We start from the raw sequence: 70,595 nt of genomic DNA on the forward strand, positions 1-70,595 counted from the left end.
GACAAAAAGAAGGGAAGCCTGAACAATTGCCATAGTCTAGAGGAGCCTAAAGAGAGGTAACAACTAAATGTCATGTGATATTTTCATGGGAACCTGGAACCGGAAAACAACATTAGGTGAAAACTAAGGAAATGTGAATAAAGTATGGGCTTTCGTCAATTATAATTTACCAACATTAGTTCATAAGTTGTGACATATGTACCATCGTAATGTTAGTGCCATGGGAAACTGAGAGTGGGGCGTAGGGGAGCTCTCTGTGATATAATTACACCTTTTCTGTAAATCTAAAAGTTACAGAAATAAGACAAAATAAAAAAATCAAAAGATTATTTTGAAAAATCCACTCCCCGCCCCTCCCACCCCCCGCCCCGGCTGCTCCTCCTCTTTCCCCTGACCCTGTGTCTCCCAGCGTTCTCATCTGCGCCTGTGCCCTGGTCACGCAAGAAATGACAGTCGCACTAACAGTCCACAGCAGCTCTCGCTTGTTGATGAGGAGAGCTGAATGCCATTCCTGCCATTATGGCACCCTTATTTCTTGGCCTGTCTAGTCTTTGGGAGCTTACCTACAGCATTTTTATTGGCTGTAATGTGGCCTGCGACATGGTTTGCGTGCAGCCTGGAGGTATCCTGTGTGCACTGATCGCCTGCTGCTGGACAAGCCAGACTCCACATTGCTGGGTCGGAGATTCATTACTCAGTATATTGAGAACACAAATGTGAACCTAATGTCTTAATTTGTTAATTACCACTTTATAGCCACGAGAAAACACACCATGACTCGTATTCTTATACTGAATGTTTGGCCAATTTGCTGTACGTTGATTACACAAGCAAAGTGATTTCCCAAGGCCCAAATGTTCCTCACTGAAACATCTCCAGTGGCCGCCATTGCCCAAAGGGCCAGGCCCACGCTTGGCAGGTAAAACCATTGCTAATGTGATTCAAGCAAACGCTTTGGCAGCTACACCGCCTGCCTCCCCAGCTCTCTCCTTCCTTTCACCACATCCGCGCCCCAGGAGAGCGGCTATCTCTGCCTCCTGAACACATCACGTCCTCTTACGCTTCTGAACCTCTGCCCATGCCCTTCTTTCCCTGTTCCTCCAGAGACCTTGGATGCATTCTCCGAAACCCCACATAAATGTATCTCTTGGAGGCGTTCCCCACTTACCCCAGGCAGAGCTGCCTGTTCCCGCTTCTTGCTCGTGGGTGGAGAGCAGTGCATGCCTGTATTCATGCACTTACAGCATTCTGTTGAATAGAGGCAGCTGTCTCTATTACTGGCCAGGGGATGAACTGCGCAAGGCATAGCCAGTGTTCTACTTATCTTTGTATCCCCAGAGCCCAGCGCAGTGAGTGGTAGATAGCAGGGAATTCGGCAGGTGAATGAACACAGGCCGATTCCCATGAACTTTGCGTTGTTTTTCCAACAAAGGCAGTCAGTTGTATGACTTCTGGGGTCAACCAGCCCTGAATTCGAATCCCAACTCTATCACTTGCAAATAAATTTCTCCAGGTTACTTAAGGCCTCAGTTCCTCAACTGACAGATAAATGGTAGAATATTAACCTCACAGGGATGCTGGGAAGATTAAATGGGAAAGTATGTTATTAGCAGTGCCGAACACAAATAACCACCCAATGAATGATAGCTAAAGTGATTAGACCCAAGTGTCCATGTTCTCCCGATGACCCCTCTATGTCTGGTAACTTGAAGCTATAAGACAAACATCTTGGAACAAAGATGGTATCAGTGTGGAACAAATCCATTTAAGAGTCAGCTTGTTGACCTTGATCTTATTGGCATTGTGCCCAGCCTAACTGTATCTGAAGATCAGACGGAAGACTCAGGTGGGTTAAATGTCTACAGAAGCAAGACAAACCAGGTAAGCCCGGTAACAGATTAGTGGATGTTACCTCGTTATATTTCTCCTGGGTGAGTCAGTTGTTTCCTGGCTGCTGGTTTTGATGGCTATCCTTGGTGATTACTAATAAATATAACTGTTTGTGTTTCCCAAATATGTTTGAATTTCACAAGTCATATATTTGTAGGCCAAGAGCCAAAACTAATCAACCCAGTCTTTGGAAAAGCAGCTGATGGAGGCATAAGCCACAACTTTAATAAGAGCGAGGCTTTGAAATTGAACACACAGAAGGAAAATTAATGAATTTGTTTATTCTTCCCTGCACATTAACCATTTAGTCTTTATCCAGAACTAGCCCCACCCCCCAGCCCTCCGCAAAATATCTTCTTCTAAATATTTTGTTACAAATGGATAGTTTGTTTTCATCAACTGCTGATTTCCTTTGAGCTTGCAAAGCATTCAGTTACCACGCTAAAGAAACAAGAGGCAGCCCAGACACTTGCTAAGCTGGACTGCAAGGGCAACCTTCCCAAGCATCTGGAAGCTGCTGTCTTTGACTTAAACAGCCCGGCCTGGCTGCACTGCTGAAGTTGCCAAAAACTGGACCAGGACTCTTGAAGGGTTTTCCTGCCGGAGCCACATTTGCAAATCCGGTTTGGAATGGGCTCTGGACAAAGAAGGCTCCTCCCTGTGCTCCGGCCGGCAGGCTCCGTTCAGTGCAAGAGGGCTACCAGCAGTTTCTGGAAGTCCCCCGAGGTGTCTGAGCGAACCATGTCAGAGAGGGACTTGTGATACCTCTCTTGGAACTTGGCTTTTATTCCCGGAAGGTCCACCTGTAGGAGAGATCACCACAGAGATGGAGACAAGCGTGTTTGTAGCACGTTCACCACAAATGCGGGCAGGCACTACCCTAAGCGCGGCACTCTCATTGGCGCATTTACGTCGCAAAGCCACCTGCAGAGGTAGGACCCTTCCTCTCGCTGTGGTGTGGAGGAGGGAGGCTCAGCTCCCCACACAGGGGTGGCGACGGCTGTGAGTGGGCGTCTGTGCTCCAACAAGGCGTGATGGGCCCTGACGCTTGGATTTCTTAGGACTTTTACGGGTTGAAAGATGTTACTTATCTTTTGAACTTTTTATAGTTATTTAAAAAACAAATAGTTCTTATTTAGCAGGACTGGACAGAACACAGAAATTTGAAATGAGGCCTCTTTTTCCCCTCATACCCTGATCAGCACAGGAGTTAGTGCTGGTGAACAGACGTACAGACCATCGCCCAAGTTCTGGTGCTTTCTACCCCTGCCCCAATTAGAGAGCTGAACAGGAGAGAGGAAGATGAGAACAGGAGAAGGTGGGTGCATGAGGAGTTGTTCCAAGTGGGTGCTGAGCAGGAGAGCGGCGGGAGCAGGCAGGTGGCGCCTGTCTCTCTGCTGCCCTGGCCTGTGCCCTGTGTGGATGGGGGCGGAGCCGAAAGGTGGGGACTCCATGCGGAGGGCAGCCTGCGGCTCTGTTCTTAGACCCTGATGCTTTGGCGGATTAGGGGTTCTGGTCAACGAAATCTGGCTGGCCCTGAAGCCCCATGAGGGGCGATCCATGTGCGGACATGACCCAGGACATGTGGTTGGTACCGAGATGGGCAGAGCGTCTTGGAATAAACACTCTGGGCCCACATTGGAGGGAGTGAACATGGAGCCCTGAGGATCCCTCCGGACCCGCCTGTTCCCCTGGGCTCTTGTAGAATCCCTGCCCTGCTCTGTCACCAGCCTGGTCCTTTGACTTGAAGACTTTGGCTGGGGGGTTGAGTTGCTAAGAGACAGAGAGAGAAGAGAGAGACCTAGAGAGGTAAAGGAACGAGAGAGCTTCGGAGCCACGAGGGAGAGAATGAGGCCTGCAGGAGGGTGACAGAGATCAGAGGAGCGGAAGAGGGGAGAGAGAGACGAGGACTTTAAGAGAGAAAGAAAAATACGCGTAGTGGAGGAGGAGGAAAAAGGAGGGGAGGACAAATTCCAGGAACAGAAATAAAAACGAAAGAATGATGTTGTTGCTAAGTTATATTTAAAAACAACAATGTTAGTTAGATGTTAAGCATTATTTGTCAAAAGCTGTGGGCCAGAATTTGGGTTGGTAGCTTCCCCCCTTCATTTAACACTTTTTTGAGTGAAGATGTGGATGTTAAGTTACCAGTTGCAGTTCATTCTCCAAGGCTTCTCCTGCTGCAGCTGAAACGCCATTCTCCCCGCACTGCACACACACCTCTTTTCCTTGTCATTTCTGCTCTGTGCGGCTCTATGTTCCAAAGCATTTGCTATGAATCTTCACAGCTGCTCCCAAGCTTTGGCTACTCACCCCCCCACCCCCCGCCCCTTTCTTATACTCATGCATTCTCAAAGGGAGATAATAGCATTCCTAACAGGGCAAAAATTGGTTCTTTCAGGGTGGAAAATAACCCTCAATCTTTTTATGTAAAAGTACCTATAAATGGAACATAAACAGACACACAGTATATTTGCGGTGTTAACATTTCTTGATGGGGAAGGGGGGTGGCAATTAAGGAAAAAATGGGTAGGTCCAAAAGGGTTCCTTAGTGGGCAATTAATAATTTTAGAAAGGTTGAGACACATTGTCTTGCACTGATGTGTTTCTTGTGCACAACTGTGCTTCTGCACAATTAAATAAAGGCCTTGCTCAGGAGCTAGGCAATCGTTTGCTCATTGTCCCTGCAGCTGGCTAACCTCGCCCGGCACTAAGTTTTCAGTGTCTCAGTGTTTCCTTCCATAAAATGGAGCCGAGCCCAGCTGTGCCACCCCGGAGGGCCCCAGGACGTCCCCCTGCACACCACCAGGAGCTTTCTGGAGCCGCAGGTGACAGAAAGAGAAGTGGCTATCATTATTGTAGTTTTACAAAAAGAAATAGGTTGAAGCGTAGCACAAAGGGTCTTTCACAAAGTCTGGGAAGGCACAAGGTGTCCTTGTTTTACTTTTTCTGTAAAGAGGCTCTAAGTGAAAACTATTTGCTGATGATGCCCACGGTGGCAAAAAGAGGAGTCACAGCCTGCCACTTCGGAGCCGGGGGTGCCTTACCTGAGCCCTGGTCACAACGATGTGAATTAGCGTCTCCTCATCGGTCCCCACACCCTTCATGGCCTTGTACAGACGGTCAGCAAAATAGCCCTCCTGGTCTCGGGCACACCTCACTGGGCGGAGGAGGGGAAAGAGAACATGAAGCAGTTACATTTTGGGGAATAACAGGGAGGCCCTCGAAGGAACAGAGATGGCCCTGAGTGTCACCTGGAGGTGATCAGATAGCGAGACAGATGTTCGAAAGGAGCGCACGTCCTACTGTGGTGTAATGGGATTGGGAAGATTCCCTAGGTCAGGGCACCTGGAGTCTTCAGCCAGAACTGAGTCAAAACCCCTCTCCACCTGTCAGAACCCCTCCTGTTCCCTGGAGACCCTTTGGAGGGAGCGGGATGCTTGGCCCCTGCACCTGGGACACTCAGGCTCTTTCCCTCAAGCTCCTGCTTCCTGCCAGCAGAAATAACTTGTCTTATCTAAATGAAATCTCTGATGCTGGAGTCGGGTCCAGGGAGGAAACAGATGGGCCAACATCCTTGCTGTACGCAAACCTCACCATCTTGGAGGCTCCCTCGGCTGGCCTGCGGCCTGCTTTCCCGCGCTAGACAGCCTTCCTTCCCTTTGCTTTTCCTTGCTGGGTTTGTTCTGCGAGTCTCTTCTCTGGATCTTTTCCCAGTTCCCCACTGACCTCTTTGTTTGCGATCTGGGATGTGAGCTTGAAGAAAGGCTTGACCGGCCGACAGGTCACCTCCATGGGAGGCGGCCAGTTGCTCTTTTCTGGCCCTCCCCTGCCTGCCAGCTTTGATTTGATCCTCAAATTAATGAAGCATGCTTTTGGCTCACCGCGCAGGAGACAGGGTGCATCTCAGGGGGATCGATCATTCTTCTCTTCCCTCCTCCCAGCCTCGTAGGGGTCCATACTGACTAACACTTTGGGGAAAATGTACCATTTACTCTTTAGGTTAACATTTACCTACAATGCTTCCCATTTTTGATGCTGGTGATTAATAACGAAGGATAACTTCAGCATAAGCATATAATGCACAGGCTTAATATGTTCTTAGTGGGAATTCCTGTTTTCTAGGTAACTGTCCCCATGGCACGTGCTTACGAGGAAGGGAGAAGACTAGGAGTAGGGAAGCAGAGTCTCCGCTGGAGGTCTTTTTTTTGGAGGACATGTGTCAGCCATCTGAGCGTCCATGGGAAGGAAAAACCCAGACCCAGGTGTCTGACCCCTCTAGCCGAGGACAGTTCAAGAGCTGCTGGATGGGTGGTAGTTGTGGGGGGAACCTGTCCGTTTAGGGAGCTGCATATTTGGGGCTCACTGTGACCCCCAGGCCTTCTGAGCTAGTGGCCTCACCACGCCTTCCTGAGGACCCCCTCCTGTGCGGTGCCAGCCGATGCTGAGGTGCCTGTCTGCCTAGCAGCGGTGTGCTCCACACCTACATAGGTGTCTTCTCCCCCAGCACTGCTTTTCTCCGATAGGTTAGGGAGAAAATCCTCAGCTTTTCTTCTGTATACAAGCTATGCCTGGTGAACACCCTCTGTCCTGAGCGGCGGCGGGGCTCCCTCAGACGTCTGTAGGGGGCTTGCTCAGGAAGATGTGGGAACAAAGGTGGCGCGCGCAGGGCCAGGCTGCCGGCTGCTGTGCCTCTGTCTCCTGCTCCTCCTTGCTCCAGAGCAGCAGGGGTTCTCCAGCTCCAGTCAGCATGAGGCAACCCCTTGGGGGTCCTGTCCAAGGGTGGCTTCCAGCCTCTGTTCCTGGAGCTTCTGAGAGGGTAGCCTGCTGTAGGGCTCAGGAAACTGTGTTTTACACGCCTCCGCACGGGCGATTTCCAATGCAGGGGCTCGGGGACCCCACTTTGAGAAGTGTCGTTCCAGAAGTTGCCAGTGGTGGCGGTTATTTGGTCTCCTAGCCCCTCCTCCTTGATTGTAGCCATAACGTGGAATCTTGACGAGTTAGGTGGGAGTATGGGGGTGGGGGGCTGTCTAGAAAATGTAGCCATGAAGTCACGCCTGCTATCTGTGTGGTTTATTCTCAAGGTCTTTTCTAATTGCTTGTATGTTTGCTACCACCGGAGTGCAGCTAAGTCCTGCAGTTCGTGGTCCCCAACTTCAGGGACTGAGCCTCCCCTTCCTCTGGACCCTCCGTGCTCTGGCTGTTTTTGTTTTTATCATTTCTGTAGCCTACTCTGTTAATTGTGGGCATCTGCCGTAGGCTTTAAGTTTCTCAAGAGCAAAAGTTGCACCTTTGTACCTCTGATCCCACGCCCAGCATGGTCCCTGGCCCAGGCACGTGTGCTAAGTAAATGTTAAAAAATTAAGTGGTTTTATTAGCATTAATATTAAGAATGATTTCATTATCATTAATAATTAATATTAATAAAGATTAATATTACTCTTGACTGAACCCAAGTGTTCTCCTGATTCTCTGCGCTGAAGGCACAGGAAGGGCTTGGAGCCTCCGGGCTGGGCTGTGAGTAGATCATTTACCTAAGACCCTCGTTCTTCAGGCCCTACGGGTGGTTGGCCATGTGCCTTCATTCAGTGTGGGGCAGGGATTTTACAATAGAAGCCCTGCTAATTTCAATGCAAGATGAGGATGGAGTTTTTAAAAAATCAATTACTGACATTGTTCAAAACAAAAAAAAGAAAGAAAAAAGAAAGAAAGGAAGAAAGAAAGAAAAGAGAAGGCTTGGCAGTTAGAGCACATTTTTTAACTTCCAGGGCTGCTTTTTCGGTTCTTCCTTGCCTCCTGGGGAGGCACCTCTCCATGTTTTGTGCCATTTGGGATGGTGCCAGGGACGGTGCCTTCCTTCCAGGGCTTGCAAAAACCAAAAGGAGGCCTGCCAGACACAGCCCCAGGCCCACCTGTCTCTCTGCTATTTCCTGCCCCTGGGCTACATCTGGAGAGAAGACCCCAGTGCTGGCTTGGCACCATGGGGATCTGGTCTCCCTCCCATCGCTTTCTGAACAGACCTCATTCATTCTAAATGTTGAAGGGAACCAAACGGAAAAAGATACCCTCGAGCCATTAGGCATGTGCAGAAACTTGTTCATGAATCCAGAGCCTGGGTACTTTTGAGTGCGTGTCGTATGAGGTACATACTGCTCCCTGAGACTGGACAGTGGTCCCAGGCTGTTGACAGGTGCTCTCAGGGACCTGTCGTCTCAATGGGATTGTCATGAATGCCATGGTGTGTACCTCAGATGACCTCTTCAGGACAAAGTCCAAGTACTGTCTGCTGGCTGCTCACAGCGGAGTCCCATCCCAGGAATTGTCCTCCGAGGAGGGAACAGCCTTACCCAAGGTTGCAAATGCCCCTGGGTTGCAACCAGCCGGCTGCTTGACATGGGTGCAAAGACCTGGCCCCCTTGTGCACTGTGGACATTGGGCCACAGGACCCCCTGGGGAGCAGCAAGGCCGCTATTGCAATTGCTTCGCGTTCACTCTCTCCCTTGCCCAATGCTGCTTGGATGTGTTGTTCCCAAAACTGTTCTGTGAAAGCTTTCTGCACAGAAACCTCCGTCTCTGAGTCTGTCTCCAGGCAGCCCGACCTCAGCCAGGGACCCCCTAGCTCTACTTTACCGAGAGTTATGTAGGCCTTCTGCAGGTCTCCCGAGGTTTCTGCTTCGATGGCCTCTTCGATGTCTTTACCCATGAGCTGGAGAGACAAAGTCTGGCTGTTAGTCCAGGTTTTGTTTTTGGTGCACTTGGGGTTCTTCCCCCACAAAGAGCACTAAACTTGCCCTGACTGGTGTGGCTCAGTGGGTTGGGTGTCATCCCACAAAGCGAAAGTTTCTGCGTTCGATTCCTGGTAAGGGCACATTGCCTGGGTTGCAGGTTCAGTCCCCGGTCGGGACACATATGAGAGGCAATTGATCGATGTTTCTCTCCCTCTCTTTCTCCCTCCCTTTCTCTCTCTCTAAAAATAAATAAGTCAATCTTATTTTAAGGAAAAAAAGCACTCAGCTCTCCCTGATTTGGTCATGTGGCCTTAAGGAACTCCTGTCTGGCCTCCTGGCTTGCAGGGCTGAAGGGGGTTGCCCCCCATTTGCATGGGGGCTCTCATGGCTGAGGAGTTCATCCAGATTTGACCCCTAATGGATTTGATCCCAGTCAGGACCACAACCTGAGCCTCAGTTTCCTCCTCGGTAAAACCAGGGAATGGAAGAACAATTAACTTAGGCTCTATCAATAATTCTTTACATTTATATATAATACTGAGTTTCCTATGTGTTTTAAAAATTCTTTCCACTTCTAATTTTATAGGAGGCTGCGGTTGCAATAATCTTACCCACAACTTCCTTGTCATCTTTGTCCCAGGAATGGGGACTCTGTCTCCTACAGTTCGGGTGAAATAAGTAGAGGCTGTGAAGTTCATGGCAAGAACTCGGTCTCACGTTTCTGATGAGGGGCCTGCATGGGCTAGAAGCCGGGGGCTGACCGCATCAAAATGCCACTTGCCTTCATTCTGGGGTGATTTCAAATGATCCTATACTCACCACTAGTTCGCAGAGCACTCTGCACAGGAAAGAAACACATTAGGTTTCTTTCCAAATATTTATAGAAGCCGAAGTTCAGAATAAAGTATGACTAGTCTTAGCACAAGTACTGCCTGGGCCACACTCAGAAAGAGCAAATAAAGAGAAAGGAGAACTTTTTGTCGGGTTTGGGAAAAGTGTCTAAGCATTAGAAATATTGAGACATCTTTCTTAGAAATTATCTTTACAGGATATGACACAATTGTGGTTCTATACATGGCTGGAGCCCTTGAAGACACGCTAGTGGAATTTATGCACTTTATTCTGAAAACAAAGGTAAACAAAATATTCTTTGTGGTGCAAGCACAACAGATGTGGGGGAGGAGGGTCCAGATCTCATGAAGCCTGTTGCTTCATCTCATCATGGGCTGCACACCCAGGGGCCTGGTGTGGGTAAAGGATTAGAAGCAGAACGGTCTGGGGGGCTCCAGTCCTGTGCTTTCCTTAGCTGTTCCCGGCCTTTTGGGGGTTTGATATGGGAGCTGGTATTGCAGAAGGGACTGGTATCACTTTCCCATTAATAGGGCACTCTTTCTGCAGACTGAGATGGCACTTCAAGAGAACATTGTATTCATGTTCTGTGTTTACCAAAAAAATTCCTTACATTAAAATCCTGTTTCTATTGTTAAGGCTGGGCCAGACAGTGCTTTTCAATTTTCTGTAGCAGTTTAGCCTACACAGCAGCTAAAAGCAGAGAAGCAGAGATGTCCCGGCGAGGCAGCAGCTGGGCTCCTTGTGCTAGCTGAGGCAGCCATGCTGGCTTTCTGCCCTGGCAGGATCTCTTCTTTGCACAACTTCAAGGGGCGCTATTCACCCAATACAATGAGAAGGCATTGCTCTCCTCTACCTACCTTCTGCCCCATCCCCCTCTAGGTAGCTACTAAGGCACCTCCAGGGCTCCATGGAACACAAATGAAAATCAATTGATTGGCTCCAATTAACTGTGAGTCTCCTTTGCAAATGGCACGCTTTTCACTTCCTGGAATACTTAATTCTTAGGAGGCTCTCGGACAGAACCAGGCTTTCTGATCTCGATACAAAAAGCACATTGCTAGGGTGAATTTCAGACAAGCCTCAAAAGCTTCTACTTAACCAGGTAGGGAGATTACTAGAAAAATAGGGGACTAAAACCAATTCCCCCCAATTAACAGTGTGCCCATTGCAGAACCCCATACACTGGCTTTGGCTACAGCAATGAAAAGGCTGAGGGCTCTGGAATGGGCTTGGGAACACTTACAGGGGTGGGCAGAAATGGTGAGGCGTGACGGGGAGGCAGTGAGCCTGGGCTGTGGGTATGTGAACCTGCAATTTATAACGAGCCCTCTTTGGAGAACTTACCTTGGTTTTATGACTCTATGCCTTTCCTATTTAGTAGACTGGGGGGCATGATGCAGCAGAGTTGGGAAACCTCTGTTGCTTAGGCTGGGATTTCTGAGAGCATCAGTACTTAAGGCGCAGTCTTAGAGGGCAGCCACAGGGCAAAACCCCGAGTTTTTGTGCCAAAATTGCAATTCGCATCTATGCCGGGGTTCCTGTGCCACATCACATGCTCCAGTGACCCAATGCTAGAGACTCAGTGCTTTACTTGCGTTAATTCGTTTAACTCTTACTAACCCAGTGAAGTGGGTACTACTATTATCCCTAGTTTACAGTTGAGGAAACTGAGGCACAGAACCCTTAATAACTTGCTCCAGGTCATACAGCTCATAGCATAGAGCAGACTTCCTAAACTTTAACCTGCATCAGGATCTGGAAATTTGTTAAAACACAGACCATAGGTCCCCAACCCCAGAGAATCTGACTCGGTAGGTCCAGGGTGGGGACTGAGAAGTCTCATTTTTAACAAGTTCTCCAGGGGATGTTGGTGCTGCTGTTTCAGGATTGATTTTGAGAACGATGAGTCACAAGGGTTTCCAACTTGCCGCCTGCGGGCTGCACGTGGCCCAGGATGGCTATGAGTGCAGCCCGACACAAAAATCATAAATTTACTTAAAACCTCTGGGTTTTTTTTTTTGTTTTTTGTTTTTTGCTCATCAGTTTTCATTAGTGTTGGTGTATTTAATGTGTGACTCAAGACAGCTCTTCTTCCAGCGTGGCCTGTAGATGCCAAAAGGATGGGCACCCCGGGGTCAGGTAGTCACTAGTTCATGCGCGCATGTGCACGCGTGCACACACAAACACACTCATATGTATGTGCGTATGTGTATTTTTAGTCTTCAGCAAGGACAGCCATCCTCAGAGCCTCCACTCGCAGCCCCTAGAAGGTCCAGGTCATAGAGAAGTTTTTCAGTTCTGTCTACACAGCTCCAGGCAGAGGCCTGGGCAGTGCAGGGTCAGCTGCCTTTGATCATGACTCTGGGCACGATTTGAAAGCAGAGGGCCTTCAAGGCTTATATAGACAGTGATGATAAAATTCCAAAGCTTTATTGTCTTTTCATCTGCTGGCAACACATAGGAAACACTATTTTGAGTGAGGAGCGGCCAACTCCGGCCGAGGTAGGAGCTCAGGCTGGGGAATCTTGGAGTTCTCTTCCACTTTCTGCTACCGACTTGCTGTGTGGTCCTGATAAGTTGCAGATGGCTCCTTACTCACAACAGACTTTCTTTGTCCGGCAGTTGTGGGTAACAATGGCTGTTCAGCCTACATTATAGTTGCGGCATTGTTGTGAAATTGAAATGAGATACGGGGCACAGAAGTGCTTTGAATAGTTAAAAGCCCTCTACAAATATAAAATAGGAGACCAAAAAAATATATATAGAAAAATAAAAAATCTGATACTCCCTAAAAGACTTCTTGTAATGAAAGGCTGATTTTCAGGGAAGGACTCACCATTAAGTGCCTGGAAATAGCTGACTCACGTTGTTGTCTTACAGTTATCATTAGATTTTTTTTTAAATGATTGTATAAAAGTAATCTATACACGTCTTTTCAGGAGCATATCTCTGAGGTATATCACATCCATCTGGGGAGGGGTAAGCACCGTAAATTAGAATGATAACAATAGCGAACATTTGTATGCTTACCGCATACCAGGTACTGTCCTGAGCCTTTTATGTTTAACGTATTTAGCTCCTAAAATAACCCTCTGAGGGTGTAATGGTGATGATCATGGCTCCTGTTTCACAAAAGAGGATGGAGAGGTTAGGTCACTTGCCAGGGGTAGAACCACGATGCTTCCATTCTGGGGCTTTGCTCCTGAACTTGACACCTGTCTGCTTTCCTAGCCTCTGTTATAAAGCGGTGTTTCCCAGCCTTGGCACTACATTTGCAGCCGAACGATTCTTTGTTGTGGGGACTCTCCTGTGTACTCTAAGACGTCTAGCAGAACCCTGGCCTCGACCCACTAGATGCCAGTAGCACACAGTGTGACAACCCTGAATGTTTCCAGACATTATCACATATCCTTTGGGGGGCAAAAGACCCCTGATTGAGAAACGCTGTTGTAAAACAACAACCCCCCCTTTACCCCTGCCTCCATACCCCAGATCATGGCTTCTTTTGGAAAAAGCTTAGGATTCAGTTTCAGTGTGAGCTCCTCACCCTGGTAGTGGATTACTCACTATTTGGTAGGCTTGAAAGGTAGCTCGTAACTGCTTGTAGTTCCTCTTGGCTAGGACTTCGTTGAAGGCAAGTTCATCGGTGCCCCAGCAGCCTTCCCCTGCCTTGTGGGTCAGATATAAACATTTTGTAAAGGCTTTTTTAAAAAGACTGAATAAACAGTGTTGAGACCAGACCTCATGTACAGGAAATTATAAAATATGCACTGAATAGAAGCCAAATTGATTGACTGAACACTTTGAACTTCTCAACCATGTGTACACATCACATACTGATTTATATTATTTCTACCCTTCCTAATTACAAGGTGGATTTCAGGTGGTTAACCCCAGAGTATAAAAACAGGAATGATTCTTTCAGTTTCATGAAGACTATACATATGAGAAATATGTTAAAGATCATAAATATTTCCTGAGTAACTCCCATTTGCATGAAATAAAGAAACGCTTGTTGAAAATAATGCTAATAAATATTTAAAAAGATGTAGCCAAGACTGGCACGTCCGCACACTTACATCATACAGATCTCTGGCATCCTGACCAGATAGATCTTTGTCCACATCATCTCCTTCATCACGATCAGCCTAGAAAAATCGACACATTGTTATGAACTTGAGTTCCTGCCTGACTACAGAAGACAAAAAAAAGGAAGTCCTGAAAAACTGGGTGATTGCAGAAGGGTGGCCCAAGGGAGATCCAGCCCTGCAAAAGGGCTGCTCTTTGCTGCCATCTTTCGGGCACAATTAATAAACAGAGGTAGTTTTGTATCAACACTGGTTTTTTTCTTTTTTGTAGACAATCACGTCACTCACAAACCCCGCTGACCTCTTAGACAGGCCAAAAGCAACCTCACAATGGCCCCTAGAGTCAGTCAAGTGGAAAGCTAATAGTCCTCCTTCCAAAATATCAAATTTCACCGGTTAGGTCCTGAAGAACACTGACTGTTGGTCCCGGAAGGCCTTGAAGTCTAGCCTGAGCCCTTTGTGGCAGGGAGACATCTGAGATGACCCCAATGACCCACAGCCTTGGGTAATCGCTTTCTCTAGAAGTGTGGGTGGGATGTGTGACTATCGTGAAGTACGTATCACTCCTGCAATTCAAAGGGCATGTGTGCAGATGTGATTAAGATCCTTCATCAGTTGCCTTCATAAAAATCGCTATTATCCTGGTGGCTCTGACCCAATTAGGTGAGGTTCCTATAAGGTCAAAGACTGAAGAAGTCAGACAGATGAGCTCCTGCTGGCCCGGAAGAAACCAACTTGCCATGCTTTGAACTGTTTATCTGCAGATAGCCTCTCAGAGCGGGGAGGGGTCTCTGGTTGACAGCTAGCAGGGACAACAGTCACATCAGCCACCAGGAACTGAAAGCTGTCAACTACCAGTGAGCTTGGAAGAGGACCCAGGTCCTCAGATGAAATGGTGGCCCTGGCTGACACCTCGACTTCAGCCTGATGAGACCCCAAGCAAAGGACTCAGCCAACCTGTGACTGGACTCCCGACTGATAGAAACCGTGAGGTCGTGGATCTGTGTCGAGTAGCGAAGTTTGTGGCAATTTGTTACACAGCAGAACACGTACACTTCCTGCTACTGCTGAAGGCTACTCTGTATGTTCTCTGCTGTCAGTCCACCCACAGTGAGAGGAAAGAAACAGAGGAAACGCACAAAGCTAATAAGGTGGATGTGTCAACGGGAAGACAGATGCTGTGTGGCTGGAGGCCCAGGAGCGGTGCCCTTGCAAGGCCACCTCTGAAAGCCGCACTCTCCTGGCCGAGCTCCCTGCAGAAGTTCTTACGGGCTGAGATGCGGGGTGAAACCTGGATGTAGGCGCAGAGTCGAGCTGTGGAAAGGGCCCTGCTGGGGGTCAGCTGCTCCGGCTCTGCCTCCCGGGCTGTGTCTTACTATAAACCCAGGCGGGTCACCTGTCCTCTCTCGGCTGGCGTTTCCCTCGTTGGCCAAACGCAGTGAGGATGCCCAAGGAGAAAACTCACTAACAAAAAGGGACTGTAAACTGCAAATGACTAGACAAATTACTGTTGTGGGAGGAATCCCAGCGGCGTAGTTTCACAAGAGCTGATCTGATAGAGCCTGGGTTGATGATCCCTTGGTAAGATTTTTAAGAAGAGAAGGGAATGTTTACTATGGACGTGGCCTCTCTCGTCATGGCGCCGCGTTGCCAAGGGCTCTTCCCAAGATCCTAAAGCTCATGAGACCTCTTCCCTCTTACCTGCAGCAGGGACACCAGAATTTTTTTTAGGTTTCCGCTTGTATCATCTTTGACATCTGATTCAAGGCTCCTGTCGAATACTTTTGAAGGAGAAGAAAGGAGAGGGGAAAGCAGAGGATTCAGTTTCGCAGAGGTATTTTGAAAGGGACATTCTTTATCTGAAGTCAGAACAAAAGGTTACTTACACCTTTGGTAGGCCTCTTTAATCGCGATGATTTCCTAGAAAAGGTAATAAAATCCATAGGCCAAGATGGATTAATCAATAAGATAGAGACACACACACAAAGGGGCTATTCAGGGGCCTGTCTCTGGACACGGGATGCTTCCAAAGGGGCCATCCTGTGGGCCAGGGCGGACGCCTGGAGCAGGTCCCTAGAGCTGTGAGGGGACCCCTTCCGTGCAGACACTTCCAACCACACAGGTCAGGTGTATGGACATTCATTCTCCCTTGTTACAGGTGAAAATGTGACAGCTAACACCTTCTTTCATTACCTCCTCATGGCATTTTATGGCCAACCCCAACCAGACAGCCAGTGTTAGAAGTTTAGTGCATGTCTTTGCTAATATTTCTCTTTGTATTTGTATACAGATACGTGCTACTGAAAATACATGGAATCATTCTGTGTATGCATTTAAAAAGTGGAATACTGAACACACTCTGCTTTGACTTATTTTTTTTTTTCACTCAATAATACATCTTGGAGATCCAGCTATGCTTAAACGTAGTTAGTTACCTAGTGTTTTTTAAATGGATACAAAATGTTCCGTCCTACAATAAACCACAGTTTGTTTAGCCAGCCTCCAATCGATGGGCATTTAAGTTGTTTCTAATTTTTCTCTATTTCAAACAAGGCTTGATTCAGTAAACAGTTTGTTGCATGCGTGTCCTGGGAACAATCGCTTTGTATTTCAATGACTGGTGCGCCAGGCGGTCCACGCGGGAGCTGCCTCAGTTTACACTTGAACCAGCAGTGTGTAACAGCAGGTGCTTCCCCACAGGATCACCTGCAGGCCGTTTAAAATGACAGTCAGTGCGTGGCGTGGGCGAAGGTGGGGGTGGCCACAGGCCTGAGAAGCCTAGCTCCTGTGCTTCGGTGGGAGGGAGGAAACGCGGATGGGGGGCCACTGGGTGACCACTTGTATCTAAGCAGCTCCCTCCCCTTTCCCCACCTTCCAGCCCACTACCAAGATCTGCCTGAACCCCGAGTCTGCTCTCTCTGCTTTTCTTCTTTCTACTGGCAGAACTACTTGATTGAAAATAAAGGGCTTAGCCTGCTATTTGAGACCAGGGTCTGAAAGAAACTAGGCTGAGAGGGAACAGCATAGGGTCAAATAGGATTAGAAAAATAATGATCAAATTAACCTTCTCGCCAAGGCAGGCTGCCAATGGCCCTGATCTTGGGCGCCTCTTCGCAGAGACTGCGGTGCTTCTGGGAAGGGTGGGACCTTGAGTAGGGAAAGTTGGGTGACTATTGGACTGAACGGATGCCACCACCCTTTGCTAACCCTCCTCTAAGGCACACTCCTAAGTGGAAACTCCCAGAAATGGAGGGTTTTATAATCTTGTCGGGGGTAAAGGAGTCCAGGCAAGCTCCAGAAAGCGGTGGACGGATGTGCCTTGGAGCATGGCAGCACTTCTGGAAATATGGTTCGATAGCACGGGCTGAGCAGAACCAACCAGCTCAAGGTCGTCGGCACGAAAAGCCTAACTAGCGTTTTAGTGGCAAAGCACCGATGCTTCCTGCTCCAACCGCTGCTCCTGTTTCCCACCTGGAGGCCTCAAGCGTGTTGGGGTTTTCTGGCATTTTCTGGCTGGGCCTCCACATCCTACTGTGATAGGTGGTTGTGGAAGAGGGAGGGGGGTCCCAGATAATGAGGCATAGACCCTTTTTACTCTTGATGGCTTCCTTGGCCCTCACAGCTTCTGGAACCAAAGACGGATGGGCTTCCATTGGGGGCCTGAACAAATACATGTTCTCTTCAGCTACTGATATGTGGCATGTGCCTAAGAGACCAGGGGAAAGGCCTGCAGACCGAAGAACACAGAGACCTCTGGAGAGGTGCTGGCAGCCACGGGGCCCCCCTGTGTCACCCACAGTCTCCCTCCCTCCTTACAGTCTTTTCTGTGTTCCACGCCAGCTGAGAGCCACAGACGAGGGGGCGCCCACACATGCTTGGCCTGCTTGTCGCATTATTCATTTCAGGAGACCAGCAGAGTCAGGCTGGGAGGGGGAGCGTGGAATCTTGCCTGTTGCATATAAAGCTGCACCCATTTAGAAGAACAAAGGCCCCATTGGTACAGCTCTTCTGGAAGGATCTATTATGTCAAGCCAGTGGCAGTAACCCCAAGACTGACAGCCGGAGGATTGGAAGAGGCATCTGTCCTGCATGTGCCAAGTGGACACACTTCTGCCCAGACACTGGCTCACCCCTGGGAGGAATGACGGGGGTAGTTTCTCTTCTGGCTGCTGCAGCCATCTCTGCGGGGGGTATGGATGCTTCCTGGGGGCTGGATCCAAGGGTTGCGCTGGGACTAACCTGATTGGTTCTTGTGCACAGGACCTCGATGAGCACCGCCTCATCCGTGCCCAGACCCTTCATGGCCTTCTGCAGCCGCCGGGCATCGTACTCGCTGGGGTGGTCCAGGAGGGCCAAGGTTGCTTTCCTGAAATTCCCACTCAGCTCACTCTTGAGCACCTCATCCAGGTCCTAAAGGAAGACATCAAAAGCCCTGACTGGGAATGGCTGAGAGGAGAGAGGCAGGAGTCTGCTGTCCCCGCCGCATGGCCTCAGGGGTCCCAAGACCCTGTCATGGATGTCTGGGGGTGATCGAAACAGGGGCTCTGCAGTCGTAAGTGACCTGCTCTGGAGGTAACGTTCACCCTGACTGTCCGGCCATGTGTGTTTCCGCTGTAGCCCTATGGAAAGTCAGTGCAGAGAAAGCTCCCTGAACCCCCAGGACTGGCAGGGCACAGAGAGCAGGTCCCCCTCTCACACCTGGAGGCCCTGAAGGTGAATCACAACAAGCAGCATTTGCAAAATGTTTTGGGGTTCAGAGAACTTCCTCAAAATGGCCCTCGCAGGAAAAGTATTGGCATTCTCTCCATTTACTGGTCTTGAAAAGATGAAGGACGCGCCCCCAAACATTCAGCCAGAAAGGACCAAGATACAGGTTTGTAATTTCTAGGGGGATCAGATTATTTGTCACCCAGATGGGAATGCTTTTGAGAGTGAAAGGGGGACACTATTGCTAATTGCAGGGGACAATAGGAATGAATAGGGACCTTCTCAGGCAAACCAGAAGTACCATCACTCTGGTTTTCTTATTAAGTCCTGAAAGGGACACTCAGTAGCTGTCTGGATTACCAGGTCAACTGTTGCGGTACCACAGGGCTTGTGTTTGAGTCACCCTTATTTTACTTACAATGCCACAGTCACATAACTTTTATAGTAGTATATTCTTATAACTCTTTCTATGTTATTTTTAGTTGTTAATCTCTTCCTGCGCCTCAGCTATGAACTAAACTTTATCACAGATGTGTATGTATAGGAAAAATGGTATAATATATATGAGGGTTCTGTATCATCCACAGTTTCAGGCATCCTCTGAGGTCTTTGAACATGTCTTCTGCAGCTGAGGGGGTCCCACTCTACATAAAACTGCAGAGAAAAGACAGCCCAGCTACCTCCTCTTACAAGCCACAGCATGAAAAGAAACCCTGTGTGTTTACATTCTGCTTGAACACAGAAGCCAGCTCGGGATACCTTGGCTGTAATCCCGGTTTTCCTGCTAACTAGCACTGTCACCTGGGGGTGGGTATTCTCTCTGGAGCTCAGTGGGCCTAGGGACTTAGACTTTTTCATTTCGGACGTTGTCTAGCTTCGTGCTGCTGTGATTCCAGATCACCCGTCTGGCCGTCTCGGCTGCTGCCTGGGACAGCTGAGAACTGGAAAGCGAGCTCGCGATTGGCAGGTGTCAGTACTGCGAAACTTTGTGCTGGAGCGTGTCCACTTTATCTTTATTTAACACAGCCCTGAGGCCCTCACCTCGAACCAATTTGTTTGGATTTCACAGTACAGTGGGAGAAGCCTGTGTCTGACTTTCCCTGTCGCTGCGTTGGAAACAGACAGGGCACCGGAGGGGCTGCTACAGCCGGTGAGGCAACGCGGGCAGATGAATGGTCTGCGTCATTAAATTCCACAACGCGCAGCCGAGTGAAGATTTGCTTATTCTCCTTAGTGTCCTCAATGGATGACACTGTCGAGCCTCATTGTGAAGAGAGACACAGAGAGGCTACGAAAGCACAGCCGCCTGGGCCATGTGGTGCACAAATAAATAGTGTCTCTCATGGCTCTGGGTTCCCCAGGAGCGAGCACTGGCCCTGGCGTCCTGGGTTGGAGGCCTGGTTCTTTCCCCACCTCGTGTGTGATTTTGCACAAGTCATGTAAACGAATGAGCTCTACTCTTCTGTGTAAAATGGAAACATTCGGGCTTAGCATAGCTCCCCTAACTGGTCTGTGCTGGCTTTATCCTGCTTGATTCTCCCAGTAACCTGTGAAGGGAGGTGAATTACCATTCGTTCTATATGTGAGGAGACCAAGGCCTAAAGAGAGGGTTGCCTGCCCAATGTCAAATAAGTGAGAAAATCCACTTCTATCTCTATGTCTCTTTATACATAGAATGGTTGAAACTGTCAAGCTTTCATAAATATGGATTAGACTACATTCTAATCATTAACATTCAGTTTGCATACTTATCATTCTAATGACATTAAGAAAAGGTTAAATCGTGTTCGTTACATAGTAATAAAAAAATATAAAGCCTAATGCATACTTAAAGATTTCAATATATAACATCAACAAAAAAATGAAAGAAAAAAACATGAAGTAACAAGGTGATGCTTAATGAAATAAAGGTTGTTTTTTTTAAGTTTTTTGTAACCACCATTATAAAGGATGTATCATTCTTGAAGAGAGCTGAAAGAAATGGAGAATTCCTATATAAAGACCCACCTGTGAAAACGGATTGTCAAATCACTGGCCTATCTGTAAGTTAATATGTGAAATTAGTCCAAAAGAGTGGAAAAAATGACAGTGGGATTAATATAAAAATGAAGTCAATTAATAAGAAAGTAATGATTTAAAGAATGCTGACTTTACAGGCTATTGCGTTAACAAGGCAATTTCAGTTTTCTGAAGTCAAAGTTTTCAATAGTTATTTCACTTTTCCTCTTGAGTTACTGATAAGGCTGCTCTCCGCCACGCAGGGCACATAGAAGAAGCAGGGACCGCCAAGGCCAAGGCCAAGGCCAAGGTATGTGCATGACCATGAAGAACCTTGGAATCACCTTGCCATACGTTGCCTTGTACTTCTGTTTTATTTGTTGCCTCTCATTCGAGGTCCTGCTTGACAAGATTTCAATGATGGTCCCTTCATCAGTACCTAAAGGGCGGGAGAAAGAAACAAAGCAAGAGTGAACAAGACACGAGATGGAGATTTATCTTAGTCAAGTCTGAGGCAGCTGGGGTGGCCGTCAGAGCCCGCGGTGGAACCTCACTGGGCCCTTTAGCTTTAATGTCTTGTGGAGAACTGTATTTTTTCCCTTCACTTGCAAAATATCCGTGGAAGCCTTACACCGCTAGGCATTGTGGTGGCGAGAGGAGGGAGTATGGCTATTCCTTCATTTCAACCCTAGGTATATACTCAAGAGACATGAAAACAAATGCCCGCGCAAAAGTTGTTCATGAATGTTCATTGCAGCATCATCCATAGTGGCCCAAAAGTGGAAACAGCCTGCAAGTCCATCAGTGGACAAGTGGGTAAACAAAATGTGGTATATTGATACACTGGGATATTATTTGGCCAGAACAAGGAATGAAATACCAATACCTGCCACAAAATGAGTGAATCTTGAAAACACTGTACTAAGCGAACGAAGCCGATCACAGAAGACCACATGTTAAGTGATTCCATTCAAGTGGAAGTCCAGAATAGGAAAATCTATAGAGACGGCACGTAGGCTTGTGGCTGAGGTGGTGAGGGGAGGGGTCTGAGAGCTAAAGAGGGGGAGGTTCCTTTTCGAGGTGATGAAAACGATCTAAGTCGACCGCGGTGACACACTGTTCGCTTAGTCCTAAGGATTAGTCCCGCCTTTAAAACTCTGGGAAGATTTAGCTGTTTGATTTCAACTAGAGACACAGAACAGTCTAGGATGAGCTCACTTGTAAAAATAGTTGGGGTTAATAGCCTGCCTCATTCTGGTTCCGTTCCAGCGCCGTTATTTATGTTGCTCCTCTGATTTCCTCCTGCAGTGTCACCTACGTAATGTGTATCCAGTTACTTCCTCTGTGACATTATTTTTTTTTTAGCTTCAGAGTGCCAGAAATCTCACCTCAAAAGGGATTTCCTTTTCTCATAAAAGTCTCTTGAATCCGCCCCTTCCTTTCCATATGTGCTGGTCTCGCCTGGGTCTGGGGCCCCTGGGTCTGGCTCCCCTGGGTCTGGGGCCCCTGCGTCTCAGGCCTGGGCCCTGCTGCTGTGAGTCCTAGAGAGCCTTCCTGCCCCCCAGGTGGCCCGGTCACTGCATTGCGGCAAACAGGGACCTGGGGCTCGCCCCGGCTTCCTCTTCTCGCTCACCCCACATCCAGTTAGTTACCACCGAGGGCTCACTATGTCACCTTTCAGATCCCCCCATTTCTCTCCATCTTCGCCTCTGTCCCGTTGCTCAGCAGAGCTAATGATACCCACGCGGGTTTCCTGCCTTACTGTCACGCTTTCCGCTCTGCAGTCACTGTCCCTGGAATGACCTTTCTGATGAGCAGACCAGGCTGCTCACTCCTCTGCTTCAAGCCTTTCAGTCCGGGTCCCTTTACGTAAAGTCTCAAGTCTCTAGTGGGGCATATGAAGCCTTTTGGATTGGTTCCCACGTGCCTCTCAGTCTTATTCCTCCCCACTCACCCACACCCAGGCCTCCCTTTCATCAATTCTATAAACCACTTTCAGCTCCTAGAATATTTTCTTTTAAAAAATTTTTTTAAAATTTATTTTTAGAAAGAGGGGAAGGGAGGGAGAAAGAGAGGGAGAGAAACATCAGTGTGCGAGAGAAACATCCATCAAAACATCCATCGGTTGCCTCTCACACATCTGCAGTCGGGACCTGGCCTGCAACTCAGGCATGTGCCCTGACTGGGCACCGAACCAGCACCCTTTCTGTTTGGGGGGTGATGCCCAACCCCTTGAGCATAGTCCATTAGTCAGGGCTGGAACACTTTCTTTCTCACCTCTGAGTCTCTGCATGGGCTGTCCCCTCTACCTGGAACATCTTTATCTTTGACAGTGAGTCATGTTCACTCCTACTCCTCCTTTAGTACTCAACTCGCTGGCTCACGTGGCACGTTCTCCTTCCCTGTCCCGTCTCTGCCATGCCACACTGCAAGTTCCATGGGAGCAGGGGGTTCTGCTCACTGCTGCATTCATAGGGAAGGCTCTCAGTATTTATCAGATGACTTGCTGAATGAATGAATTTTCAAATACATGCATATATAAATGAATGATTGAATGAATGAATGGAGAAGTTTGCGCAGCATTATGACCAAACCTTGTCTATGCCTTGGTGTAAGGTGCCTGTGCTACTCCGGTGGGCTGTATGTAGCAGGGACCAATAGGAAACCCTCTATTCTGATGCCATAGTCAACCCATATCTGGATAATTCAGGAAAATTGAGTTCATATTTAAAAAATAATGTCTTCTAGACCTCCCTTCCTGGAATACTTTAAAAAGAGAGACCAGAGAGCAAGGCGGACCTGGGATGGCTCGGCAACAGCCTAGAGGTGTGGGGAGGTGTGGAAATGATAGATTTTTCTTAAATCCTTTGAGTCTAGTTCTCCGGTTCATCCTGGGAGCGATTCCCACTACCCAACCAAGGAGTGATGCACTGAACAGTGACCTCATCCTACATTTCACAATATGCGTGTCATATAAGCAGTCTGGGCTGCCCAACAATTTCCTGTAAACATTTACAATGGTTTCAGGCACCAGGGCCAGTCCCCAGAGGTTCTGGGAAAGACTTTTTAAACTATGAGACACGAAGGAACCTCAGCCCTGACTGCGCATTGGACACTGTCGAGTAATTACATAGCAGAGGTCAGGACGGGGTGATCATCAGCCTCGGGAGGGCCGGACAGCCTCCTGGCTTTGCCTTCCCAGCAATTTTCTGGGAAGATCCCGAGCGGAGGTCCAGCAGGATGAGGGTCACTGGGGTTGAAGTGCCCTCCACCTCACACCAGGGGCCCACACGCCAGAGGAGCGATCCCTGCAGAGAACCAGGGGGCAGGGGCTCAGCCTTCCCACATGCTCCCAACGCCCACCGCAGCCTTCCTTGCTGAGCCCGGGGGGGCTGCTGCCCCATCTTTGGTGCCCGAGGGCCAGTCTCTTCTGTTCACATCACTGGGCTTTTCAGTCCTGCAGTTTCTCCTTTGGAAATGAGAGGCAGGGAAAACTGATGAAGGTATGAATGAAGGAGAATTTTGCCTGCCCGGGAGGGTCATTATTTTCCACTTGTGCGCCATGTTAGTTTCCCGAGGCTGTGTTAATTTCCACAGATGCAGGGGCTTAAACCCGCAGCCGTTTCTTCCCTCGCCCTTCTGGAGGCTGGAAGTCTGAACTCGTGCTGGTGGCAGGGCCACATGCCCTCCAGAGGCTCTGGAGGCTGCTGGCAACCCTCAGTGGTCCTCGGTTTGTGTGTCACTTCAATTGCTACTGTAGGTGGTTAACTGGTTATTAATAAAGGAAGGAGAGCAAAGGGAATTAGACTTTGAGCTTAATAAACTGGAGCCCATAAGCCTGTTTGCTTCACCAGGAAGCCACAGCTTCACACCCCAGGGGATCACAGCATGGCTCTGCCAAGGGGATTAACACTCCTCCCTTCCCCTCTGCGGGACAGGATTGTGGGGTGGGGGAGGTAGGCACATGCACAATAGAAGTCAAAATGGCTCAGAGGGAGATGCTCAACCATAGAGGCCTGTCAGCCTAGCCTGGGAAACAGTGGATTGGCTAGGGGGTGGATGGATCAAAAATCATGAAAGCTTGGGAAGTTGATTGGTTCTTTTGAAAAAGCAATTGAGTACTGTCCCAAACCCAAGCTAATATAATCCCAGGGGAACAAAGGAGTGTGTGCGCGCTCTCTCTCTCTCTCACCCTCATTCACCCATGTGTTCATGCAGGCACACGCTACCATGTGGGTCTAGCAGCTACTGGGTCCACAACAGGCAGCATAGACTCGGAAGGACTAAGCTTTAATATGGAGAAGAAACTTTGGACACTGGCCTTTGCTTTGGCCTCGCTGAAGGCAAGGTTGGACTTTTCCCATGGTGGGATGGAGAAACATGGGAACATGGAAACCCAGGGGCAGCTTTCTACACAAATAAACCATCTTGCCACATACAGTCCTCTGTGCGTGGGTCCTTGGGATGCTGTCCTCGTGACCCCATGGCAGAGCCTGATTTTCTCAAACAACGCAATCTCTGCCTGTCTTCACATGGCCTCCTTTCTGTGTGTCTTCTCTTCTGTCTCTTATTAGGACATTTGTCAGAGGACTTAGGGCCCACCCAGGTAATGCAGGATGATCTCATCTCAGAATCGTTAATTACATCTGTAAGGACCCTTTTCCCAAATAAGGTCATGTTGCAGATTCTAGGGGACATATTTTTGGGGGAGAATGGAGGGCCATTCAACTTGGTGCACCCTCAGCAATAGAAAATAAAGACCACTCAAGGGTGGGCCTAGTCACTGCTCAAACTGATCCAATTTGGCTTTGTGTAGATTTTGGATCTAAGCATATTGTTCAAAAGGAGAAGATGAGCATATAGTGAGGGGCATTGAGGTGTTGGGCTACGTGCTGCAGTCTTATCCTCAGTACCTCCCTCTGAGGAACTTCTTGGGACAATCTCAGAAACCACTCAGAACCACCCAATCGGAACCCGCCTATTAACAATAGCTTAGCTGCACATTAAGGATTGAGAAGCTGGGGACGAGATCACTTCCAGGCAGGCTTTCCTGCCTTTCTGGGAGGGAGAATGACAAATAGCCTCTTACACTTCAGAAGGGATAATGGGCGCTGGGGTCCATACATGGTCCAGGTTAAGGCCTTCACTTCAGGAGGGCCCTGCCGGGGCAGGGCAGCAGAGGGGCCCAGAGGAAGCCCTGACAAAGAGCATCGGCCTTGGCGGGAGGTAGAGGGCTGTGGGGGGAGCAGTTAACCAAGATCCAGACCAACGACCACTTAGGAAAGGAAGAAGGGGCATCAAATAAACAGGAAAGAAATCTCTAAGTTTCATGTTGCTATTCAGAACAATTAAATATCGTTTTGTGGAATAGCATGCTTATTACTTTGGATAGCACAGATGGGTGAGTGGGTAGAAAGCGCACATAATCTTTTGGATGCCTGGGGCCTCTAGACCCACCTCTACTCCATACAGTGGGTGCACATGGCTGTCGAGGACTTGAAGTGTGGCTGGTCCAAATTGAAATGTTCTCTAAGTGTAGAATACATATCACATTGAAGAAAATGTAGAAAAAAAAGGATGTCTAATATCTCATTAAAATTTTTATATTGATGGTTGAAATGATATTTTTGGCACAGTATCCAGTTAACTAAAGTATATATTCAAATTAACTTCACCTGCTTTTTTTTTTCCTTCTAAAATTTGACATCTCAAACTTTTTAAATGAACCATGCCGCTTACCTTTGTGGTTGTTGGACATATGGCCCTGGACGTTTAAATCCAGCCCAGGGAGGGATGGTATATCAACGAGGTGGGTGCATGGTCTGCTGACAATTTTTGCCAATAATGCAATTTTGCTTTGGCTTGCACTTCTTAGTAGAGGATGGAATGCTAGACGTTCAACCAAATAACAGCTCCCCAAGATGGCCCTAGTTTCTGATCACCCACTTCATGTCATAACTCCTTGGCTTTGGCCAAGATATTTAACCTCTGAGCCTCAGCATTCTCATCTGTTATGTCCTTATAATACAAATTTACAGGGACCGTTGGGAGGCTTATACAAGCTGATGCGCATGCAGTACTCAGCTTGGCACTCAGCACAGAGGAGGTGCTGTACAACAGTGACCAATACAAGAGTGGTCTCGCCTTGTGGCCACAACTGAAAGTGGGGAGAGAACACTGCATGACTTTGCCATTCAGCAGGCGCCCCAGGTGTGCTTACTGAGCTAAACTCGCGTGGTGGGCTGAGAACGTAGGGGTTTATCTGTAACCGCAGTTCAGTCATGCCCACACCCACTTTCGCTCTCGGCTCCAACCCACATCCAGGTGCTAGGAGCTCACTCAGGAGGCAGCAGGGAGGCACCTGTGAGGCCGGCTCAGCCGCTCTGCAGAGCTCAGAACTATAAAAAGCCTGACCCTTCCAGGCAAACATGTCTCCGACGCTTGTCATTCAGACACAAGATTAGCCAGGTCTGGATGGAAACAAGGGGCAACTACTCTGTGCTGAGCTTTCCTCTGACGCCCCCAAACCAAGCAGCCTAGTTGTCACCCTTCATTTCCCGTATGTCCTCCCCCAAACCCCGCCTTTCTGTGACTTATTTAAGGATACTTACTATGTAGAAATCCCTTCTATCACTTCCCGTCCAGACCTCCTCCAACCCCAGCTCCCTTGGGACTTCTCCCACATTTCTTGGGCCTTGGCAGACTATTCTGTATTTAGATGGTTCCTTATATTAGGCAAAATGTGTCTTCTTAGAACTGCCACCATGGATCTCAGTTTTTTTCCTCTGAAGTCACAGAAAGGTTTTATGGCCATGTTTATTTTACCACAATGTCCATTCCTAGGAAAGCAAGTCTGCACTAATTTACTCCTAAGTAAAAATCTAGCACTTGTTCTCACAAAAACATTATGCCAAGTGAAAAAAGCCAGACACAAAAGGTCATATAGTGTATGATTCCATTTACATGAAATGTCCAGACTAGGCAAACCCATAGACACAGAAAGTAGATTAGTGATGGTCTGTGCCTGAAGGAGCGGAGAGGGTGAGGGGCGGACTTGGGGAGTGGCTGCCAATGGATGTGGAGTTTCTTTTGGGGATGATGAAAGTGTTTTGGAATTAGTAGTGATGGTTACACAAGGCTGTGAATAGACTAGAACCCAGGCTTCTGGGATGGGAAACTTATTTCATCAGTGATCTCCTTGGGTCCGAGTCTCTCTTCATACCCTCATTCCTAGATGCTTTCTCCCTCATCCCGCCTCTTTACTGGGGTTACCTACTCTGATCTGTTGCTTAGTCTCCTATTCTTGGCCAGGCACTTACCCTTAGGCCTGGACATAAAGAGCTTCTCCAGTTTGACCCTTGATTCTTGACCTTGGCCACAATCTTATGTTCATGTGATCTACTTACAGAAGCAGGCACCAGATCCCAAATCCAGCTCTTATCAGACCTGATTCCCACCGCCTCCCATTAAAGGGCTCAGAGGGGTTTAGATGACACTAGGCTTCCATGAAGTGTGCCTCCCATGAAGTTTCTTCCACCTCCAGGTCAAATTAAATGTCGTGCTATCTAATTTCTAACTATTATATTGAATCCTGAAAAGCGATAGGATCTGATTATAACTTTGGGCTCTTTTATAAAGAGAACCTGAGAAGTAATCCACTTGGGTTAGGCTGGAAGACGCAAGTTAACCAGGAAGACATTTTCCTAAGATCATGGGAAAGCTGGACATGAGGTCAAATTTAATCAACTTCAAAAGTAAATTAGCAAACAAAATATCTTTCATACCCATTCCTTTGCAGGCTTTGTTCAGCTTTTTGACATCTTGATGCACGTCAAAGTGCTGATGACCTCTTGCTTTGGCCTGGAGAAAATAATTGAACAGGTGAGTATATAATAATGGGCTGAAATTGGTAGCTAATTGGAAGACAAAGCAGGTATTCAAATGCGGGACCAGCTGCCACTTTACACATGGGTACGTGTGGAAATCAGCTGGGGACGCTCTGGCCCCAGAGAGATGGCTGGTACTTCTTGGAGCCAGCTGGCCTCGGATGGCCATGTAGAATGGCCCCTCTGTTCTCAAAGACAATCAGCCTGGCCAACTCTGGGATGAGCGATATTTATATCAACCCCACCTTTGTGTGACTCTCTCTGAAACACAGAGTAATACAGTGGGCCAATGTCCTACGGTGCTGGTTCTCCCTTTTGCTATGAGACACGGGCATGTCTAGGAAATAGCTGTTGCCACCCAGAAGCTGAGGGATCTTATTACAGATCCGCTTGGTGACCTGGGCTAAAGCTTTGCCATTCACACAATGAGAGGCATAATTTTTAGTTTGCCAGAGATACCATGTAGACCAGCAATAGCATACTTATTGGTTTTTAGTGCTCCTTGGCAAAATAAAGTTCTGCTTATGTTCGAAGCTAATGTCTGTTATACTTCAGTCATTGGCATAATACGCGCACCGATTTGTCCACAGCTATTTAAGCCTATCGTATTATTTACTTACTGTTTTTATTTCAACTTACCTACTTTGTTTTTACTTAAAGTTATTTTAAAAAGGAAACTTTGTATTAGCACTAAAATGGAAAACCAGAATAGGTTGCCTAAATGAAAGGTAAACATGAAAATAATTGCATCACTGTAGAAAATTTAAAGATGCGAGATTAATTGCAGTTGTGCAACTAGGAGCTTTGGGCACACCCTGTGTTTTCTCAGGGCTTTGTCTTTCCGCACAGAGACTCTCTTTGATGAGGTGTGTCACCTATTTCCCACCCTTCGGTGAAGGACAGTTGAGTGCTCTGCCTGAACCGCCCGATTTCCCCCCACTTCCCTTCATTTCCTTTGGCTCCTTTTGGGAAGACATGGTTCACCGCAGAAGACACAGTGGCCACGCTGCATTTGTTTGCCTGGCATCTGAATTTCACAGGCTCTCACTGGGTCTGTCAGTCATGAGGCTTGAGCCCCCTTGTTCTGCCTCTGAGTGGCACAAGCCCTGTCACTCTGGCAACTGTGACTGGTTCAGGTGTGGGGATGTCATCCAAGCAGGATCAATTCGAGTTTTTCCCTTGGTTGATATATTAATATTGAGAGAGAGATATGTCTGTCCCCACTGGGTTTGCTAAACTAGAGAGTGTGGGTCTCGGGCTGCTGGCCGCCATGTATAAAAATACGGAGGGAGAGGGAGAGAGAGAGAGAGAAAGAGATTGAGTAGCATTGTATAAATCCTCAGACACAGCACTGTCTGCATAGCCTTGTACTTCCCAGTTTTATTAACTAACAAACCGTCACTTTCCCTTCAATCAGCGATTGAACCTTTTTCATCTCACGGTATACATACGCGAATTACTAAAATTCTGTCGCACACCAAAAATACTTTTTGCTCATCTGACAACAAAATAGGTATAATTTGGATTCATTCACAGTGCATGGCTATTCTTGTGTTGGCTGTTGTCATTTTTTTTTATTTGACAGTCTAAGGGAAAAGAGGTCAGTGCCCTTGACTAGTCAGATACTGCAGGTTTTAAAACTTCTTGCGTCATGCTGGTTGACAATCGCCGTCTTAGGTTACCATGCGCTGGGTTTCTGCCCTCACAGTCAGATGTGTCCTGACTGATATCTGTGGACTCGAGGGGCGCTGGCTTCTAGGCCTTGGTTCATGGACAATCGTGTAACCCTTGAGCCATGAGGATCTTCAGGGCCACCCATCCCCCACTGCCTTTTGGATTGTAAGTGCATGGCCCACCTTGGAGAATCTATTGGCACAACATGTCAGGAGGGGACCTTCCCTTTTTTGACCCCCTGCCAAGTACCAGACAGTTTCTTCATTTACAGACCTTTCTTTATTATGAACAGGGGAGAGTAGCCGCTAGTAGCTTGCTTTACAGATGAGGAGAGCTGGGTTCAGACAGGTTAGGGAGCTTGTCTGAGGTCTTGCGGGATGCAGCGTTGCTCCCAGCTCCACGTGCCTCCTAAGCCAATGTTTTTGGGCCTGGTGCATCACCCGGCCTCACACGCTATGACGGGGGCCTTCGTGTTCAGCAGAACAGCGACACTTCCCTCTTTGCTTTCCAAATCTTCTGTGGATATGACATAAGAAAACTATCTGGTGCTTCTCAAGACTTGTCGGCAGGACCGGTGACATAATCTGTGGGGCCTAGTGCAAAATGGAACGTAGGGCTCCTTGTTCAGAAATGATTAAGAATTTTAAGATGGTGACTTCAGAGCCTTGAATGAAGATGCGAGGCCCTTCTGAGCTTGGGGCCCTGTGCGACTGAAGAGGCTTCACGCGTCTGAAGCCCACCCTGCTTTTCAATCAAAGTCTGGAGGGGGTGGGTCTCTGTCATCTCGGAGGGGTAAACAGTATCCTTGCTTTTCATGAGAAGTATTATGGAAGGCTCAGGGAGTGAGGTGGGATCGAACCAGAACAGCAGGCGTCTCATTAACGGGTTGATTCATAAACTGTTTGGGATGTCATTTCAGCCTCATCAGTGTGCAGAGAATTATTATCTGTCCCGCTTCACAGCTGACAAGTTGAAACAGAGACACAGGGTCCTGTGAAGGCTGTGAGGCTGCGCCCTGCTGGAGGGCGCTAGACGAGGGGCGCAGCGGCTGGGGTCCGGCGGGGCTTCCGCTTGCTGAGCCCCGGGTTGGCGGCGCTGCTTCTTGCTCACAGGGACACCTTTCCCTCATTTGCACAAAGGCCCTGCCAGGCTTGCAGACACCGTGTGGAGGCTTGTCTAAGATCACCAGACTAGGTGACGGCTGGGCCGCAGCCAGGGCTGGAACCAGGACTGTCTGACTCCGTCAGGTATGAAATGACACTCACTGTTTTCCTAAGGTGGCTCCAGAGCTATGGGAGCAGAGGGGTGGGAAAAGAACCGTCTGTGCGTGCCCCGCTTGTTTATCCTGGCCTGAGAGACAAGTGCCCCTTGGTCCAGAATAACAGTGTTCCCTGGGGGCTGCAGTTAGCCATGAAGATGACACTGAGACTTAATTTCTTTCCTTTTTGCTCAACAACTAATGTGGCGTAAGAGTCTGTATCAGATGCGTGACCGCCAGCAGGGTCAAGTCGCGATCCCCTGGATCCTTCGAGGAACAAGCATGAGCCATGTCAGTTATCTTTCCGGACACGAAGGGGATCCGGTTTTGTTCCTTGTAACAGCGAGGCATTTAATGTCAGAGTGAAGGCATTGTGCGATGTGACTTTTTTTTTAAGGGGGAAAGAAAACACTCTGCTTGGAATTTTCCCCTCTGCGTGGCGGGGACTGCCCCCACAATGGGCCATTCATCAGGGACGACCAGTGTGGATCAGTGGGGTGTCCTTGGCTTGTTCCGAGGAGCCGGGGAACCAGCTCCTTCGGAATGTATGCGGAGCGGACATTCCACATCCATTGTTCATTGTTAGGGGACAGCAGCTGACTTTGGGGCCTCGGGCCTGTGTTCCGATCAGATTTTGTTTATGAAACTTGAGGCCACGGAGCAGAGTTTCCACATAAAGCGGGTCTGCAGGGATGTGAGTCAGACGCAAAATGCGGGTGCAGGGGGCCTCCACGTTTGTTGGCATTTAGGCAAATACACAGACATTTCACTGGCTTTCAACCATCAGGCATAATAGATTTGTTTGTTTTTTAAATAGGATTCGCCCTGATACTCAGGAGACACATTAAAAAAAGACAGGATGTTGGATACTAATGAAAATGATTCGAGAAGTCTGGGCTTTTGGCCTGAATAGATCCAAGGTTAAAAGTGCTTCTGCCCCTTAGCAGCCATGTGAACTTGAACCATTGACCTTTAGCCACCATTTCCTTCTCTGCAAAGTCAGGGCAGTGTCTGCCTTGTAAAATTTGAGGCTTACATGACATAACATTGCAAAAGCCAGAAAGATAGAGGGGCCATGGCGATGCTAGTCCTTGCTCTGTTTCTTGGGCCATCTCTTGTTTTTTTGTCTTATAGTGATATTTAGATTTCCATCCTGCGCATTTTGATTTACCAGGTGGCCGTTGAGGACATAACTGTCAAGTTTAAGAACATGGATTTCTCGTCATACTGGACTTGAATCCCGGTGTGGCTGCTTGTTACTCAGTGACCTTGGGCAAGTTTGGGAACCCCTCCGTGCTGTGGTTTCCTTATGGGAAAACGGGGGCGATAGTAGTGCCCACCTTACACGTCTTTTGTGAGAATTTAAATGAAGTCATTTGTGCAAAGCATCTAAAATTAAGCCTAGCGGACAGCATGTGCTTCATAAATGTAAACAGTATTTGCTGAAGGCAGATCACCAATGAACTTTCCAGAATATTTTAAACCCTTTCCAGCTTGAGGGGTTTTTATCTCATCAGTGGCACTCTGAAGATCAATTTATCATCGATCACCTGCTGTTCAATCTAAAGCTCCAGGTGTAGATTTCACACAGGGCAGTGAAGTGGCTAAAAATTCAGACTGTGAAGTCCTGGGGGATTTGGGATGACACCCCAACCCCACACTTTGTTAATCAGCCTTATTTGAAAAGAGTGGCAATTCATACCTCATGGCGTACGAGCTTCCGCCCTGGTGAAGTCTGGCCGGTGTCAGTATGTCGGGTTCAGAATGAAACCAAATACTGTTCACTCCTCAGGGGCCCTGGCTTGTGCATGAATAAGCTGGGAATAGTTGATCTTGGTTTTTCTTTCTTCTATCACGTCTATATGTCACTTCTTTGTGTCTCCCTGTCCTTGCCTTTCAAACAAGGAAACGAATGACCCATTTTTCTGGAGGAAGGAGGTATGGACAATAAACTGAGATGCTATACGCCTCAGAACCAGTGTCACCAGGTGGAAAGGGTCCTGAGAACACCTGCTCTGGGACATGGCTCAGGATGTGCCAGCATCAGCACGGCGACCACCCTGGAGGAAGTGGCCGCTCTCGGATCACGTTTTGAGACTCCTGCCGCGAGGGCAGAGTGCAGGAACAGGCACAGGACCCAGGCTTCTGTCTCTGTGCAATTTAAGGAAGTCTTAACTCTTACGACTGAAAGAGAGCATTTAAAGGAAACTTTCCTCCAGCCTGCAGCAAACCCTGGGAGGGAGTTTGCGAAGAAGTTAACCGAGGGGGATGGTTTGCAAAACTGGCGGCTTCACACAGTAACCAGGATTTCCCAGGACCCAACCTTAAGCACACACACATATTTAGGTGCACTCCTACTTGTCAGTCCTGGTGACTTGATCTCCTACCCAGATAGCATCAAAAGTGGAAAAGAAGAATATACTATCTCCTGAGAGACATGTGAATTAATTAAAAAGCAATAGATGGCAAGTTCCTTCCTCTCTCCCTGCTTCTTCTCCTCCCTTTTCTCTATCCACTTCCTTCTTCCCTTTTCTCCTTTCCCCTCCCTTGTTATTCTCCCTCCCTTCCCCCCTCCACAGGTATTGAAGGTTTATTGTGTGGTGTGCACACTGCCCCAGGTCTAGGGGACTCAGTGATCTATGAAACTCAGTCCTTGTCCCCAGGGAAAGAATCATGGAAGTAGGTAATTGGAAGTAGGTGTCCCCATGGAAGGAATCATGATCAACAGTTGGGTGCAAAGAGCCGAGAAGAGAAAAGGGGATTTTTATGGAGAAGTTGACATTTGTGCTAGTTCTTCAAAGATGCATAAGATGGGGGAAAGTGAGGAAGAGGAGGAGGGGTGGGGGTGGGGGAGGACATTCCAGGGAGAGACTATGACCTGTCACTGTGCCACTGCAGAGCAAACACGGTTGATCTAAACATGATATAATGACCTGCCGTGGACCTGGTAGTCGGACCTACTGTGTTCAGTTACGCTTTGCCTCTTACTCGTTGTATGTTGGTGGGTAAGCAGACCCATCTCTCTGAGCCTTTGTCATATGCCTTTAAAGTGGGGATGCACCTACTCACAGGTGGTGTGAGGTTTGGACGCAATCGTGTCCGGGACGTAGTGGTGCGTGCCAGGTTACAGCAAGCACCAGGCTGGTGGCACGTAGGAGAGGGGATGCTTGGTGACATCGCATGTGAGGGTCATTTGTAAACTCTGAGGTATTATCAGAATGTAATAGGTGTGGCATTTTGATTGTTTGCTGGTTCCAGAGCGGTTGCCCAGAAGCCCTGGCTTGCTGCAGTCTGCTCAGTAAATATTTGAAAGTGGTTGCTTGGTGCCCGGCCTCTGAGACAGCAGGGCTCCGAGGAAGTGCTGGGGAGCAGAGGCAGAGGACTCATCGGACATGGATCTAGTGAGGGTTGCTGCTCGAGCTGACTGGAGATCAGGAGGCGGCCGAGGAGATTACAAATGAGGGCCAGGATTGACACCAGGCGGCGGCCGGGCTTACTAGCAGGGGCAAAGTGTGGGAAGGCAGGGGTTGTGCTGGGGAGAGCCTTGGACCCCCTGAATGCTCCTCGGTGTAAACAATGGCCACTACTACTGCTAGTTCACGGGACCTTGAGCTAGTATCGGCAATGTGGGCTACACTTGGTTTGTGTTAATTTTAAGTTCATTATAGAGTTGGGGAAACTGAAGTCCAGTTTGGGAAAGAGACTGCCTTGTGGCCACGCAGGTACCCCCTTCCTAAGATAGCCACCCTGGAGCCTGGCAGGCTACTATTTCTCTCCTGCTTTCTAGGTCTCTGTTTTCCCATTTGAAAGGTGGTAGTAATAGTACCGTCTTATGGTTTGTCGTAGGGATTTGTATCAAAAGTGGTTGGCAGGATGCTTGGCGTGTGGTGGTGCTCAGTGTTATTTTGTGACTTCTTTCCCTCTTGACCTCTTGACCCACAAGAGTGTTGAATGCGCTCTTGACATGGTGCTTTGTGTGGCACCTTTAAACTGATTACATAATTTTGTCTGAAATTAGAAACCATTTTGTACTTTTTGATCAGCAGTAGCAAGAGCTAAGAGTTTAAGGGAAACTTATAGGAGAAACACATAAAATTGAGAATGACAGCAGAATATAAGCACTTACTATGTGCCAGGCACTGGTCCAAACAATGTGCATATAATAACTCATTTGCTTCTCACAAAAACCATATGAGGTAGGTATTATTGCCTCTTATTTTGCAGATGAGAAAACCAACACACAAAGAGGTTAATAACTTGCCCAAAGTCACACAGCTAGTAAGGGACGGAATTCAAACCCAAACCATCTGGATCTAGAAACTCTACTGTTAACTTATTTACCAATTATTTTTTCCCCATCAAAATTTTTTAAAAAATTTAATGGGAGAAAAGCTCAGCCCAACTCTTCGAATGGGGCTCTTTTACAGAAACACCAGTTGAGACCTGTTGCCTGTCTGATGACCAGGGAAGCCATGGCCCACTTGTGTAGCTTGTGGGATTATACGTGTTCCTGATGACAAGACAGTAGGAAGTGAAATAAAAAACGCACCCATTATTTGCAACTCAAGACAGAAGCTTCTCCTGTGGGCAAAGCATATGGGGGAGAGGCATTATCGTCAACTCTGCTCCCAATATTTCTCCTGAATGAATTGCAGTCACGTTTTCTGCTTCTCATCTGTAAACTGGGACTAATTCCTGCCCTGCACAGCAGAATCTCAGGAAGATGGAATAAGACCATGTGATTCATGGTGGCATTTTTCACAACAGACAAAACCTGTGGTATATAATATATTGCATATATAATTCTGAATCTAGGTTGTATAGGTTTGGATTTCATCATGTACATCTGAAGTATGAGAAACAATGAATGTACCCAACCCCCTTATTTTAGAGATAAACTGAAGTCTGGTCACCTACTTGCTTATAGAACAACTGGAACTCTTCTCTCTCAGGGTAATTTATTTAAGCCTCTAACTGATTATTTATTTGTACTTTGAAACCAATTAGTTATGAATGCAAAGTATTGTGCTGTTAAAGTTCAAGAAGTCAGAGCCAGAAAATATCCTGGTGACATTTATACAGATATGTTTAGTAGACATTGATGGGCAATTTGAAACAGAACAGAGGAGCCATTCACATCTTTAAGCATGAATCTTGAGTGATAAGTGGGATATTGTTTTATTAAATTGACTCTTTCTTGGGCACAGTTTCATTGGGAAAATAAATTTGATAAAGTCTTGCTTTTGGGGGGTGGCTTTCAAATCAAAATCTACTTAAATATTTGTCAGAGAAAAAGTAAAACCATGAAATAGAAAAATATATATATTGCTGTACACTCTGTTGGGTATATTTGAGCATAGTTTCAATCTTAGAAGAGTATTTGGTATTTCACCACGTATGTATTGCTCCATTTTAATTAGGATTCTCCATGGTTACAAAGACTAATGGTAAAGCTGATTTCTTCATTCTTAGATCATCTTCCCACCTGGACCCCCTTTAGAAATCTATTTATCAAGGAGGTAGACCAGATAGCTAGGAAAGTATGTTAGGAAACCTGAGCCCTGATCAAAGTTAGAAGGGTACTGAGAACACATGGAGCTATTTGTTGTTATTGAGCCATCTTTTCAGAGACGCAATTTTAGAATGTCATGTGTAAATTAAGTACATATTGGCCATTGGTCTAAATGGATAGGAATATCTGCATCATTTGGCAGATAAGCCTGAAAATTTTTTAAAAAATCTACTTGGATCAGATCTCAATATGATTTACTTACATATGTTGACCATGTGTTATAAAAATTGAGTGAGACTTTCTAGATCAAAAAAAATGACCCTTCTCCTAAGTTTGGGATTATTAATATGTTGGCATATTAAGAACACATTTTAAATGAAGATTGGCATAGTTAGGTCATTTCCAGAAAAACAAACTTTCTTAGCCTTTTGTTCTGGGTTACACATGCCAATGGGATATTTACCTATCAAAGGTGACTATGGGGTTGGGACCCAATCATAAGAAGATCTGACCTTAAGACACTTCGAGCTCTAAGGTGGTAGGCACTACTGTTCCTGAAGGTGCTGACAATGCACTCAGAAGTGCACACAATGTGACGGGCCCACCAGGCACTGAGCTCTGGTATAGGGAGACTGAGTGGGGCAGCCCTGTGGGGGCTACGCCCAATCAGAGATGTGAGCAAACTGACCCATAATTGTTTCAGTTGGTGTCTTTCCAGGGGAGCGCAACTCCCCTAGGCAGGAAAACCAGCAGCTCAGCAGCCTCATTACTGGGCATCTCTGTAGAAAAACCCTTCTCACCCTGGTCATCATAAGTTTCTAATATACTAGAAGCCTTTTGGGGGAAGACCACTGGCCTCTCAGTTCCTGTTGTTACCAAGAGGGGGACAGGGGTCAATCTTAAGGAGGAGTTGGCCTTCATCTTGTGATGAGAGGCACTCTGTGAGGGAGTGCCTGGACCAGTGGGGCAGAAATGCATGGTTGCTGGTAGAAATCAGCCAGACACAGACATTATGGGGACATCTACCCATAGCCTTGCTTTCCCATTGAAGGTCTGTATCTAATGGAGTGATTTGCAACCATCCAGGTGCAATTTTCCTTCCTGGGGACATTTGGCAATGTGTATACATTTTTTCATTTTCACAAATAGGGGTATCTACTCATTGAGGCCAGGACTTCTGCTAAACATCTTCCAAGGCACAGAATAGCCCCTCACAACAAAGAATTATCTGGTCCCAAATGTCAATAGTGCCAAGATCTAATGTGCCAAGGTCTAATGACTGTAACAATTCTGTCAACACGTTGTAATAAAAGGTGTTGAGAAGGCTGGGTTTCTCCTGATAAATGGCACATAGGTACTGATTAAAGCAAGATCCCCAGTCACAAAGAACAACTGCTGTGGTTACTTAAAAGGGAAGATTAGAAGTGTGCCATGGTGTTTTTCTTCTTTAATTTTTTTTTTTTTTTGCAAAGCAACCCAGGTGACAAATCTGAAAGATGAGTACAGGGATGAGGTAAGAAGGAGGAAGAGTTTGAGTTAAATTCAGTCCAAAGGGAGAGGCCTGTCATCACCCCCTGCTCTTTGTCTGCATCACAACTGTAGGCATCACAGCCTCAACTAGCAGCCTCAGCTGACTCATTCATAAGGGACCCTTTAGTACTGCATTGGGCTGGAAAACTCTGAGTTCCTTCCAGAGGCAGAATAACATGCATTGTCTAGAACACAAGATTTTGTGTCCTGGGGAAAATGACTGTCTGCTCTGAGGTTGTCCACAGATCGTTTGGGGAGTTAGAGACCTCTGAAGAGTGTTAAACCTCCAGCTTTCCAATTACTGCTGTATTGCATTAACAAATGTGAACCTGGAGGATAGTGTGGTACTGGGCAAACGATGGCTATTACTTAACCATGAGAGAAACCATGCCTGTAAGACTTATGAAAGATGAGGCACTTTTATTTGTCATTAGAACAGAATTATCCATATTCTTCTATTGTCAAAGGATGTCTTTCTTTTCTTTTCTTTTCTTTTTTCTTTTTTTTGCCAATTCAATAAAGGTATAAACTTGGGATTCATTACTTGCAGGGAAAAAAGAAACTAGTGTACTCTGAAACCTTCAAGAGTCAAGGATAAGTGGGCAGATGGAATTGAAAAGAGAAAATATTGGGGGCTGACTGGACCATTGCAGCATCGAATGGTGCTGTGTAGGAGGGTGTAACCAATAATATGAACAAGTTCTGATCTGCTGCAAAGGAAACAAGGTGAAATAACTAAATTTGCTTTGAGCAAATTCCTGTCTCAGTCAGAATCAAAACAATGGATGTTGTTATTTCCCCTGGTAAGGGAGTTTAAATGTGCATTGGATCCAAATCTAGTAATTATTTCTTTAAAATTTTAAAAGTTTTTTATCTTTTCATTCCCACCACAATCATCTAAACCCTCATAACTGGAAGGGTGGATGATTTTACTGCCTCTCTACCTGATCTTCAACTCTTCATTCTATTTTGGTCCATCTAATAGTAGCAGCAGCATTAGTACTCATATTAATAAAAATAATAGTTCTAAGAAAGCAATAATGATAAATCAATACCCCCCCCCCAAGGACAGGTAAGGCTAACCTTGGCCACGGTGGTAGTCCAAGGAGTAGGTTTATGTCCCAAGCCAATTATAACTTTTCTCTAATATTTTATGTATAGATGTTTAGAGAATGAAACTCCTCTCCTTGAGACTGCTAATCTGGATCGATTAGAGGGCATGGAATTCTCAGTGGGGCCTGAACCAGCTGTGGAACCTCTCACCAACTCCCATTGCCTCCCATACTATTGGAAAGCTGATTTTCAGTCGGAGAGAATGAGCAACACACACATACACACTCATGTACAAACACACACACACACACACAGAGAAAGGGATGGAGGGAGAGGGAGGGGAAGCGGGAGAGAGAGAGAGAGAGAGAGAGGAGCCCTTGGTATGAATCCTGATTCATGACTATCCTTTTCCCTTCTCCCTCTTCCCAGGGATTTGTCTAGGGATGAGCTTTTGACCAATTTCTGGCTGACATAGGAAAAAATGTCTGCTTGGGCTTTCTGTAAAGATTTTCCTCACTGATAGGGGTGTGGTACATGAAGATAAAGGCACTTTTTTCTCTATCCCCTTCCTTCTTGCATGTGATCCTATCATATGAGGTCATTAACTTGAGCACATGACCATTAACTTGAGCACCCACAAAGGGAGGTGTTGCCAGCACATCGAAGGTGGCAGAATGGAAAGGCAGGCAGGGTCCTTACTGGGTCCTTAATGAACTGTTGAACTGACACTGGAATCCCTTCCTTTCAGTCTTCCTGTTAGGGTTGGTAACTAAATGTTTTTGTTAATTAAGCCATTGCTCATCTGGTAGTCTGTCTGCTACTTGTAATCAAACATATACCACCTTAAAAACAACTGTGAATTCATACCTCCCAAAATACCTCAAGCCCAGACTTCTCTCTCTATTTTTTCAAATATATTTTATTGATTATGCTATTACAGTTTTCCCAATTTTTCCCCTTTGCTCCCCTCCACATGGTAACCCCATTCCCTCCAGCAGTCCCCTCCTTAGTTCATGTCCATGGATCATGCATATAAGTTCTTTGGCTTCTCAATTTCCTATACTATTAACGTCCCCCTGTCTATTTTGTACCTACCATTTATGCTTCTTAATCCCTGTACCTTTTCCCCCATTCTCGCCCTTCCCTCTCCCAGCTGATAACCCTCCAAATGGTCTCCATATTGTGATTCTGTTCCTGTTCTGTTTAGTTTGTTTTTTTTAGATTCAGTTATTGATAGTTGTGAATTCACTGCCCTTTTAATGTTCATAGTTTTTATCTTTTTCTTAAGTCCCTTTAACATTTCATGTAATAATGGCTTAGTGATGATGAACTCCTTTAACTTTACATTATTTGGGAAACGCTTTATCTTCCCTTCCATTCTAAATGATAGCTTTTCTGGATAGAGGTCCTTGCTTTTCATCACTTTGAATACTGCTTGCCAGTCCCTTCTTGCCTACAAAGTTTCTTTTGAGAAATCAGCTGACAGTCTTACCGGAACTCCTTTGTAGGTAACTCTGCTTTTCTCTTGCTGCTTTTAAGATTCTTTCTTTATCTTTAACCTTTGGCATTTTAATTATGATGTGTCTTGGTGTGGACTTCTTTGGGTCCAACTTGTTTGGGACTCTATGTTCTTCCTGGACTTGTATGCCTATTTCCTTGACCAAATTAGGGAAGTTTTCCTTCATTTTTTCAAATAAGTTTTCAATTTCTTGCTCTTCCTCTTCTCCTTCTGGCATCCCTATGATTTGGATGTTGGTACATTTGAAGATGTCCCAGAGGCTCCTTATATTATCCCCGTTTTTTTTTTTTATTCTTTTTTCATCTTGCTATTCTGATTGAGTGCTTATTTTTTCCTTATGTTCCAAATCATTGATTTGAATCCTGGCTTCATCACCTCCTCTGTTGGTTCCCTGTACATCCTTCTTTGTTTCACTTAGTGTAACCTTCATTTCTTCCTGGGTCTTTTTCATGTTGTCACCGTACTCAGTGAGTTGTTTGAGCATCCTGAGCACTGGTGTTTTGAATTCTGCATCTGATAGTTTGTTTATCTCCATTTTGTTTAGTTCTTTTTTTCTGGGGTTTTGTTCTAGTCTTTCATTTGGGCCATATTTCTTTGTCTTCTCAATTTGACAGCCTCCCCATGTTTGTTTCTGTGTATCATGTAGAGCTGCTTTGACTCTCTGTCTTAGTAGCATAGCCTATTGTAGAAAAGGCACCTACAAATGGTGTGGGGTGGAGCCTTTGGTAATAGCCAGGGTGGGACAACCCATTTAACTGCTTTGTGGCGCTACCTCGGGGGAAGGCTCAGAGAGAGGTCAGTGCCACTGCCTGGCTTCTGGAGGTTTACCCAGCATGCACCCTGTTTCCAGTCACTTCTTTTATTCCCTATTTGCAACTGGTGACCTTCCAGCTCTTGCCCAGGCGCTGAATCCCAGAGGCGGTGGGTTTGCATATGTTCTAAGTCCATGTAGGCCCTTTAAGCAGAGTCTCCTGAAAATCTGGCAGTTTCCTCTGCTGCCTGCACCCCCACTGTTTTTTACATTCAGAAGTTATGGGGATTTATCTTTCTGGTGCTGAAACTCTGGGCTGTGCAGTCTGGCCTAGGATTGGGATCACTTGCTCCCAAGGTGTCCATCCTGATTTTTATCCACATGTGACTGTGGGACAGTTGTTCTGCCACTGCCACCTCTCCGTGCCACACTGCATCTCGCCTCTCTGCCTGTCTCCACATCTCTGCCCCTCCTACCCATCTATATGAATGTGACTTCTTTAAATCCTTGGTTGTTGGACTTCCATACAGCTCAATTTTCTGACAATTCTGGGTGTTATTTGTTTTGAGGTCCAGTTTTTAGTCTTTCTGTGCTTGTGCAAAGAGACACAACATGTTTACCTACATCTCCATGTTGACCAGAAGTCTCCCTCTTGAGTTTTAGATCCAGCTACCAGCGAGGCTTTATACCCAGCTATTCCACAGATCCCTCAAACTCAGAAGATCCCTAAACCAAACTCATCCTCTAAACTTACAGGTCTCTACTCTGCTTTATCCCTGGGATGTACCACCATCCACCTGGGTGCACAAACCAGGCACCTGGGAATCACTCTAGTCTTCCTTGTCCCTCATCTCCCATATCCAATCAGTCAGCAAGTTATGTTGACTTGACCCTTCAGTCTGTCTTCTTCTCCAATTCCGTTGTCATTGTTTCAGTTGTGGACAGAGGCTCATCATCTTTCTCTAGGACCACTGCTTCCCAAGTGCTTTACTTGCTTTTGGTTGTGTTTCCCTCTAGACCTTTCTCCGCCAGCTTCCAGCATGGCCCATCCAAAGTGTAGCTCTGACCCTGTGTCATTCCCTTGTCTGAGATCCACTGAGGCTTCCCAGTTGCCCCAGGCAGTGGTTCTGAAAGTGTGGTCCCATCATTTCTCCTGCACAGAATCGCTCCCTCCACCGTCTAACTTCCAAACTTTGTTATCATGGACACATTTCTATTAGTGCATCCATCACACATCATTTTAATTCTTTATTTGTTTGCCTCCCTTTCTAGATCATGAGCCATTTTCATGGCATGGGCTGTGGGCTTTTCTTATTCATCTGTTTACCTCCAGAGCCTCAACCAGTCCCTGGCTCAGAATAGTTTCTCTAAAAGAATATGTAGAATTGACCGAAAAAGTGGAGAGTAGTTTCCTTCCTCTATGCTGGCAGAGGGACCCCTCTCACTGCCTCTCCTCCACTCTAGGGTGAGGTGGGAGGGAGGGCAGTCTGGGGTGGGATGGAGGATGGAACAGAACGGGTTGCATTTGGTGTGAGAGGCCAGGGGCTAAATAGGTTTTAAATGCCATCATCCAGGCATCTCTGTAGGCTGAATTGTGTGAGTGGTTCACTGTCAAGGCTGGGGCACAGCTCTAGCCTGGACCTGTGAGAGCCTTTTTCTTCCACGTTGCTTCTCATACTTGAGTGACCAGCAGAATCACCTGGAGGGCTTGTGCACCTGGGTTTCTGGGTCCTACCCCAGATTTTGTTTCAGTACATGAAGGGCTCACATATCAAGGACTAGAGCCAATGCTCTCAGAACAGCTCACAGTCTAGTAAGCACTTGACAGATTTCTGTTATTATCATCATGTCATTTCGGAAGGCCCTTTTAAACCCCAGTTGTGCCCCTCGTCCCTGGGCGTTGGGGCTCCTGTTGCTGTGCGGTGCAGCAGACCGGCCAGTGTGCCCTAGGGTGCCTCAACTCCACCCCCTCCACTAAGAAGCCCAGGCTCCTATGGCTTGAGACCTCTTGTGTCAGGTTCTCAGTTGGCATGTTCTTCCTTCTGTGTGTGTACTTGTCCTTGAAGCCTTTCCCCCACCTCTTTAAATGACTGCATTTTATCTACCATAGACAAGAAACCCCAAAGCCAAGACTGTGAAATTGTGTCTCCAATACAGCTTGACTTTGAAGGGGAAATCTGCATTTAAATAAAGAAGTTGAGCTTTAGTGCATGCCCTGTTTGATGTCCGAAGGTCTCTCTGACTCACGGTGGCAATCAGAAGGACTAGCGTTCTGGTATAAAACATTTCCTGAGAGAAGAGGTATGACCGCCTGGTCTAGGCTGGTTTCTGCTTGGGGTTCACGATGCTGCTTTGGCTTTTGGATCACATTTTAATGCACACTGTTGGTTAAAGCCAAACTCACTTTTATCCCATATTCCCAGTCACATTTTTACCTGCCTTCAGAGCCTCTCTTCTTTTCTTGGGAATCTGGGCCTATTCCCCTCTTGTCACATGGCTCCCAGGTGTTCCTAACCACCCTCATCTGAGCTGGCCTGCTATTCACCTGCTACTCTTCTCCCTTTTAGATAATATTTATGTTGGCTAAATATTGGCACAAGGAAGTCATAAACGTCGCATGTTTACAAACACCACAGCAGGCTGCAGAGCAGGTGTCCTCACACTTACAGGGGGTTTTCATCTACGGGCAGTCGTAATGGCGCCTGCCTCGCGGGCAGTGTGCTGATCTGTTCGTGTAGAGACAGAGGTATGCTCCAGGTCAGCACTTCTCAAACTCTGCTGCCCACGAGCATCGCCTGGGGAGCATTTACAAATCCCAGTGCCCAGGCCAACCCCCGAGCCAGCTCATTCAGACTTTCTGGGGGTGGGGCTCAGGCACCAGGGGTTGCTAGAACTCCCCAGCGTGCATCCGAGTTTGCGAACTTGTTCTCCAGCTCAGCACTTCTTAGACCTGAACGTGCATAAGAATCACTTGAGGACCTTGTTTAAAATGCCGATTCTGATTCATCATGTCTGCGTGGGCCTGAGATCCTGCATTTCTAGCATGCGCCCAGGCAACAATGTGGACCAATCAAATAAGGTAGTCACAAACAAGAGGTCTTTAGTTTAAAAAAATTGTTAATGATGATAAAAGGATTGGGGAAACACATAAAGCAAAAAAAAGTAATTTTCAGTTTTCAGAATTGGTTAGGATTCCCCATTATAGTGCCTTGGAAACTGTCATCTCCTGGCCAAGACACTAATGGCTTTAGCGCAATGTTCGTCAGTTATGCATGAACCCTGATCTGCGGACACGTTCTTGGGGACTCAAAACTTTCCTGGTAGGTTGTTTAAATTAGTGTCGTTAATGCTGATAACTTCAAAACTAATATAAAGCACATCATCTCCTCAGGATGACCACTCAGGACTAGGGCTCACAATTTCAATGTCTGCATTTGTGTGTCTACTTATGACTGTGTAGATGCCAAATAGCCACACTTTATTGTTGCAGGCTCATAATAAAAGCGCGAAAACAAAGGGCAGTTTGATGTAAAAATCACTCATTTTAGCCAAGAGAAGGCCCAACTATATTACAGGAGTCTTATGGACAAAAGCTTCTCAGTAGTTTGAATAGAGAAACGTGATAGGAGAACTAAGAAGTCACACACCACACCACATTTTAGACAAGATGTAAGTCCAAAGAAACCACGTCCTACCCATCTGAACAGTTTTTCCATTGAGCGCAACCATTTAATCCAGCACAATAATGCTGTCTATGATACTAAAGCAATAACATACATTTGTACATCATCGACTTGCGTTTTGCTAGTATGTAATTTTTTTCCTTTCTATTTAATTTTTTAAACTTGTTTTGGTGGTATAGTTGCTTCAGAACTACAAGCATTGTTTTAAGTTTAGACATATTCAAGTTATTTTCTAATGCAAGTCATATAAGTCATTACTGGGACAACTTTTTTTGTCCTGTGAAAAGGTCTTACATTTGCTTATTTAGAAACACGGTCTTAGAACATATTCATTCCTTGGGCACATGTTAAATTCTATTAGCATTTTCAAAAATGTCACCATGGCTATTCATAGCCTCATGCTGTCCTGTTTTAGGCACTGTTAAGGGGACAGTGTTGGAAATGTAAGCTCAGTTCTTAAGTTACATTTTTACATTAGCTGTAAATATTATAGCAAACATTTTCTGATGGAAATTTTTTTAATACCTGATGATGACATTGTCAGACTGGAGGACTGTGTCCAATATGACAAGTCTGTGGTGAGTGATACTGGGCCCATAAGAAAACCCAGTCCCACCTATGACATGGAGGGAAAAAGAAGTGCTTACAGGCTGATGGGCCTCTGGCTGTCCGCTCCCTGATGGGTGGCTGAGGGGGCGCACGGCTCTCGAGGGTGAGGCGTCCCCTTTGGGCACCTGTTGACTGCCTTTCGAGAGGGAGTACGAGTGGCTCTGAGGATTCAAAAGAGAAATATATAAAAATGCTAGACAGCTCTCAAAAGCCAGCTGCCCCAGGGGGTTGCCTTTCAAAGGATGAAATGTCCTCCTAAATTGCCAATGCAGGGACAAGACATGGCTCCTAAGGTCCTCTTGTCACAAGCATTTTAAGAGTAGGTTCCAGTTTCTCTGAAAGATATACTGACTGCAAGGCTCATAACCTTGGCTAGTATGTAATGTTGTTTATAGATGATTTAAGAAAATAATGCCTCTCGGAAGAAGGTATTTGTAAGTTCGCAACCATCTTTTAGTGCAAGTTTAATTTATAGCAAAGGAAAAAAACCCGTATTAGCAAAGTTAGAGTTTACAGAAAATTTGGAAGCTTTATTCTCTTTGCTCCTGGTGTACACACAATAAATCATTCTTGCTGTGGGAAGCTATAACAGGTGCCACAAAACCTTGTTAAAATTCTTATTGCAACAGCTTTAGCTATTCATTTGTTAAGATCTTACTCTGACCTGCCTTGTGCATAGCTGGTTCTAAATGGCAGCATTTTAGGCAGTTTTTAGTTATTAATGGTTTAGATGTGTTATTCACATGAGCCTAGGCATTTCGGAAGAAAAGTAAAACGTTGAGCCCATTTCATGGATATTTGCAAGTATCTGGTTGTTTGATGCTGTTTAGAAATCAAACTAGAATATTTTCACCTTTCAATCCAAGAAACATGGCCTTTTTGGAGCATAATTTTACCTTGATCTATTGACATTTGTAACAGAACCTGTCTTCGCTGCAAAATTCTGATGGAGGTGGTCTAGAAACTTCTGTGCAACTTTGCTACCCACTAGGTAACAAATACATATTAACCGTTTTGCTCTCTGCAAGGCCCTGTTTATTACCTTGTTGTAAACACTTCTCTAAAAGAATCTTAATCATAATCTTAATCTCCCTCCTAAGAGATTTTTGACTAATGGAGAAAAGTACATTTCAAATGCATTTAAAAGTATGGTATGCTATTGTTAAAACCAGTAATAAGGGTTAATCATAATAATAAAGTATAGAAGTATCAATCATAATTTAATAGTTTAACTTTCTACACATGCTATAACCAAAATGAAAACTTTGTTCGATTCCCAAAGGCAATAAATACTTACGTGATGATTGCCCATTTTCGTCTTTCTGAGATAGTTGTTAAAAGATCAGCTCTCTTGAAGGCCAAGTTTATAATGGTTTTCCCAGGACCTAATATCTCTTGAGTTTAATAAGTAACTTTTGGCACTGAATTTGAATACATTATTGGGGATGGGGAAGGCGTGGCCATAGCTGCAAATGAGCTTAACCTGTCCACTCTGCCTTGGCATGCCATCTTTTTAAAATAAAATATGTGTTTATCAATCAAGTATAGGCTTTTTAAGTTGAATAACTTATTCACAACTAAAGGGCTAAACTGATCTCACTTCTGGATTATTGAAAAAGTTATTTTATTAATTTGTGTGTTCATTTAAAATGTCCTACCTTAACCAAACAAGACTGAACAATCTTTCTATTTTACTAATATTACTATTATTAGTACAGAAAATCTTTTTGAGGGCTACATTGAGTTATGGTAACGTCATTTTATAACTCAACTAGTTTTTAAATTAAAAAGTAATATGTGCAGTTAGCAAAAAAAATTTTTTTAATAATATGAAAAGGTATCATGAAAAGTAAGCCTGCTGACCTCCAGCCCTTCCCCCAGCAGTTTCTTGTGAATCCTTCCAGAAATGGTATATATACACAGCCATGTGTATCTGTCTATCTGATTGTCTGTCTATCCACCTCTGGGCTGCTTTTTCCCCCTATTCAACCAATGAGTTTGTATAATACATTCTGGTCCATACCTTGCATGCTTCATATACTAAAAAGATACAGGTCATTGGCATATTTTCCCCCCAGTATGGTAGTTTATTATGGGTGTGAACCAAACCTTATTTCATCAGTCCACAGAATATTCACGGTCGTTTCAGTTGTTTTGGTCTTCTGCATGAGTCTTTGCCTCTGAGTCCATGTTTATCTGTAGAATAAAATCTTAGATCGCAATTGCTAGCAGAAGAGTATCTGCATTTAAAGTTACCATAAATGTTGCCAAGCTGTTCTTCACATAGATATAAAAAATGCTGAACCACTTTCAAAGGCCAGCGGACGGATGAGGCAGACTTTGAAAAGACAAATGCATGCCCCTCCCCACAATAGTATGCCTGTGCTCACTGCCCCACATCCTGGCCAATGCTAAACATTATTCACAGTTTTTCACTTACGCCAATTCAGAGATGAAAAGTCGTTATCTCACTATTTAGTGTACATTCCTTTGATATTCTTAAAACTATATATCTCATTTCTTAAAAGCCCTTCGTATGAGTTTTTCTGTGGTCTACTTATGTCCTCTGTTTTTATTTTGAGTTATTAGTCTTTCCATTATTTACTTGTAGCAATTTTTGGTTTATAATAAGATCTGCACTTTTGTCAAGTGTAACAATCATTTTCCCCCAATTTGTTGTTGGTCTTTGGTCTCTGAGTACGTTTTGAGTGTGAAGAAAGTGTTGGTGTTTACATATTTAAATATATCAATCTTTTCTTCTTTGGCTTGCTCAGAAAAATTTCTGCATTAAGATGATTTAAACTTCTTCTACATTTGCTTTGTGTTCTTTTAATTACTTCATTTTTAAAGGCTTACATATATGATCCATTTGGAATTGATTTTGATATAGAGTAAGGAAGGAACAGAATCAGCTTTCATTTTGGTTATTCAATCGATTCTAGGTAGTTAATAAATAATTCATCTTTCCTTTTCTGGTCTACGATGCCATTTTTAGTCTATGCCAAAATTCCCATGTAATACAGTATTAAAATTCGGAGTATATATATTCATTCTTTTATTCTTTAATCTTTATTCATTGAAAGCTTTGGATGTGCTGATTGCTGGGGCTACAAGAGTGGACAAGATGAACATGAATTTTTTCTTCCTAGAATGTGCAGTCAAGTGGGGAAGCTACATAGGAAAGAAACCATTGCAGGTTGTAGTAGGGCTGTGGAGACAATAAATAGGATGCAGTGATAAAGGCTAGTGTGTGTGTGCATGTAATTTTTTTCAGTTTGTGTGCTCTGCAAGAAGCTCCCATTGAAGCTGTGACCCAGAGCATGAAGAGGAGCCCATCATTTGAGAAGAGAAAAGCGTTCAGATCAGATATTCTTAGTTTGGGCTAAGGCTCAGTAGTAGGAAAGAGCTTTGCAAAAAAGAAGAAATGAAAGATGGTCAGAGAGACTGGAGTATCTGTGTGCCAGGCAGAGGGATGAGGGCTGGGAATACAGGGTAAACAAGACAAAACTCTCCTCCAGGAACTGACTGTGGAATGGGGGAGAAGACAAGAAGATATAAATTACAACTAACGCTTTGGCCCGTCATTATGATTTTTCTTTGGTTTCTAATTTGCGTTCTATAGTTCACTTTCTCCTTTCCCCAGCCTTAGACCTCTCAGGGCCAAGCCCTCCCTGCCCCACCTCTGTGAACCAACCTCTGCATCACTGACCCTCCTAGAACCCTTGATCAGTGACGTCTCTCACCCTCCCTTCCTCTCCTATCCTCCACTGTTGACGCTCAAAGTCCAGGAGGAACAGGGCAATCAGGTGCACAGTGTTCATTGTGGAGACACGCTCTGTTGCATGTACTGAGTTACTAAGCACAGGAAATGAGTAAGGAAGAGCTGTGGATACTTTATGGCTGCAGGGTGGTGAAAGACACACAGCTTAGAGGCCAAGTAGGAAGTTGACACACTTAAAAAAAATTTTTTACAAGGTCACCACTACTATAGCCACCTCTTGATTATTTAAATTTGCCTATAGTTGAGTCCAGATGTGACAGAAACACAAGTATTCCGATATCATCTCCTCCTTTCCTCCTCCGCAGTTGGATGGGCATGTGGTGAGGTGGCTGGGACAGTTCTAAGCCACAGCAGGGGAAGGAGAATTCCTCTGAGGAGTTCCTGGGAGGGGGTCAGGGCAGGAGGCCCAGAGGGAAGACAGGTCACTGCCTGGGAAGATGTGAGTGGGGAGAGAAGGCACTGAAGAGTATTGGGGCACAGGGAGGGAAGATTAGGGTTCTTTGTATTATTATAAATATTTAGTGATTTTACGTTATTACAGGTGCTGTGTAATAATCTCTTTATTATACTTGGCCTATTTCTTTACCCTCTTGGGTTTCAGTGGTTCTCAAAGTGGGCATGCCAGCCAAAGTTCTCATTTCCCCTCTAACCTGAGAATCTCAATAGCAAGTCATCCACCAGTCTTGCCAAAGAGATTCTTTCCCTCTGTATTGCCTACAAAGGTTAAGTTTCTAACACTTCTTTAAAATGTTACTTATACATTTGTTAGGAGTTAAATTATATTTCCTTCCCTCCGCTCACCCCAAAAAGGCACATTGGAGTCCTAATCCTCAGAACCTGTGAATGTGACTTTATTTGGGAATAGGGCCTTTGCAGATGCAATGGAGTTAAGAAGAGATCATTAGGGTGGGCCCCAACCCCTCATAACTCGTGTCTCTCTAAGAGGAAAGTGCCCTGTGAAGACACACACACACGGCGAAGGCCGTATCATGACCGAGGGGGAGACTGGGGTGATTTAGCTGCAAGTCAAGGACACCAAGGACTGACGGCCATCATCAGACACCAGGAAGAGGTGAGGGGCAGCAGTGGGGGGTTCTGCTCTGTGGGTTCCAGAGGGAGCAGGGCACCTTGATCTTGGCTTCCAGAACTGTGAAACGTACATTTCTGTTGTTTTTAAGACACTTGATTTGTGGTACTTTGTTACAGCATTCCTGGGAAACTAATACATCTAAAAACAAAAAAACAAAAAACAAAATAATAAAAAAAGCCTCATCAGTTGTCATGATTCTCACAGCAAATACATTATGCTGTGTATTTTGTATTCAATAAAATTTTCATTTAGAAATATGTTGGAAAAGATTTCATGTCACGTGATAACAAGACCACAGCGTTTCAGATTATTTTGTAGCCATACATTATTCAAAATAACAAAAACACACAGACTGATTTTCTAAATATAATAATCAAGTTGATCACTTGCCTAATATCTATTTCTGCAGGGAGAATTAATAATATTTTATTTATTTAGTGTAATATAAATGGAATTCAAAAATTATAATTGATTTTAGACTGATATTTTCCTCTACATAAACAAAAGTGAAAATATTAATATTTTGTCATGTTTGTTTATAGTTTTTCTTTCTCCTCCACATTAGTTAATAAATTCCAAAGAGCAGAGACAAGCATATTGCTTGGCAAATCCCCAGTGTCTGCATGTAATGGCTCCTTAATAGAAGTTGTTGCTTGACTAAGACAGAAAGACCAAAATCTACAGGGAATGATTTTAGCTGCTGAAGAAACCACATTCTGCACTCCTGTACTTTCCCAGAGTCAAAACCGTGAAAGTAACACATTTCACCTTGCAAACACGAAAACAATTTTCAAAAATATCATAGAACCAGAAGCCTTCTTAACCCAGTAATCGGCGAACAAGTGCCTATTGCATAGTGGCCACAGGCCAGGCTATGGGGCAGGTGAGAAACCTGGGACACAGCCCCCACCCCTGCTCTATCCGGGGTCTGTGCTCTAGCTGGGGAAATACAACAGCCATGCAAGAAAAACACCTTGATTGAATAGAGCATTTTTGTGGCAGAAAAACCATAGCCTTGGGAGAGCAAAGACCTGGGTTTTAGACTGGATCTGGTACAACTTCAGGGTGTGATCATACCACAGTCACACACTCTTCAGTTCCTGGGTTTCTAGTACCTATGCGTAAGAGTTAGATTTCATCTCCATATTTACTTCCAGACCTGAAGTCCTGTGAACAATTTGGATTTAGGAAGATACACTGAGACTCTTTTGATTGCAGGTGATGAAAAACTGGACTCACAGCAACTTATGCAAACCAGGAACTTAGTGGTTCGCGTAATTCGAAAAGGTAGTTACCTTCAGGCTTAGCTGCATCTAGCTACTCGGAATATATCCCTGGGACCTGCTGTCTGCCTCTGTTTCTCGGTTCTGCTTTCCCTCTGAGGGATCCACCTTCTCAAAGGCAGGATGGCTGCCAGTGGAGCCATGTTTTCATCCTCACAATTCCAAAACCAGGGAGAAGAAAATGAGAGCTTTCCTTTGCCCTAAGTTTGACCATATGTCCAGGTCTGGTTCTCTGGCCCTAACTGGGACCCAAGCTCATGTCTGAACAGGTCGACATAGCTGGGGAGAGGGTCTAAGGATCGGATTTTATGTCACCTCTAGAGCTGCAAGAGGAGCCTACCCCCCGCCAAAGTCATGTGGTCTGCGAATGGGGGAGGGGTAGTTGCCCAGAGAAAATTGGGCTGCTCTCCGTAAAAGCAGGGTGAATAGAGAGTAGATTGGCCAAAACCAGAGATGGCTGCTACAGAAGGGCAAAAGGAACAGCAGATGGGAAGTAAGAGAGAGAAAGAAAAGGGGAAAGGGAGAGGTTGTAAGGATAGGAGAAGGTAGTAATAGCAGCACAGGATGCTTGGAGCCCACTCAGAGGCTGGGGATTGACACTGGAGCCACCAAGAGGAGCTAAGTGCTCTTCCCCTGGGAACTTTCATGACTGGTGCAGCTTTCTGTGCACCCCTTGGGTGTCCTGCCTGGAGCTGACCCTCCTGCGGTTGGACACATTCAATAGCTGCCCATGCTCCCATGCAGTGTCCTTCTTCTAATGGCTCCATCCTGTGGATTTTGTCGTGAGCTTTGCTTCGGTGTTGGCTGGTGAATATGAACCACTGCTTGGGGCCTCCACTGCAGAATTCCAGAAGCTGGCAGTCCTCCATTAGCACATCTGTATTGATCGATCACTAGGTCAGGAGAGTTCTCGCATTGTGTAGGACCATGGGCAGAGGAAAGGAAGGTATGAAACTGAGTGCTTGCCCTCCAAGAAATTAAATTTTACTTGTAAGGAATCCAATATTAAAAAGTAGAATTGGAAGCCAGGATATCATTGAGGTACTAAGTGACTATTATAAACAAGGTATATTGTAGAAGTCGGGAAAGAAGAAATGGTGGCCCAAAAGAATGAGGTAGACTTCATGAGGATATGGGCACAACCCTGGGAGTTATGGAGAGGCAGGAATTTGAAAGGGCTGGAGGGAAGGGCGTGCAGGAGATATCATTAGAACTACTGAGCGCCATTTGGACACTGATCAGCAGGCAGCCAGGAGTGTGGTGTGTTCAGGGGGGAGGGAGAGTGGAGGTGGCTTCGGGAGTTAATCTAGACGAGGATGTCTGAACTCGAATAGTGTAGCAAAGGGGAGATGATCAAAAAGAATCCAAAGTTTCAAGTGGGAGTGAGTGGGATTCGGGGCTGATATCTTCAGCAATGGGGCAATCAGGCAATCAAAGAAGGAGCTGCTCTGGGAGGGAAAGAGCAGAGTTGAGGTGCCAGAAGACCCCCACAGCGAAGAATTCAGAGGGTGGGACAAAGAGGAGATGGGCTTGGCTGGGAAGCCAGGGGTACAGCCAGACCAGAGAGCCCTCCACACAGAGGGTGTTAGCGTCTTGAGAAGTGGAGAGCCAGAGCTCACAGATGAGAATCAAAGACCGCAGATAGAGCTCGGAAAACTTACTTGCAGGGCAGCGAGCAGAGGCCATCAGGGAGGACAGATGGTTCATCAGAGAAAGTAGTAACAACAAGACAAAACAAAAGAAAATCATGTAGCATCGTGATGCAGGCTGCCTCCTCCAGGTCATCCCTCACCCACTTTATTATTTTGCTTTGTTTCAAGGGCTACAAGAAACTTTAATGGTGTAGAAAGATGTGGACTCAAGAAGACCCAAGAACAACATTCTGCATGCCAAGCGGAGTGGCAGGTCTGCGCTCAGCACGTGACTGGTTTTATTTCTAGTCCACGCTGCAGCTGGCACCCCTCTGCCCACTGCTGAGAACTAGAGAGACAGGATGAAGACATGAAGGTACAAGGCAGACCCAAGTGTTCTTGAGCGGTATTTTTCTACTCACTCCAGTCACATCATCACCATGTTATCTTGGGAGAGAGACTAGGCCTCCTACTCATCTTCAAAACAGGAAGTAGTTACACTAAAGATATGATATACTTAATTATTCCTAAGATTCCTTACAGTTTGAAAATCTCTTGAGTGCAGGACATTTTTTTCTACACTATTCTTCTCTCACTAGAAATAGCTTTTACAATCTCTGTTGATTTGTGGGAGTAAGCTACAGAGAGGAATGTTAGATTCAGTTCTTAATTTTACCGAAGTAAATTAATGCATTTAGAGTTTGGAAGCATTTTTATACTTCAGGTATTTGTAGGGCAGATAATAAAAAGCCCCGATGGATGAAATCCTTCCCACCACCAGTGTATAAGATTCCTTTTTATTCTGGTCTTTCTCCCCAGACTGAGCCTCATTTCAGATCTCCTTAGGCCTAAAGGGAGCATTGTTTTTAATTTGTTTCCCTGTTTACATGTTCTCACCCCAGAATAGGACTTCCCAGGGACAATGACTATCTCCTCTTCCCCTTTCTGTCTCCATAGCACTTGGATGGCACTTGTCACATGGAAATAGCAGCAGCTGCCTACGACAGGTATTTGCTGAGCGAGTGACTGAGAGCGATGAATTCTTTAGAAAGCTGTCTCCCATTGGCCAGATTTTATTATGAAGAACTCCAAGGGATATTAATTTCTTGGGCAGCAGTTTAATTCATGCAAAATGAATTCTTTAAATGAATGGATAATCTGGCTGGAAAAATCTGTGTGTGTGTGTGCGTGAGACATACACAGGTTTTTCTCACTTTGAACCAATGCAGGTTGGGAAGACTAGGATTGTCTCCTACATACCCAAAGATGACTGAGTCTGTGTGTGATCCTGTAATTCTTAAATTGTTTCCCATTAGCATTGTTTTAAAGGAGATTGATTCCTTAGTGCAGTCTCCTCCACTAATTGCAAAATCCATTAAACAGATAATTGACTGAGTGTCTACTATGTGCCAGGTACTCTGCTGGTCACAGGACCAAGTCTGAACCTGTGGAGCTTACACTGTATCGCAGGCAACGTAGAGATGTAGACAAAGACATGGCCAACATAATTACAGATTTTGAAGAGTGCAAGGCTCTGATGGAAATGAACAGGGACGTGAGAAGGTGAGTAATGGGGGAGGTCAGTGGTAGGGGCAGGAAGGAGGAGGCCAGGGGTTGAGACCTGAAGAAGAGACTCAGCATTCGAAGAGCTGGGGAAGGTGACTCCAGGCCAGAAAAAAAGAGGCCCTGAGGTCAAAGGGCTTTGGTGCATTGAAAAACAGAAAAGGTGCCAGCTTGGAAGCTGGAGGGGGAGCGTGGAGCGACGGTGGCAGCCATCAGTAGGGCTTTGCAGGCTATGGCGAGGGGTTCTGAGATCATTTGGGGGGAACTGTGAAATCGCTAAGGAATTTTAGGCAGGGGAGCTGCATATTCTGATTCGGTGTTTAAAAGGTTAGCCCAGGCGTGTGTGCAGGAACATTCAGGCAGCAGGGCAGGAGTCCAGACACAGGTAAGGAGGCTCCTGGGGTGGGGCAGGTGAGAGACGCAGGTGGCCTGGGTGCAGAGGTGGCCTTTAGAGGGGGGCAGCGATTCGGGAGTGGAGTCAAAGGGACTAGCAGGTGGGTTGGATGTGGGGACAGAGGAGAAAGGAGAATTAAGGATGTCTCTCCCAGATTTGAGGCTCCAGGCCCCTGAATAGAAGATGGCGCCACTAACCGAGGTGAGGAAGTCTGGGTGTGAGGCAGAAGTCATGGCGCCGGGGACCACGATTTTGGGCTTTGAATCATGTGAAGTGTGAGATGTTTATCAGACAGCCAGGTGGTGCTATCACACGGGCATATGTGGATATGGAGGACGCAGGGGTAAGAGATGCCTTGGGGAGCCATCAGCCTAGATGTAAGTCGTAAGTCAGGCGGATGGAGAGTGTGAGGGTAGAGAAGAGGAGAGGAGAGAAAAGGAGAGGAGTCTGGGCTGAGCCTTAGGGAGGCCGGCTCTTACCTGCGGGACAGAGGACGTAGAGGAGACAGAGGAGGAGCCGTAAGCAACAACCAAGGGAAACGGGAAGAATGCGATGTCTAGAAGGGCCAGGCAGTGTTTCAAGAAGGTGAGTAGTTAACTACACTGAATTCAATCTGCGAAGTGAGCCAAGTGTCGAAAATGTATTTTAACTCTAAAAATTAACCTTATGGGCTTTTAGGAATATACATGTCACATGAACGAAGCAATATTTTCTCAGGTAGTTTTATTTTTTCTTTACGAATTAATAATAAGTGTTTATTTAATTAATTTAATTTTTTAAAGTTCATAAGCTTAGTTGAATTTGTGTAAAGAGATTTGATTATAATCAGAGGCAGATCGATCAGGATGAAGCAAAGCAGGTAGCTGCTCACAATGTCAGTTCAAGGACATGTAAGTCTCTGCTCATCTCCCTCACAGGTTGCCCTGCCCCATCCTGCTTCTCTGTATTCAGCTGGGGACCGGGAGCTGTCCCTTTCTCTTTGTGGGCTTTTATTTTTATAACTCTAAAGCGTCAGGTTAGACCAGTACCTTGTAAATTCCCTTCTGTCTCAAGACCACTTTGATACTATGATTACAACTAGGACCATTGATCTAGCCCTTTGTAATTAAAATGTATTAACATCAATTAAAAAAAAAACCACTTTTTGTTTTTCCAAAAATTTGCCAGTGTTAATGTGCAAAATGAATATTTTCATTTCTGACTTTTCATTTCCTGATTCTGGGCTAAGCATAGCAAGACGCGAGATCCCCATTTTCAGACTCTGGTTACTTTTATGACACCTGAAAGCCTGTTCTGTGTTACAGATTTTACTTTCCAAGGGCACACCATGACTAAACAAAGATGCCTAAGATAAGAAGAGTTCCTTGCCTTGTGAACTCCCCCCATATTTTGGGTCTGTGTTCCTGGCTGACTTCAAGCCCTGAACTTTCTATAAAGAAGGTACATGTTGAAAGTTCTTTGTCTCGAGGCCCTTGGCTCTCCCGAGGACCAGCGTGTGTGGCCTCCACTCAGGATGCTGATAAACTTCATTTGATGATCTGCACATGGCAAAAGGTAGGCCAAAGAATGCTGTTCCATAAAAACCTTTTTCCAGCCTGCATGTCAGATCTCATGGATATTCCCGAACTTTCTTGAAAGGCTGTAGATTAGACTATTGTAATATAGGTCATGTGTAGTGATAACAGATAAATCATTAATAGAGCAGGAAGCTAATAAATCACCTGCTGACCAATATGCCACAGGAAATGACAAAAGGTAACATGATGGTTACACATTCACTTTTTAACAGATAACTAAGTCTTCTTAACCTTTCCTGATAGCCAAGACTCCTTTTAGAGAGAGAATTCTTAAAGTAACAGATGCAATCAAGCATTACCAGGAATTTAATTAGTATTTTGGTACACTCACAATTTATTTTTCACAATTTATTTTTAAAAAAATCCTTATGTAAGTCCCACTCTTATATTTATCAGTCATCTGGGAAGAGCGAGTTCAAAGTTTTGCAGTTTACTCTTGGGGTGCATGTTAAGTGGCTAGGATAACAAGAAGCGAGGATGCTATGTATCCTGAAGATGCTCAGCGGATGCTGAGAAAACAGACAAACACAGGCAAAAAGTAATTATGTGCTAAGTAGAGGCACAAAATAGCGATAAGAATTACAGAAGGTACTTTTTTTCCCAGCAGGAAACATAAAACTCCCATATGATTGGGGACTCCTGTGATCTATTAAAATACTCATTTATTGTTAATGTAGGACATCAAGGGAGTTCTGGCGGTATAGGGGAACCCTATTGAAAGTGAGTGTTGAAAACTAACTAGTAAATAAAGACCATTAAAAGGAACATTTTTATTTGGGTGAAAAGATACGCAAAAGCCTTGTAGAAAACTCAACTGCATTGCATAGGCATGTGAGCATGGCTCATGATCAACAATTGTAAAACACTGGGTGCCTAATTATAGGTTTTAATATACACTGCAGAATTTTTAGTTTGGTGGAATTTTGTCTAGAGCAACTGCCTGAGATTTTGTCCCGTGGTACCAAAGAGAATCTAAGTGCCTGAGAGGCCGGGTGGGGTGGGAAGGGAGAGGAAGGCCAGAAATCAGCCTACCTTGGCTTGGGAAGTGTGCTCGTTAATTCTGTGTGCCAACTTGACTGGGCTTAGGGGTGCCCAGGAGCTGTAACACTACCTCTGGGTGTGTCTGCGAGGGTATTTCCGGGAGAGATTAGCATTTGATTCAGTACACATGAGTAAAGAGAAGGTGCACCCTCAGTGATGAGGTGGGGGTGGGGCGGGTATCATCCGATCTGTGGAGGGTCTGAATAGAACAAACGAGGAGAAGGGAGGGCCAAGCCTGCTTTCTCTTCTGGAGCTGGGTTGTCCATCTCCTGCTCTTGGACGTCAGAGTTCTGGTTCTCAGGCTTTCAGGCTTGGACTGAGTTATACTATCGGCTTTCCTGGTTCTCTGGCTTGCAGAGGGCAGACTCGGGGACATCTTGACCTCCAAGACTGTGTGACCCAATTCCTATAACAAACCTATGCATGTACTGGTTCTCTTTCTCTGGAGAACCCTGACCCGTACATAAAGTTTTGTTAAAGCTGCAGGATTGAGTTGAAAGGTGGGTTTGGTATTTTAGGGTTATTACCACCCACCTCTGTGCTTCATTCCACTTGACAACCCTAGATGTTTTATAAAATTTACTGAGCTAAACCAAACTCACCTACCTCCCTGCTATGTGCCGAGCACCACGAAAACGCTGAAGATGTAAGTGATGAAGGCGTTATTGGTGTCACCGCTTGTGTGATTGCCTGTAAGTCAGGCCCGCGCCGTCTCGTACACGGCGGGAAGTGCTGTGGCGCACGCCGGCCTGCGGTCAGGCCGGTGTGCACGGTGGGGGTGGGGGGGGGGCGCTCGTTCTGGTACTGGGGAGTCCCTCTCCCCTGGCTCCGATTTTTAAAGGGAGGTTGAAGACAGGAAGGAGACGACAGATCCCACACTCCTCGTACCCCTACATAACTGGTTTGAGTTGCAGCGGTTTCATACGGCCTCTTGAGAGGTGTTACGCAGGACAAAGCAATGAACTGTGTTTTCCTGAGAAGCTGTGGCCTGCTCAGGAGCATAGTGTCTTTTATTTGCTTTTTGTCCTTTCCTGAGTCATATTGTTTCCCGCTCACTCTTGCTGCTCTGGGATTGTACCCCCTGATAAAGTGTTAGCATCCAAGCTTTATCCACCTGTTTTCTAGAGAATCAAGGCTAAGACATTGTTTTAAAAACATGTTTGGGTGCCACGTGGTACCTTAACACAAGGTGGATGGGTGGGGAAGGAGGAGGAGGGAAAGGAAATCATGAAGGGCTTCCAGAAGGAGGTGACCCTTGACTAGGGTTTAGAAGGAAAAGTAGTTGGGCAAAGGGGGGGTGGTCAATAAAAGAAGATGAAACAGCATGAGCAAAAGTACAGAGACATGAAACTTATTCAGGGAGTAAGGCTTCTACTTGGAAGACTAGTAGAAAATGTGCAAGTCTTGAAGACTTACTAATATTTCAGTTACCTATTATTACTTAAAAGATTAATATTACTAATGATATTACTTAATATGCTTAGTTAGTTGAATTTTAGTAAGGTGGCCGCTTTAACTTTTCTCTCAATAAAACCTTCTACTGAGGAGGGGGAAAGAGGTAAGAGGATTTAGGAACAGCCTGCCTTTGCACAGAGGTGGCCTGAGGGCTGAAGGCACCTGCCCATCAATGTTGCCTCACACAGTGGATTGTCATTTGTTTATTTGAGTTGGTTACCCATCAATGTCATGTAAAACTTGGAGTTCCTGTTTCCCCTTGAAAAAATCAGAACTGGCACTACAGGGCTTTCGACCCCCACCCTTCCTGCCCCCACCCCTGCCTCAGCCCCATGAAAACAAATGGCGGGAACTGGGCTCACTCTGGATGAAGGGCGAGCGCTCACGTTCCCACAGTCACCACTTCCCCCTGACATCATTTACCTGGCTTGCCTAGTCCCTCGAGCATTTGACTTGGCAATTATGGGGACTTGCCCTGTATCGGGCAGTCTTGGCCCATTGACCAGTGACACAACCTCTGCCCCTTCAGCCTCCCAAGGCTGGAGGTCTCTGTAGCCCTGGAGCTCGTCTTGTGGAGACTGTTGACACAGTGCCTGCTCTTTTTGGTCACCAGCTCCTGAGTCAGACTCGGGCATGAGCATGTCTGGTTGGTGAAGCTGAGGCCACGTGCTCATGCCTTAGCTGCAAAAGCAGCTGGGAAAGAGCACATTTGGCATTCATCGCTTTTTTGATTGGAGAGGGACCTTGCCTGCAGCAGGGGTAATACGATGTTTAGGTGTTGAGTAGCCAAGTGAAAGACAAAAGTCCACTAGAAAGGGGTTGCCTGTCTAATTGTGGCACATCTACCAATAGGGTGCATGAAATGATTTCAAACAAACATGCTTTGATAGCATTGCATCATTTTACGTATATTAGAAAAATACAGATAAGACATCAAATCTGTGGACGACCCTGGCCAGTGTAGCTCAGTTGGTGGGAGCATCATCCCATAAAACAAAATGTTGTGGGTTCAACTCCCGGTCAGGGCACATGCCTGCGTTGCAGGCTCATTGCCTGGGTTGTGGGTTTGTTTCCCAGTCCAGGCACATATGAGAGGCAACTGATCAATATTTCTCTCTCATGCTGATGTTTCTCTCCCTCCCTTCTCCTCTCTCTAAAATCAATAGGCCTGTCTTTGGGTAAGGATAAAAAGAAATCTGTGAAAGACACAAAAAGTTTATAAAAAGTGTGAAATACGAAAATTTTAAGAAAAATCTTGAGTAAATAGTAGTTTAGATGATACTTAGAAATAAAATTAGTCTTTAAATACCTGAAATTTTAGAAATTAATCCAGATAAATGCAAGTCATTAAATTTCTCTTTGTGCCAAGTAATAATAATATATTTACATTTATTTAATTCTATGGGCCAGACAGACCATATTCTAAGCACTTCACATTTGTTTGTTTGCTCAAGCATCTTGTCAACTTTATGAGACAATTACTATTATTTTCCGAATTCTGTGGATGGGGATAAGGTACAAAGTGGTTAAACAACCAGAGGTCCCTCAGTAAATAGTTAAATGAGGCTTTTTGTACAGGCCACTGCTCCCTTCCTGACAGCTGCGTAATTAGGGTACGTGTGGATTTCTGTGCAATGATTGTACAGAAAATCTTCAGAACTGATTTGAGAGTTGGAGGCAGAGATTTGGAAATGAATGCTTTGAGAGAACTCATTTGAGAGAGAGAGTCAAAGTGGTTTTCATTGAGAGGAGAGATCTCGACCCTGCTACTTTTGACATTTTGAGCCAGGTAATTCTTTTGTGTGTGTGTGGTGGGGGGGCTGTCCTATGCATTTTAAGACAGCATCGCTGGCCTCTACTCACACAACAGAAGTAATAATACCTTCTCCGACTGTGACAACCATGTCCTCTGGGGGGCAAAATTGTCGTCTGTTGAGAACTGATCTCGAGAATTCTGAAGTAACTCAGAATTCTCTGAGGAGGCCCCACATAATTCCAGCATGATGAAATGATGTGACTAAGCAGCTCTGGTATGTTTTCCAGGCTATTCTTTCACAGTGTCATGTCATTATTTGCTAATAGCAGGTGTGTCTAGTTTCTCATTTCAGAAATAAGTACACGGTACCAGCTTGTACCAGCTATTGGTTTTTAATGTGCTATGTGGTAAATCTTTAATTTTGTGGTTTATAAAATGAACAACCAGCTTCTTACTTTTCTCAAGAAGCCAGTGGACATTTGCTTGGCAAGAAACTACAAGTGACCTCAATTTCTTTAAACATTTAAGCCAATCCACATTTTTTTCCTTGACTTGGTGTATTAGTCATATCAATATTTTTCTGTGGGGATGGGGGTTCTATGTAGAATAAACTAGGTCCATTCTCTATATTTAAATATGTTTGTTAGGATGTTAATTACAAAGATCAATGTTATGATCATGATATATTAATACATCATAAGACATTGAAGAGCTACAAAAGGACAAGTCATCTCTCAGGGGGGCTTGTTGGTCATTAAATTGCTAACATTAGATTCTAGCAAGAGCTTTAGCTTTTCATTTTATTTTAGTATGCCCTGGCCTTGATGGCACCTCCCATACCATTCTCTGCCAATCGAAACACCTTCCCCTCCAGTCCCTTCAGATCTATCCAAGTGTTAATGCCCTGCAAAAACCCCATCATCTCCAAGATTGCTGCCAGAATCCTCAACCAGAAGAGCCACTTCCACCAGATCCACACACCATCTTGTACTCGTCATCTCACTGAGGGTTCCATTGAGTTAAGTACCTGGATTCTCAAAGACTATAAATTACTGAAGCATAAAGATCATGCTTTATTCACCTTTGCATCCCCAAATACTTAGCCTAGTACCTTGCACATAGAAACCACTTAGCCCGTTTTTGTTGAAAGAATATATCTTTTTGTTAAATTAACCCTTCTCTAGAATTGGAAATCAACATGTGGCAGCAAGACAAAATCAGTCGCTAACTCTGTTCCTGTTATTGGGCTCTAAGAATCAGGAGCGTGGCGGGATCCAGGTGTCGAGTCTTCCAGCCTCTTCCCCTGTTTGCAGAGGGAGAGTTTCCTCCAGGATTTTCTTGAATCCCAAATGTTACCTGCTTTGTGTTTCCTTCACATTTGAGAGTTAATCACAATCTTTGGTGTTAGTTTCATCGATGGAGTCCATGAAACAATCTTGTACCCCGCACCCTTTGTAGCCCAGGTTAGGGTTATCTGCCTAAGACAACCCCACAGGAACTTTAACCCGTTGAAGGATTCACAGTTGCCTTTAGATACAGGCCCTTTGGTAAGTCACAGTTTTGGTCCTCTTAGTTATTCTTCTTTCTGAGTAGCCCATGGAAGCTGCCAGGCTTCCCCTCTACCCAAGGCTTACTGCTACCCAAGGATGGTACTCTGGATACTGATGCTCTCTTAGAAGGAGCAAAGCATGACTGTCCCTCCACTTTAATACTGCTCCTTATCTCTTATGTGCAGAAAATAAGTCTTAGCTCTGATTAATGCTGGCAGTTGTTTGGGGTTGAAAATGTTCATATGTGACTATTCATATAGACCCAGAAAATTGTAGCTGCTTTGTTTTTGAAGGTGGACCTAATTGTCCTCATTCTCTCCCCAAGCTGGGCAGTATGTTTGTGTGTGTGTTAGTGAGAGAGAGAGAGAGAGAGAGAGAGAGAGAGAGAGAGAAAGAGTGTGTATAGGGGGTGGGAGTGGGGGGGCGGGGCCTCAAATTTGCCAATTCAGATACTCTTAATTTGGGCTCTATCTGTTTAAATACAGTCATCTCATCAGGTCAGTAGTTTTTATTTGGCAAATAGCTCACCTTGAAGGGTCCGTCTTCCTCCCCTCTTTCTCCTTAAGGTGTGTCAATGGGAGCTAAAATAATTCAGAAAACCCTTTTCCAACAGAGTCTGGCTTTCAAAACCATGTTTTACTCAGACTAAAAAGATGCTACTTTTTATTTCAAAATGTGAACCTTGCATTTCTCTTTAATAATTATCTTCTCAAAGGCAAATGGATGATCCTGGCTTTTTGATCAATTTTTTTTCCTGACTTTTGCTTCCTTGGGCCTGCCTTTTACCAGGTATACAATTCAGTTGGCTACACAATTCAGTTGGCTTTTTATATTCTTTGAAAGAAAACAACAGCAACAAAAAATTACTAACCATTAAGGCTATACAACTTCTGAAACAATATGGCCCCTAATGATATTTGACTTAATCTTACCAAATTCTAAAAAAAAGAGAATTTCACGTGTCTATAAAGCAAGGGAACAAATGCTCATGCAGACCTGGGCCAAGAAAGGGCCAATTAACCCTTTTCCCAGCATGAGCTGTAGTGTTGCCAGGAGAGTATCCTCTCTCTCACTCAAATCTCATTTATAGAGGTCATGACACAGTCCTACTATGCCTGAATTGAATTCCGCATCACATTTCCACTAGCAGACAAACTTGTTTTTCTTGTTAGACAGTTAAGAGATTACATGTTGCTAAAGGTGTAAAGTTTGAATGACATAATGTAGAAGAGAACAAAGAGGTTTCATTTCAGCCGTGTTCTAAGCCACCGTGACAATACACCCAAATAAGCTAAAAAGATCTGAGATGGCCCCATGCCACATGTATAACACAAACTCTGATAATTTCCATATTAGTCCAGTGGTGTGTAATTATTTATCTCATGGCTCTCCCAATGGTTATCAAGGGGTGGAGAAATTATTTCGTCAGAGTTTCTAATCTGCAGCCCATGGGCCGCATACAGCTCAGGATGGCTATGAATGTGGCCCAACACAAAACTGTAAATTTACTTAAAACATTATGAGGTTTTTTTTTTTGTGATTACGTGTCACAATGTATTTAGCGCGTGGCCCAAGACAACTCTTCTTCCAGTGTGGCCCAGAGATTCCAGAAGGTTGGATACTCCTGGCATGAATATTGAACAGATGTCTGCTTAATTCTTGCACAAAAAAGCCTAGATTGGGGGAATTGTTTTGCACATGCGAAGAAGTATTATAGTTGGCTATGTAGTTATCATTGTAGAGTTGGAATGCGTGTTAGAAGTCATCTTTGTTCTAACTTCTCATTTTACAAATTCATTTCAACAAATCTCATTGAGTACCTGAGGCCCAAAGAAGCCTAATAAATGGTTGTCAGCCCTTGCTGTGCCTCGAATCACCTAGGGATATTAAAAAATTAGGCATACTTGGGCTCCAACCGAGGGATTCTTATATAATTGCTCTGGTGTGAGGCCTGGATGCTGGTAGTTTAAAAACCTTCTCAGGGGATCCTCAGGGGAGACTATTTGCTCCCCAATTTTTCAAAAGAAACTGACATTAAGATTTTTATTGTGTATCTTACCCAATTGCTTAAATGAACTCATTTAATGAAGCAATGGAGGAAGAATAGAGGAACTCTCCAGCTGCCTCCTCACTTCTATAGGCTTTCATATCTCATTCCTTCCACCTTGTTTATTTTTCAGCTAGTCCAACCTCATTTTAAAAAATAAAATAAATACCTAACTAGGGACTTCCCAAATCCCATTCATTCAAAATGTAATTTTACTTCTCCTCAGGGGTATTGTGAAAATATATCCAAGTAAGGATAAATCATGCTTTGTATCTGACTGACTTATCCTGCCTACCTGAGCGGCCAAGGGGCACACAACTTCGAGCTCAGTGACGACCCTGAGATTGTACAAACCTCAGCCAGGCCACTACCCAGCAGTCCTAAATTCGTCCATTTCCAAGGAAGAATCAACCGTACTTGGTGCTATCAGACACTGGAGACAAATTAGAGAAAGAATTTCAAGGACTTTAAGGCCTGAGAGAATGGTTTGGATAAAAGGCAATTGTCAGAAACGAAGAAAAGTAGAACTTGCGGTTTCAGGTAAAGAAATGTTGTGTGAGATCACCCCCTAGTGGGCACATTAAGTATTACAGTTCAGTATTCGCGTGGAGGTGACAAGCGGTTTGATATCAGAAAGTTCACTTCCACATCAGACCACGAATATTCTAAACACAGACTGGCTTCAGATGGCAGAAATATAACATTCTCTATAATATACGTAAATGTATAATACTAATCTTTCACAGGCTCTATGGCAAGAGGATCTCGCTGTCTCTCTCTAATACAGACCTGTATCTCTTCAGTTGTTTTCCACCATTTGCAGAAAAGAGAAAACCCTGGAAACTACTTAATGAAGAAAATGTGGTCCCACATGAGCTTTCCCCTTCTCACCTGTTCACCCTCACCTTCCGATTCTTCAGTTTTCCATTCACAGAATGGGGATGAGAGCTTTTGCAGGTAGAGAAGGAGGAAAAAGCACTCCGGAGAGGGGTATCCTGTATGCAAACACCCAAAGTGCTTAAACAGTATGGCGTATTTAGGGAACTGCAAGCGCATTTCTGGAGAGTATAATGCCAGAGAGGATGGGCAGCTCAGACTTTTAGTCTGGCTTTCATTTCCTTTATTTTCAACAAAGACAAGGGTACGGAAATATATTTCCACTCAAAAACAAGGTGAAGTGTTATGGGAGAAACCCGGGTTCTTCTGGCTGACGCAGTAAAGAATTACAGATCAGCGAGCTGATGAGCGCGCAAGCAGGGCTGGTGGGTGACACAGTCTCAAGGAAGAGAACAGGCCTTGCCGAGGTGGGGGAGCAGGGCAAGAGCACGGGCGACAAAAGGCAAGGTGGCAAATGCATCAGGTCCTTCGTTCTGAGGACTTACATTGTTGGTAGGAGGAAAGCAAAGAAGTTATGTATTGATTGATGGGGAAAGGCGGTGGCAGCTTTCCTGGGGGGACGTGACTGCCCAAACGTAGGTATGTGTCGGGGCCTGTTCGCCTGAATCCTTATGTTGCTCCAGACTCCACTTATCCATCTTGTTGTAAAACAGATACGTGGCAGGAGGCAGTTAATTAAAATTGAGGCAGTTTCCCAGAGTTAATTATGGGCTCTTTCTGTTAGCACTAGGGACTCCCTTGTAAAAACAGTGACCAGAAGTAGGCAATTAACCAAAGTTGTTTTATGGACTGCTTCTTTGGCTACTTTGGACCCTCTCCCACCTTCCGGGCCTTGGGATGAACACACAGTTTCTTTCTCAGACACTGGCAATGATACACAGAATTTCAAGGGCTCCCTCCCCGTGAGCTAGCATGGTGTTTCTTGTGATGCTGGAACGCCTGGCAATGTTACCGGACCAGGCTCAGGACGGCTGAGTCAGTGGGTGAGACATGCCTTCCTCCTCCTCCCTGCCTCAGTTTACCACCCATCCCACCTAACACCGGCAGGGTGGTTTTCACAACAGACAGCGTCCACGACAGGGACAGTGGGGGTCGTGGAGAATGGGGACCGTGAGAAAGTCCCTGTTGTGTCTTAGCCAGGCGACCTGTCCTCAGCAGCTGTCCTTTGGGAAAGGGGGTCTCCTGCTGTGGGATTTTCCACATTTTCAAGAGAATTCCCAAATTTGGATTTTTATGAGAATTCAACTCTGTATGCCTCATCTCTTCATTCATTCAACATTTATCGAGTGATTACTGTGTCTTGTGCTAAGCCTGAGGACATAGCAGAGAACAAAAACAGACAAAAGCCCCTATTTGGGGGCCCTTCCAATCTAATGGGAGAGATAAATAATTTTTAAAACTATGTAAATTATTAAACACATAAGATGGTAACAAGTGCTACGAAGAAAAAATGATGCAGGGGAAGCAGCTGAGGAGGGCTGGGGAGGCGTTGCAGTTTTGAATAAGGTGGTCAGAAGAGACTTAACTGAGAAGATGACCTTTAAGAGCTCAGGTGTCACGTAATTGCTTTACTCATTCAGTACATTCAAGCTATTTACTGAGCACTTATTGTGTGCGGGGCATGTCTCTAAGTACTGGGGATAGACTGATGAATGACATAGACAAGGTCCTTTCCTCCACAGAGGTTACATTCTTAGGCAGCAAACAAGACGCCTAGTAGGATAATGTCAGAAGGGGACTCCTTGCAACAAAGGTAAGAAAGGTAATGTGCCAGAGAGGAGAAGGAGAAGTGGATAGGTTGGACAGAGGCGTTGGAGAAGACCACTTGAAATGGCAATGGGAGGAACGGAGGACGCCTGCTATGCAAAGGTCCAGGGGAAAGCCGGCATTTGAGGGCAAAGGAACAGCAAGGGCAAAAGCTATTAGGTGGGAACAAGCTAAGCCATGGTATCGAGCATCAGCGGGTGATGAATTGGTTCATAAGACAGAACAAAGCATATACCCAAGGGCAAGGTCAAGCCCAGGCAAAAATCATGAAATAGAAAATGTGTCCAGTGACTTCTTCCCCTTTCTTTTCCCTAGACACCATTTCCTCCTGTATCGGTGCTTCTTTGGCCTCATTTAATCCCTGAGCTCTTTCTCTTTCAAACTTACTCTCAGAAAAGGATGTGATTGTTCATATGCACTAAAAAAGAAAACAGAAAAAACCAGAAAACTCCACCAAACCCAATAAGGCTAAAAAGCTATTATTCTTCCTAGGGGCATTTACATTACAATGATTTAGTTATGAAATATAATGCATCAGCTGTTGGGGTGTTGGAGTATTTTATTGTTGGGGGAGTATATTAATTTCCTATGGCTGCTGTAACAAATTACTGCACATTTAGTGGCTTAAAACAGTACAAATTTATTATCTTAGAGTTCTGGAGATCAGAAGTCCCAAATGAGTTGGCAGGGCTGTGATCCTTTTGGAGGTTCTGGGGGCGAATCTCTTCCCTTTACCAGATCTAAGAAGCTACCTACATTCCTTGCCTGTGGCCCTAAGTCACTCTGACCTCTGCATCATTGTCACATCTCCATCTTTGACTCTGAACCTCCAGCCTCCCTTGCATAAGTACCCTGTGATTTCATTGAACCCCTTCAGAGAATCTAGGATAATCTCCTCATCTCAAGATCCCTAACTTAATCTCATCTGAAAAGTTCCTTTTGCCACGTGTGGCAACATAGACTTGGGTTCCAGGGAACAAGGCATGGACATCTCCAGGGGTTGTTACTCTCTATAACACACAGAAAGTGATATTCTGGAGTCTGTGAAATTACATCACCAGAAAGCTCCCTACTTTCAGGTTGTTTCTGCTCACTATGGTTTTGTGTGTGTGTGTGTGTGTGTGTGTGTGTGTGTGTGTGTGTGTATGGAATTTCAGGAATGAAACAGTTCTGTAATCTTTTTGAAGGGCACCTTGTCCAAGCCATTTGGGTAATTTTCCTTAGTCTGAGTTGGTAAAGTTAGATAAGATTGCATCTCACTGCCCTTGTGTTTTTGAACACATTGTTTACCCACAAAGTTCATTTGTATGGAAGCTTCTGGGAAAAGCCTTCTAACACTCTGCAGTTTCTGACCCCTCTGGAATTTGAAAAGCAAAGGTCTAATGAAGCGGAAATAGCAGGGGCCTGAGTCAAGGACCTGAAAGGACAGTCACTATTGTCCACCAAAAAGGTGCGATGAAATACTGAGTGCTGCGCGGAGCCCAAGGAGCAGTTGCTTGCGCTTCCTGGTGCAGGAGGGAGCTGACCTCCTGAACTTCCCGGCAGAGGGGACTTTGAACTCTGTGGGTTACCCTGTGGTCTCTCTGAACTGCTTTGTTTCTAACCTCTCAAAGACAGGTGAGGCAGATCAGTACTTTAATTAGCACCCTGTACTTCATAAGCCAAACTGTCACCATATCCTACTCTGAAGGGCTTGTTGTTTGGAATCTTCTCATATGTAGCTCTGATCCATTACCATTTCCTTCTTCAAATTCTGCCTTTCTCACCTACTCACTAAGCTAGTCTTTTCTAGTCTAACTTTTTTTTTTTAAATTCTACCTACTGAGTCAGAACCTGTTCAACTGTTATAAGCTAAAATATAAAATAATTGTTTATAGGGATTTAAAAATGATGTTGAGTTTTATTTTTGTTGTTACATTGTATTAAATCAAAGTTAGACTTTGGAAGAATATGGGTTCCATACTTAAAATGATTACAAATTCTTTTTGAGGGACATTTATGTCATTGCCTTTAAATGAATGTTGTCTGAATTGTGATAGGCGGCAGAAAAGCTCCGTGAGAGCCTGAAGCGAGGAATTGAAAGGTTGGCTCTGGCATCAGGGAGCTCTGGGCTTCAGTTTCGCTCCGTCACTACCACCTGTGTGATGTGGGGAGCAAGTCAGGCAGCCCTGCCAAGACCGTTTCCTCTCTATTAAATCAGAATAGTGACAGCGGTACTCCTTCATAAGGTTGTGAGGAATAACAATCCATTGCAAGTCAAGAGCTTCATACATAGCAGGCAGGTAATCAATATATGTTGAATAAATGTCTCATGGTCAAGAGTTCTGTTAACTTTAGCTCTGATGATGAGGGTCTGTAAACACAGGATTGAAAGCACTTAGTTCTGGGCTCTTATACTTGGATAACCTGAGACCAGTACACCTCTGCAAGGGCAGCGTGGACCACATTTGTTTCAACTCAGACACAATGGAGTTCCTGCTATGCGTCAGACTGGCCAGCTGCTGAGATGTGGACTAGGCATCTTATAAAAATTCCTGAGTATACAAGTGTCGGTGTATAAAAAAAAACACACATTGCTTGAAACTGAATAGTCGTTGCAAAGCCAGTAACAATGGTCATGGGTTTGCTAAGCCAGTGTAACAAATTATGGAAGAAATTGTTCCCAAGCATTTCACTAGAACTGAAATTAAGATATGCTGGCTTTCTGCCTTGAAAAAGTGTCTCTGGAAGCATTTGTCTGGAGAGAGTAGAAGAAAGCAGTAACCAAGAGGCTGCACGTGAGGGTCTCTATCTCCTAGGTTCTCTTTGGGCCTCCCCCACCTGCCAACACCGCTTGTTTGAAATGCCAGCTCCTTGAAACTCTCTACATTTTGAGAACTTGAATGTTTGTTTGAAGTAGATCCCAAAGTTTCTCTTCCACAAGATTCAGCTCCTACTACCTAGAAGGGATAAAAGATCACCAGACCTTTGCTCTGCTACTTCCCGGCTTCTCATTCAGCTGGGGAGAAAGCTCTGACTTAGAAGC

The 70,595-nt window shown here is 45.4% G+C and overlaps 1 protein-coding gene across 1 annotated transcript; it reads right to left on the reverse strand.

Annotated features, from left to right (window-relative positions):
- Positions 1-2,573: 2,573 nt before the first annotated feature.
- ANXA13 (annexin A13) lies at positions 2,574-47,050 on the reverse strand. Its single transcript, XM_054590091.1, has 12 exons — positions 47,036-47,050; positions 45,777-45,899; positions 28,048-28,123; positions 20,608-20,702; positions 17,798-17,968; positions 15,445-15,478; positions 15,260-15,339; positions 13,550-13,618; positions 13,038-13,139; positions 8,521-8,596; positions 4,938-5,050; positions 2,574-2,693 (listed from the first exon to the last, which is right to left on the reverse strand). The coding sequence occupies exons 1-12, from the start codon at positions 47,048-47,050 to the stop codon at positions 2,574-2,576; spliced, it is 1,074 nt and encodes a 357-aa protein (XP_054446066.1).
- Positions 47,051-70,595: the final 23,545 nt, after the last annotated feature.

The sequence above is a fragment of the Pteronotus mesoamericanus genome, unplaced genomic scaffold (assembly GCF_021234165.1).
Source record: "Pteronotus mesoamericanus isolate MK-2021 breed Mesoamerican mustached bat unplaced genomic scaffold, CSHL_Meso_final scaffold_174, whole genome shotgun sequence".
In the NCBI taxonomy this organism is placed as follows: Eukaryota; Metazoa; Chordata; class Mammalia; order Chiroptera; family Mormoopidae; genus Pteronotus; species Pteronotus mesoamericanus.

Bases quoted from the DNA above. Each gene is read 5' to 3' on its own strand.
- ANXA13 (XM_054590091.1), bottom strand. The intron at 17,969-20,607 runs GTGATTCCAAGG...GTCTTCCTTTAG, and splicing joins ACAAGGCAACGTATGGCAAG to GACCTGGATGAGGTGCTCAA. The intron at 13,140-13,549 runs GTAAGTGTGCGG...CTGACCCACAAG, and splicing joins ATGCCAGAGATCTGTATGAT to GCAGGGGAAGGCTGCTGGGG.